The sequence below is a fragment of the Lactuca serriola genome, chromosome 9, assembly GCF_051521515.1.
Source record: "Lactuca serriola cultivar US96UC23 chromosome 9, Lser_US96UC23_V15, whole genome shotgun sequence".
NCBI classification, from domain to species: domain Eukaryota; kingdom Viridiplantae; phylum Streptophyta; class Magnoliopsida; order Asterales; family Asteraceae; genus Lactuca; species Lactuca serriola.
Window position 1 is genome coordinate 3,958,347 of NC_136416.1, and position 72,089 is coordinate 4,030,435.

Consider the following 72,089-nt stretch of genomic DNA (forward strand, 5'->3'; position numbering starts at 1 on the left):
ATATCTCGATCTACTAAGGCATCCACACGATCATAAGGCTTGAGAAGGCATAAAACTATTACTAGAAGAGTTCCAATGGAAATTTGAAGCATAAAAGGGGAGGGAATCCGAAGAATACCTCAATGGATTATGATTTGCCCTTGAATCCTTGCTCTACACTTCTTCCCTTAGCTCCTTTCTTCTTCTTCTTCTTCAAGCCTTCAAAATATCACACAATAACACTTAAATCACTCAAGAACGGATTAGGGTTTTCTCACAGCTCTCTGAGGGTGAAGGAGGCGAGATTGGGGCTATAAGGTGGCTTAAATAGTGAGCAACCCGGGGATTTAGGGTTTCTTCCAGACAGGCAGACTCGCCGAGTCCCGAATATGGACTCGCCGAGTCGCCGACTAACACGTGCTCGAAATCCCGTCCCTACTCGGCGAGTCAGGCTTTGAACTCGCCGAGTCCCTCTTGCAAACTTCAAAATAATTACCATGGAATCATCATACCGGAGACGGGTCGTTACACTTACTATCCTTATTCCTAAAATATAGGAAGCCTCTCCGAGGTCCTTCATAGCGAAGCACTTCCCGAGCCAGGACTTAACCTCCTGCAGAGTCGGGACGTCGTTTCCTATGAGTAGTATGTCATCGACATACAAAACGAGAAAGTTAACTATGCTCCCACTGGCTTTGACATATACACACGATTCATCTTCGCTTCGTACAAATCCAAACTCTTTGACTTTCTCATCGAAGCAAAGATTCCATCTGCGAGATTCTTGCTTAAGTCCATAAATGGACTTCTCAAGCTTACATACTCTATTCGGATGCTTCAGATCCACAAACCCCTCTGGCTGAGCCATGTAAACATCCTCAGCCAACTTCCCATTAAGGAAAGCGGTCTTCACATCCATTTGCCAAATCTCATAATCATGAAATGCGGCAATCGCTAGCATCACTCTAATAGATTTTATCTTCGCAACTGGTGAGAATGTCTCATCATAGTCAACTCCGGGAGTTTGAGTAAAGCCCTTCGCAACCAATCGCGCCTTATTTGTGTGTACGTTTCCATCCACGTCGGTCTTCTTCTTGAAGATCCATTTGCACCCAACGGTCTTACGTCTGGGCACATTATCAACCAAATTCCAAACTTGGTTATCATACATGGATTGGATCTCGCTATCCATTGCCTCTTTCCATTTCGCAAACTCCGGGCCTGCCATGGCTTCCTTATAGCTATTAGGTTCATCAAGGTTTATTAGTGTACCATCACTAATATACGTGTCCCCTTCGGTAGTAATATGAAAACCATAAAACTGGGGTTGAACTCTAACTCTTTCGCTAAGAGGTAAGGATTCGTCAATCGGTTCAACCAGAGTTTCCTCCTTGGGTTGAGTGCCAGCGATAGAGGTTCCTTCATCTATCGATTCTTGAATCTCTTCAAGCTCGATTTGCCTCCCACTGTCTCCTTGGCTTATGAGTTCTCGCTCTCGAAAAAACTCCTCTCCTCGCAACAAAGACAACATTGTCCTTCGGTCTATAGAAGAGATATCCAAAGGATTTCTGTGGGTAGCCGATGAAAATACATCGCTCACTATGAGGTTCAAGCTTGTCGTGAGTATCTCGTCTTATGAAAACCTCACAACCCCAAACCTTGATATGTGCCAACGAGGGAGCTTTCCCTGTTCACATCTCGTGAGGTGTTTTGGCAACCTTCTTAGTAGGGACTCGGTTAAGGATATGGGCGGCAATCTCTAAGGCATACCCCCAAAAGGAGATAGGTAGTGAAGCACGACTCATCATAGAGCGAACCATGTCCAACAAGGTTCGATTACGCCTTTCTGCCACACCATTCAATTGTGGTGTCCTAGGTGGCGTCAATTGTGAAACTATTCCACACTCCTTAAGATAATCGTGGAATTCAAGACTTAGGTACTCTCCTCCTCGATTGGACCGAAGCATCTTGATTTTCCTGCCCAATTGATTCTCCACTTCATTCTTGAACTCTTTGAACTTTTCAAAAGTTTCTGACTTTTGCTTGATTAAGTAGATATACCCATATCTACTATAGTCATCGGTAAAAGTCACATAGAAGCGGTTCCCATCCTTCGTGGTTGATCTAAACGGTCCACATACATCGGTATGTATTAGGTCCAATAGACCCTCACCCCTTTCACACGTACTTGTAAAGGGTGACTTAGTCATCTTTCCAAGTAAACAAGACTCTCATGTGTCATCTTCCCTAAGGTCGAATGACTCCAACACTCCATCCTTTTGTAGTTGGGCTATGCGCTTCTTGTTGACATGTCCAAGACGACAATGCCACAAGGATGCTCTATCCATACCATTGGAAGAATCCATGCATAAAACATCATTTCCTAAGTTATCTACAATCATAACGGTTTCATAAATTCCATTACATGGTATAGCTTCAAAATAAAAGACACCATTTAGATAAGCCAAAATAGAACCATTCTTATTATTAAAAGAAAATCTAAAACCTTGTCTAAACAAACCATGAAATGAAATGATGTTTCTAGCCATTTCTGGCGAATAGCAACAATTGTTCAAATCTAAAGATAAACCATTCCTAAGCACTAAAGAATACACTTCAATCTTGATCACAGGCGACGATCTTCTGTTCCCCATGATTAGATTTATCCTTCCATGCTCCACATCCCTATTTCTTCTTAGTCCCTTCACATTAGAACAAATGTGGTAACCACAACCGGTATCAAGAACCCAAGAAATAGCATGAGATGAATCATTAGATTTAATTGTATAAATACCTGCGAAAGACAGCTTGATCTTTCCTTCCTTGATGGCTTGCAGGTACTCTGGGCAGCTTCTCTTCCAATGTCCTATCTTGTGGTAGTGGTGGCACTTTGCCTCCTTTTGGTTAGGGCAGGGTTTAGCAGGATCAACTTTGGTCCCACTAGAAGAGGCACCATCTCAGGGCTTAACATTGCGATGGTTCTTAGACAAAGCCTTCCTCTTCTTTCCACTTCCTTGTCCAATAGCCAAGACAGGAGCAGCGGGTGGATTGGTAGTTGGTGCAACAGACTTGTCCTTGAAGTTGCTCTCAGCGACCCTCAAGAGACCTTGGAGCTTGCTTAGGGTAACCTCTTCTTTGTTCATGTGGTAGGTCATCCTAAATTGATTGTAATTTGGAGGCAAAGAGTGAAGCACCATGTCGATCGCCAAGTCTTCCCCAAAGTCAACATTCAACTTGCGAAGACGGTCGACATACCTTTGCATCTTTTGCAGGTGCATGGTAAGAGACTCTCCATGACCCATCTTAGCGGAAATCATGTTAGTGAAAATCTCATAACGCTCTTGTCTCGCGTTTTGGTGGTATCTCTCCAACAAGTCTTGGTGCATTTCGTACGGGTACATGTCCTCATAGGACTTTTGGAATTTGGAGTTCATAGTGGCTATCATGATGCAATGTACCTTCGTTGCATCACGCTCGTGAGTTTCAAAAGCGGTCATTTCAGCCGGAGTAGCGATTTCAGGGTTGATTTTCTCGAGCTTCTCATCGAGGACATACTCCTTGTCCTCATAGCGAGCAATAGTGCGAATGTATCTTATCCATTGGCTAAAGTTCGTCCCATCGAAAGTGACCTTTTGACAAAGGCTCATCAATGTGAATGAACTAGCAGCAGCGTTGTTTGCGTTCGACATCTACAAATAGAAAGGACAAAAATAGATTAGAATATGAATCCCTAATTATCACCCAATAAGAAAATTAGGGCTAGGATCCAACAACAATATTTACATATTAGAAAGGGATGTCGTAATCTAACATGCAAACAATTTGAAGGTAAGTGAATGACGATTCACTAATTCTCCACCACAAAACATAACTTTAAGTTCTAAATGTATTGAGAATTCCTAGGTTTAGATGAGATTCATTGAAACTTTTCAACGGCATGTTTAAATCTCGATATGCCCCTCTTGTTTGTGACTGGGATATCGAGGATCACAAAGCGGGTGTGAATTACCATGCAAATTCACATGGTGCCTTCATTGTAACGATCACCTATTCGATGTGCCGGTAAACCACACACGCTCCATCGAACTATGATAAACAATGAATCACCCTTTGCCACCTTTGCTTAGAACCAATTAGTGTGCCGGTAAACCACACACACTCCACTAACTTCTTAGCAAGGGTGCAAAGTGTAATTTCATGGGATTGCATCAATTCACTTTTCCTAAAGTAACTAAGATTGGGAAATTTTGAAAAAACATGTAGTTACTTTGTATTTCATATTATACTTTTAATGAGAGGATAAGGTTGACCTATCCTACCCGTTCGGCTAACGACCCTCCACCGATCAAGCAAGCGGTAGGTGTGAGTGTACACCCATTAAGCGCCATTTTATAGGCAGCAACCTTATACCCACCTTATAGACCGGCTTCGTGAATAAGGCCTACTAACGGTAAGACTAGCATTTTAGTTATACATATATATATATATATATATATATATATATATATATATATATATATATATATATATATATCTTGTAATATTATATTAGTATAGGGTTGGATTTTAAACTTGTAAAATTCTAGGGTTTGAAATTTAAATTGTCTAAATTAAACTTTTAATCACAAAACATAAATTTCAAAACTTGAGGGCAAGTTTAAACATTTAAAACATGGAGGATCAAATAACAAATAATCTTAATTAACAATTAACTCCATAATTATCCATATTTAATTTATTTAATGATTTCTTGCAAAATAATTTACCAATTTAATCAAAATAATTAATTAATTATCACATAAGGAAATTAAATATTTTATTAATTGATAAATATCTTTAATTAGATCAAGATTATAGTCATATATATCAAAAAATCGGATTAGGGTTGATCTAATATGATAAAGGCAAGTTTCCATAAGATAAATATCAAAAAATCCCGATTTTAGCTCTTCCTGACGCTCAGACTCACCGAGTGCCCAACTGGACTTGCCGAGTCAGGCCAACTCGCCGAGTCCACCATGGGACTCGCCGAGTCCATGACTCAGAATCACAAAATTCGAATTTTGCAAGCAAGAAACAAACAATCATGCATCAATTTAATAAAAACCAATCTAGGCTCTGATACCACTGATGGGTTTTGGCCATATGAACATTCCTATGTGCACTTACAAACCCTAATGCTTGGATCTAGGTTTCTCTAATTAAACATGCATTGGATCCAAGACTTCTAACAGCTAATAGAGTATAAGAACAATACAAAATCAGAGTTAGAAGCTTACCTTGAAACACTTGTTTGATCTTCTTGTTCTTGGAGCTTTAGAGTCACAAATGTCACTCCTGTAATGGCTTACAAACACCAACGAGCAAGAGGATGATTTGAGAGAGAGGAGAGGGAATAGAAATCGGCCAGGGTTTCTTTGCTTTAGTAGAGGTGCCGATTTCCCTTGCCCCAAGGGTCTATTTATACTTGTAAGGCTCCTAGGGTTTCACCCTTAAACCCTAATTGGATAACTTTTACTCAAAGCAATCCAAATCCTTTCCAAGATAATCCCTTGGACGATTTGTGGCTTATCCCAAGCCCTAGAAATCGTCCAACCCTATCCATGAAGGATTTACAGCCCAAAGTGTAACTATCAAACAATTGACAGTTTATACCCTCTTATTTAATTAATCTCTTTAAGTCACCAAATTAATTCTAATTAATTTTATGACTTATATTAATCAAATAAAAATATTATTATTCCTTATATTATTCTCATAATATATTAATAATATTTATTCTCTCATAATAAATCATCCTGTCAAGTTGCTATGGTGAAGGCAACCCAAAAGGACCATGCACAATCGGGTCAAATACTTGCCTAATATAGTTGTAGCCTTAGACACTATTCCAACAGAGACAACCTATCTACTTCTTTATGTAGATGATATTATTCTCACCACTTCCTCTCTGGCACTAAAGGCGCATCTTATGTCTTGTCTCTCTTCCGAGTTTGCAATGAAAGACCTCGACCCTCTCAGTTATTTTCTTGGCATCTTTGTCAGCCGAGATCATCACGGCCTGTTTCTCTCACAACAGAAATATGCCTTAGACATTTTAGCGCGTGCAAAACTGACCGACTGTAATCCTGTTCATACTCCTGTTGATACATTTGGTAAGCTCAGTTCGACTATCGGGGAGCTCCTTACCGATGCCACTTTCTACCGGAGGCTTGCCGGGGCACTTCAATACCTAACCTTCACGCGTCCAGATATTTCCTATGTCGTGCAATAGGTGTGCATGCACATGCATGCCCCGCGTACCTCTCACTTCAATGCACTAAAACGGATTCTTCGTTACATTAAGGGTACGTTATCAATGGGTCTTTATATGCGATGCAGCCCACACAATTCTCTTATCTCCTATACTGATGCAGATTGGGCCGGTTGCCCTGACACTAGACGTTCAACATCCGGATACTGTGGATATCTTGGAGATAATCTTATTTCTTGGTCCTCGAAAAGACAATCTACGATATCTCGTTCAAGTGCGGAGGTGGAATACCGCGGGGTTGCATACGTTGTAGCCGAAGTCTGTTGGATTCACAATCTCCTCCTGGAGTTGGGCCGACCTCCCACTCGCACTTCCATTGTTTACTGTGACAATGTGAGTGCCATTTACATGACAGGGAATCCTATTCAACACCAACGCACAAAGCATATCGAGATTGACATCCATTTTGTGCGTGAAAAAGTTCAAAGAGGCCAGATTCGTGTTATACATGTACCTTCTCGATACCAGTTAGCAGATATATTCACTAAGGGCTTGCCAAGATTTCTATTCACTGATTTCCACAACAGTCTAAGCATCCGAGAACCTCCTCCTTAGACTGGGGGGTATATTAGAATAGAAGAGGAATAGTATTATTTAGATTCTATGAGGTGCTAAAGTGTAAATAGACAAACCCTTGTATCTATATATAATTATGTACAATGAGAAGGATCGGCAATTTTGGAGCGTAATCTATTATGCACGCATGTATAACATCAAATTAGAACCGATTCGACTACAAGTCAGGGGTCCGGGGCAGTGCCCCTGTGTTTGAGGTTTCCAAAGGGGCCGCACCCCTTTGGTGGGGTCTAGGGGTAGCGTCCCTAGTGGGGTCCAAGGGGCATAACCCCTGGCTGGACCCCTGCTGATTTGTTTTCAAAGAAACCATTTACGACCAACCCTAAAAAATGAAACCCTACATCTCATTTTCTATATAAACGTCTCTCCTCTTTGAAGGGGATTAACTTTGAGCTCTTGTTTTTCTTCATACGAACTCAGAATTCTCTAGAAATTTGGCTTACAGTTTCTGTGCCTAGATTCGTAAGTGTCCCCTTAGGATTATCTTAAGTTGAATTTTTTGTAACCCAGACATATAATAGAAATATCATTTCGGAGAATGTTTAAACAATCCAAGGAATATCTAGATCTCCAACCCTACCCAATTTCTAACAACTACCACATCACTTTTGCCATAAAATATGCGAGACATGCCATTTGAGGGAGTACGTAACGATAGTTTTTTGTTTTGTTTTGTTTTTTAACTACATTTAAAAAGAACAGACGTGTCATTAAAATAAAATAAAAAGTTACAACATTTGAAATATTATTTAACTACACTTAATACTAAACTGAATTAAACATAAATCATACTAATTTTCCAAATTATATCTCTTCATAATGTTGGATCGCAGCTAGAAGTACGGGATCATCATTGCATGTATACTCTGATACTTATAACAAGACGGAAGTGGATGAATGACATCACAGCCGGATCTACACTCTACTCGATCACTGGATTGTCGTATTGAAATCACTGCCACCACCAAAATACTTTCTGAAAACATCTATCTTTCCTATGGTCGCCCTCTGTTATCTCTCTTTCCCACCATCTCTCTTTTATGTTAGCAGGTCGACGGTAGTGACAATTGTTCGACGGCAGCGTCAGTGGTTTGATTTTAGAGGTTGCGGTGGCGGTCAGGTTTAGTGGATTTAATTTCAGGTAAGTTGGAGGATTTTTATGCATTTGATTTGTCTGGATGGTTGCATTAGGTTTTGATTAGGTTAATTTTTCTGTATTGCAGTAGGTTTAATTAGTCTTGATTTTTTGCGCTCACGGAGGTTATAAAGAAGATTGTGGTGCTCGGGATTTCAGTAAATACATGATGGTGAGCAACTCCAGAGAACATGAAGGGACAAAGTAGAAAGGCGGGGGCGCTCCATCAATTTTTTATGGCGGTGGTCAGCGATAGAAGCCTAGGGAATTATTTGAGGCAAAGGAAGAAGATGAGCGGGTGGTTGTACACAATAATTTTTTTTTATTATTATAAATAAGTATTTACTAGTTATTTAAAATGTGGGAAAAAATATAACAAGGCTAAAATTATCTTCTCATGTCTATCAAAGACTATAACCGAAACAAAAACAAACTAGAAGGATGGTCCAAAAGAAAACGTTAGGTACCAAACTCATAATTTTGACTAAACCACATAAACAATTTCAGTAATTTACTCTTTAAATTATTATATGTTATTTTCATCAAATCTTATTCCGTTTAAAATCATTTGAGACGACTTAAGGTGCATTGGAAATATTGGAAAAATATCAACTTCATTACATTGAGTTTTTGGAAGTTCTTCTTACCTTCTTAAATACGGGTGAATATCAAATGCGATATTACAAGCCCACTTTCTTTCCTGGACTAAGGCCTAAGGCCCAAGTAATTGTCTTCGAATTTTGAAATCCAATATCCTTTATTTCATGACGAGTTGATACAATAAAGACATAATCGACCTTCGTGGTTGGTGAAAATTATCATTTAAAGCCAAAAAGGCTAACATTTATCGCTCATATATTTTCATTTTATTGCGAGTTTAGTCCATTTGTCTTGATTTTTTTATAAAATAATGATTTTACCCTTTGATTTTTCTTTTTTTAAATTTTTTATTATAGAAATAAAAAGAAAAGATTAAAGAAAGCACCCCTCCCCCCTCTCTCTCTCTCTCTCTCTCTCCTCGGAATCTCTCCCCCTCTCTCTCTCGTTCTTTATTTTGATCTCCGACGAAGAAAGGAGGTTGCCGACCACCACCTTTGCGTCCCCTCCTACCTCCCTCTGGGCATGTAAGACCACCAAACACCCATCCCTTCACCCTTCTATATCCGAAAAATCGACCCTAGTTGTCTCCCCCTCGATTTTCAGTCGTGAAACGCTCCCATCATCTTCTTCTAGAACTTGTTCCTCACCTACACCACCACTCTCTACCATTCAAGACCAATAAGTTTTGGAAAATCAAGATTTTGAGATTAAAAAAATCAGAACTGATATTCCTCCTCTAGCACCGACTCAACCTCCAAATCGACCACCATTTGCACCCTTAGTCTTCATCTTGCCATCACAGATCCACCTGCAACTTGAGAACCAGAAGGAGAAAGAGGAAAAAAACTCTAAAAACGATTATCGTTGTAAACCCTTTGTGTATATGTGTGTTCATCCCTCCAAACACACACCACACACATACACACAAAAAATTCCTTTTATCACATCAAGATTCAAGAACAAAAATCGGACACAGAAAAATCGACCAATCGAAGCCATCCTGAAACTCTTAACCTATTCTGTTTTCTGGAGGTCGTGGTAACAAATCAGATCTTAAAACCAAGCCGATGAACAATCCCATCTTCGGGAAACTGTCAAACTCTGGTAGATTTCCATGACCACCACTGCCTTTACCACCAGACTTCTCTTCCTCCATCGGCAACTCAATGGTTACAGAAAAAGAAATAGAGGTTGGTGTCGTGGGTTTTTTACAGAGAAAAGGTTGGTCTGCAAATTTTGTTTCAGATTGAAGAAAGAAATTAGGAACTCTAAATCTAATTGGACATGTTATATTGTTTTCTTATACCGATTGAAGAAAGAAATTAAAAAGGTGTTCTATTAATTGAAGAACCCTAAATCTAATTCTATTTGTCGATTTCTTTTTGGGGATGATGAAGAAGTTGCAGGTGAAGGATTTTGAATAAGAAAATGGGAGTGGGTGGGTTTTGATGAAAAGCAATGGAGAGAGAGAGAGAGAGAGAGAGAGAGAGAGAGAGAGAGAGAGAGAGAGAGAGAGAGAGAGAGAGAGAGAGAGAGAGGTACTTTTTTTTATTTTTTTATTTTTATAATAAAAAAACTGAAAAAAGAAAAAAAATGGTAAAATCATCATTTTATAAAAAATCAAGACAAATAGACCAAACTCGCAACAAAATAAAAACCTATGGACCATAAGTGCTAGTCCAAATCTTTTTGGCAAAAAATAGCAATTTTTACCTAACACATGGAACATTCTTGCAATTTTGTCTACAAAAAATAACAATAAATAATAATGCTTTCTTTGAGAGGTGGTAAGATAGGTTCGCGATCGATTTCAACAAATTTATTAAATATGTTTGAAAAAAAAAGCTCAATCACAAATACAAATAAAATACTTAAATAGCATTGAAAATATATAATTTCTAAATTACATGATTTTTTTTTTTTTACTTTTACCGATTTTGCTTTCATTTTTGACATTACTTTGGTTTCGATTATCGTGGTTATGATGAACGATGAGTGTAATTGAATGACGACAATGTTTAGAAATTAGAATTAGGGTAACATTTTTCTTAAATATGATTAAATAATAATATAATATTTATTACTAAATAATGATACATCAAACCGTGTTCCCATTCGAGGATTCTCAAAGCATGCTAGAACTTGACCAAATATCAACGCATGAATCAATCCGAAAGTGTTTTGTTTGTCGCTAAAGCCGAGTATTGTAGTATGGCTAATGTCGGTGCCGAAAGAAGCCGATTGCACAACTTGCTCGCTGAATTTCACATGCCACATTAATATGCTATCTATGAAAACATTTATGCTATTAATTATATTTTGATAATCTGATCCAACACCAAGACTAGGGATGAAAGTGGGTTCAAACCCGGACCCGATGGACCCGGAACCGGTTAACGGGATTTTATAGAAACGGAAACCGGACCGGTATATAGGAACCGGTTCCGGTTCGGTTCCGGGTATGGTTCCGGGTAAAGTGGGTCTAGAACCGGAAAACCCGGAAACTTCAAAGTAGGTAGGTTGGAACTGGATAAAGTGGGTTTAGACCCGGAAAACCCGAAAAAACCGGAATTTTTTGGTAATTACTTACAACTTAGTAGGTTGAACTTTGAAAATTTTCATATTGATATCCCCACTTTGGGGGACTGTAACTTATTGAATACGAAACCACAATTAACAAAATTAGAGTCTAAAATCATGTACAAACTCTAAAATACACTCTGGAAAAACCTGCATGTCAATCCGAATTTAAACGAATGAGATATACTTGTGTTAATATTTTCACATAATACAAAGTACAAAAACAAATAGCTGAAAAGTTGAAAATTTTCAGTTTTGATATCCCGACTTCGGAGGACTGTAAATCATTGAATGTTAAACCAAAAATGACAAAATTATAGTTTAAACTTATGTACAAACTGTAAACTAGAAGTTGGAAAAAACCACATGTCAATCCGACTTCAAACGAATTAGATATGCATGCTTTAAAACTTTCACCGAATACAAAAAAACTAAAAAACTAAAAACTTTCAGCTTTGGTATCTCAACTTTTGAGGACTGTAAGTCAATAAATATAAAACTAAAAATGAAAAATTTATAGTCTAGAATCATGTACAAACTCTAAACTACATGTTGGAAAAAACCGTATGTCAATTGGAGTTGAAACGAATAAGATATGCATCTTGTAAACGTTTCACAAAAGGTGGTTCTAGCCCTAAAAGTGGTTCCGGTTCCAAAAATCGGTTTCGGATTTTAGACTCGGTTTACCCGGACCCAATGGACCCAAACCCGGATTACCCGGAACCCGGATAAAGCCAATTTTTAAACCCGGAACCGGACCCGGTTCTATATATTCCGGTTCTAACGGGTCCGGTTCCGGTTCGATTCCGGTTCCGGTTCCGGTCTGGTTTTCCGGTTCTAAATCTCATCCCTAACCAAGACACCGAACATGTCAAGTGGATATTCATTTTATCGAAGAAAAATGCATGTATTGTTGAAGTTCATGTTGAACATATCCTTTATGAGTTTCAGTAAGCTGACAAATATATACAAAAAGACTACATGATATTAACATTATTCGAAGACAATTTTTATATATGGTCACCTATGGTTTTTTTTTTATTGCGTAGGAGCGTTGGAGATTGGATAATCATTTGGATTTGTTTATATTCCTTGTATACACCTTTAGTATGTCTATATATATGAAAGCCTAAACGAAAAATCCTAAATGGAACGATTGACAAATAACAAATAAGTATGTTTTATTAGATTTGATTAATATTTTATGTACAATCGACATTTGATCAAATTGTTATAGACTCTCAAACCTATTTCGAGCTTCTAAGTACATGAGTTTCATATGTAATGTGAATTCATGTAAAGTATTATAGGACTAGCGTGACCATGGTATATAAGTGATGATGTCAATATTTAAGGTTCCAATACCACAAGGAGTAAGATTCAGAATATACCTTGCGGGTCTTGGAAACTTGGTTCTATACATGCAATTAGGGATGAGATTTAGAACCGGAAAACCGGAACCCGAACCGGAACCGGAACCGAACCGGAACCGGACCGGAACCGGACCCGTTAGAACCAGAATATATAGAACCGGGTCCGGTTCCGGGTTTAAAAATTGGCTTTATCCGGGTTCCGGGTAATCCGGGTTTGGGTCCATTGGGTCCGGGTAAACCGGGTCTAAAATCCGGAACCGGTTTTTGGAACCGGAACCACTTTTAGGGCCGGAACCACCTTTCGTGAAACATTTACAAGATGCATATCTTATTCGTTTCAACTCCAATTGACATACGGTTTTTTCCAACATGTAGTTTAGAGTTTGTACATGATTCTAGACTATAAATTTTTCATTTTTAGTTTTATATTCATTGACTTACAGTCCTCAAAAGTTGAGATACCAAAGCTGAAAGTTTTTAGTTTTTTAGTTTTTTTGTATTCGGTGAAAGTTTTAAAGCATGCATATCTAATTCGTTTGAAGTCGGATTGACATGTGGTTTTTTCCAACTTCTAGTTTACAGTTTGTATATAAGTTTAAACTATAATTTTGTCATTTTTGGTTTAACACTCAATGATTTACAGTCCTCCGAAGTCGGGATATCAAAACTGAAAATTTTCAACTTTTCAGCTATTTGTTTTTGTACTTTGTATTATGTGAAAATATTAACACAAGTATATCTCATTCGTTTAAATTCGGATTGACATGCAGGTTTTTCCAGAGTGTATTTTAGAGTTTGTACATGATTTTAGACTCTAATTTTGTTAATTGTGGTTTCGTATTCAATAAGTTACAGTCCCCCAAAGTGGGGATATCAATATGAAAATTTTCAAAGTTCAACCTACTAAGTTGTAAGTAATTACCAAAAAATTCCGGTTTTTTCGGGTTTTCCGGGTCTAAACCCACTTTATCCGGTTCCAACCTACCCACTTTGAAGTTTCCGGGTTTTCCGGTTCTAGACCCACTTTACCCGGAACCATACCCGGAACCGAACCGGAACCGGTTCCTATATACCGGTCCGGTTTCCGTTTCTATAAAATCCCGTTAACCGGTTCCGGGTTTTCCGGGTCCGGGTTCATCGGGTCCGGGTTTGGACCCACTTTCATCCCTACATGCAATAATCCATGCTATATTACCATGGACCAATGTGATATTTGCTACAAATGGATTTCACTATATGAACCCTAAGGCATTTACGTAATAGTGTAATAGGATTAATATTAGGCCCATCCAAGAAAACACCATCGGGCCGGGTTTGTTTTAGGAAGTATTGTCAGTCATGTGGTACAGGGTTAAATGCTTGAAGTTGATAATTCATAAACAATTGAAAACAGTCTCTTAATTCGTCTATTCAATACCAATAATGCTATGCTCCGAATCCATGAATATTATCAGAATTCGAGCACAAATCCACTAAAAATCGAACGTATTGAGCTCTGTTTTCAATTCAACCCAAGGTAGTAAGGAACTCCGGTGGCATTCAACCATTCGCCTCCCTGAATAAAATTGCCAACCGTAAATTGGTCGGCCTCCGTCGAATTCGTGATCACTTTATATCCCGGCCAACTCACTCTAGCACTGGTATTAGAACCGGGTCCTCTGTTCATATACTCTCCATAATAAAGTGTAGTCAAAGCAATATCACTTGACCATTCCGACCAACCAGCAGGATCGATTAAATCGCCAATGTAGGATCGCAAGATCACAGTTCTAGAATATTGTCGCCATGGCCGACCGAGGTAGGATTTGAACAGTGTTTGATTCGGAATCAGCTCCGATCCGGCAGCTATTTTGCAATCTAGAATCGAAATACCGGTGTTCTGATTTGGATCGTCTCGACCTTGAGCGGTGAAAATGTTCTTTTGCTTCGGATCTGGTTGACGGGCGTAAAGATTTGATTTTTGGAAGACGACGGCGGCATTACCGAAGATGAAATCGACAGTGCCGTAGATGTTACATTCACGGAAAAATTGGCGGAAGGAGTGGACGTACAAAGTATCTTGGTAAGCGACGAAGCTGCACTGGTAGAAGACGGAGAAGTCTGAATCACACCTCAACGCCACCGCTTGGTGTTTCGCAATTCCGGCATAGTTCTCGAACGTGATACCTTTAGCTATGAAATTGTTGCCTTCAGCAACTGAAAATTATTTAAAACAAACCTAATCAATTAATTTTACAATGAAATTCAAATTCTCATGTAAAACACTTTTATGAGCAATTGAGCATGCAAATCGGGCTTTCAAATGAAACGCCGTATCAATTCATTTCGAAAAAAGTTTAATTTTTTTTTTCAAAGCTAATAATCAATTCATTCATTGGACACTTATCACTAGTAAAAACAATTATTTTTTATTTTATTGGACACTTTTATTTTTCTAATTTACTTATTTTTTTACTGGTATTTTGCCAGTCACACATCGCGGTGGCGTTGTAATTTGAATTTTAACGACTGGGTGCGATTAAGGCTAAAAACTAACATTTTACAAAGTTGAAGGGTGATAAGTGTCGGTGGAAACATCCAACAAATGTCCGATACCATTGATTACCTTCAATTTATATCGTCCAATGAAAACATTTTACATATAACCAAAATAATGCGCAGGAAACGTACATCAAAATAAGAATGAAAACGTAGATAAAATTTACGTCGAAATGTAAAGAAAATCGAATTTATACTGCATGTACATAAAAATAAAAAATTAAGATTATTTTTTTATTTTAATGAACGAAAATTCAAATACTAAAACCCGTATTATATGACCAAACTCATACGTAGGAAATGACAAAGCGTATATACAAATAAGCATGAAAAAAAAATCAAAACTCGAATTTATAGTGGCACATTCATAAAAAAACAAGTAATAAAAGTTCTAAATTACATCAAAATATTTATCACCTTGAATTTATAACGATAAATACATAAAAATAAAGTATAGCTTTTTTTATAAGTTAACAAATAGATATTATTAAGAAAAATTAGATTATATAGTATGAAAGATAAACACGAAAGTACGAAAAACATAAAAAAAGGGGAGGGGAAAGTGATATATTACAAAGTTAAAAGTGAAATTAGGACAAAAATGGAAGAAAAAAAAGACGTAAACTAAAATTCCCAAAGTTTAATTATGACCAAAAAAGGGAGGGATTAAAAATGGGCAACTAAAGTTGCTACAAACAAAACATATTATACATGATTTGACTCATATGTAGGAAACAATAAAACATGCATAAAAATAAGTCCCAAAATATAAAGATAATTAAGTCGAAACGTAGATAAACTCAAATTTATACCGAAAGATATATAAATAAACCAAGTAACGCAAGTTCTAAATTTATATTGAAATAATGACCGCCTTGAATTTATAACGAAATATAAATTAAAATAAACATATAAAAACTTTTTTTTATAAGTTAACGAACGAAATTATTAAGAAAAATCAGATTATGAAGGATAAAAACGAAACCTTATTAAAACTATTAATTATTTTTTGTCAAACTTCATTTTTATTATTATTATGTTTTGCTATTGTTATTGTAATAGAATATTTTTAGGTTACCATAAAACAAAATTTGTAAAACAAAAACCTATAAGTTTAAAAATCTTTTATGTATTTTACCATAAGTATGTTTTTTTTTAATATTATACGTATTAATGTAGAAAAAACATATTTATACACGAAAAAGTCTAACTAAATATCATATAAATACATTTTTAGGAGTACACATATGCATTTTATGTTTTTTAGAAGTATAAAGACGTTTTTAAAAATATTAATATATTTTTTAGAAGTATAAATACGTATTTTTTTCGTAAATAGAGCATATCAATTAAAAGCTTGACATTTTTTTGGAGATATTAATATATTTTTTTGAAGTATATATACATATTTTTACATAGCTAGAAGTTTATCAATCATATGTCTTTATAAGAAAAAAAATATAGTTATAGTTCACAAAAGATACAAATACATATTTTTTTTTCTTTTATATCAATAATAACATAAAAAGTATCTATGTATACTTTTATAGAAGTATAAATACATATTTATATTTCTAGAAAAGATAAGTATACTTCTAAAAAAATATAAAAATATGTATTTATGCTTCTTAGAATGTATATATACTTATTAAAATATAATCATATGTATATATACTTCGAAAAAGATAAATATATGTATTTATACTTCTAAGAGTCATAAATACATAAAAATACATATTCAGACTATGTTTGACCTACTGACAGAAAAACTAGTTGTTGGCTTATAAGTTAACTGATAAAAAATTACATTTGGTAAAAACTAGCTAGAAGATATTTCATAACATAAAAGATCTTTTAAAAAAATATAATTTTATAATTTATTAAGGACGTATTTGATATATATATATATATATATATAAAAAGTAGTCTAAGCAACAATAATTTAAACATAACTATTTTAAATACATATTTTATATTTGTCAGGGCTGTGGCCTCTTTCCCAAAAAAATACATATTTTACGTATTTTTGATATATATATATATATATATATATATATATATATATATATATATATATATATATATATATATATATATATAGAGAGAGAGAGAGAGAGAGAGAGAGAGAGGGGTTCAAATGTTTCTTACATCTATTGTGCAGTAAAATGCATCAATAAGAATTTAGTAAAAATTAGATTATTATTTAATCAAATAAAGATATATATTAAATAATTTCCATAATTATATGTATGTTAAATGATATCCATACTTATAATTCTAATAGAATATACTTTTGTTTTTCATATTCAATACAATTTTATTGTATTTTAAGTAAATGATTCATGAAACAAACACGAACTCATACATAAAAACCTATATGCGAATTCATTTTTGAATTCTGAAAAATGTTATTGCTGACATTAATGACAAATTTAATTAGTTTCAATAAAAGAGAATTATAATTATAGATATCATTTAATATACATATAATTATGGAAATTATTTTATATTTATCTTTAATTAATTACCTAATTAATTATTTTTATTAAATGACTATTGATGTATTGTACTACACAATAAATGTAAGAAACACGTTAATCTATATATATATATATATATATATATATATATATATATATATATATATATATATATATATATATATATATATATATATAGGGCTAGGTTATAATGTGGATGGACAACTATTGTGCAAACATGTAGGCAATGTTATTCTATGTGAATTACTAAGAGAATAGGTTGTTTGCTAATGTGAATACGTTTAACCTTAGACAACTATCGTCATTTTTATGCATTTTCACTAATTCGTATTCATTTTATTATCACACATCGTTTTTCACTTATTTTCATTTTTATAGAATACAACTCAATAAATATTCTGACAGAATGTGAATAATAATAAAAAGTCTATAATAACCTTATAGACGATTTAATTTGTGAAAATGTGTGATAATGACAATAATTATGTAAGATTGAACGTATTTATAATATCAAACAACATATTTTTCTTTGTCATTTTCACAGAATAACACTGTTCACACGTCTGTAGAATAGATGTCAATCCACATTTGAACGTAGCTATATATATATATATATATATATATATATATATATATATATATATATATATATATATATAGATATATATATATATATATATATATATATATATATATATATATATATATATATGGATTTTAGAATTATATAAATATGTATTTATATTCTAAAAAAAATATTTATACAATTTTTAGTTCAACTTTTTTCGCTTATAAATATGTTTTTTGTGTATGAATATGTTGTATAAGATAAAAATTTATTTAGAATAAAAGCATAAAAGTTTTGTAATCTAAGTTTCTTTTAAAAGAAAATTGATTTTATTGTACCTTTTATTGTAAGAACAAAAATAAAATAAAATAAGAAATCGTCATAATCACAGAAAGTCGGTATCAAAACGGACAAAATTTAATAAACTTGCTTTCATATATGGTATCCACCTTTCTCCCCGTCAAATCATTTGTATCCAGATTTTGAAAAAAATATTTATGGGTACCTCATTGTGAAGGTAAATAGATTAAAGTTGTTACTTATAAAAGAAGTTTGATACCTTTTTAACGTGGTTTACCACTCGGGAATAAATAGAGTAATGAAAACGGAAACAAAAACATTATGATGGATGCCAAAAACGTAACTTGAAAGGAAAAGTGGGTAGAGTGCGTGCCAAACTCGTGGGTAGTAGTAAATCAAGCCCCAAAGCTGAGTGGTTGTAAAACAAGTTGTGTCCACAAATAAACCCTAGAATCACTCAAGCTGCTTTGACAGACATTCCGTGACCAAATTTTGTATTTTTTTGTATTGAAGACCTTTAATAAAATAAAGCTGAGTAGTTGGATTGGGCCTGCTAGTTTAACCTATTCATACTCTTATTTATCGTTTGATTCCTAATGCCTTCATTACTATTTTATAGTATTAAACATTATTTATAACCATTTATTTGGTTATGAAAGATTCTATTAGCTCATCCCTAACAAAAAGCAAGACTTTTAGCGCTTTTTTTTTTCTTGATATTCAAAATATTTGTTTTGATGTAATTAACAATGTATGTGTGCTTATTAGGATATAAGTAATAATTAACTTTTTTTTCTTGAAAAACATAAAAGTTTATTGTAAAAAAATGTTGGGTCTCACGATTAACATTTATTGCAGCGTATATAATTATTACATTTATAAAACATACACATGTATCTATTTATAAAAATGAAAAGTTGTATAAAAAACAAGCAATCATCAACCTACTTATAATATATTTTATAGTTATAGATACTTAGTTTAAATTTAAATTTTATAAAAAAATTGTTATTATTTTCGTGACACGCGTCTTCAAATAATCCTTTAAAACTATTGAATATGTTAATATTTCTTACGGTTATTTAATTGTTTATTGTTTTAACAATCGCAAGCATAGCCAAATTAATTATGTCAAGATCAACTACTAGAAAATATATATATGTGGCCCAGATTATATCTAATCCACTACTATTGCTTACCGACGGTAGCAGAACGGAAAGTTGTCCAGCCGTCGGCCACGCTCCGGTTTCCTTTAATCAGCGTATTTCCGATTCCGTCGCCGACCAACATCACCATTGTCTTCCTGTTGTCTATATCCAAGTACTCATAATATGCTCCTGCTTTTATATATATCACGAACCTCGTCGTGCTCCCGTTTGGAGCTGCGTTTAACGCATCTCCGATAGTCGTGAAGTTCCCGCTACCGTCTTTCGCCACTACCAAATCGTAAACTGTCTCGTTCACCGCCGCCTGCAACAATTCCCTATCTTTCTTCTTCACCCACCGCGGGTATCCACCTGACATCTCCCCATACTCCGGGAACGCCTCCACCTTACCTTTCGACGTCCCGTTCATTTTCTTCAGTAAAGCAAGCGAGTTACTGACCTTATGAGAAATGTCACGCAATGATTTATGAAAGTACCTCCGTATCTTATTCCTAGATTTGCTAAACGCAAATCCGTCGAGACAAGTCGCTTGATTCGTCATGGAAGCGCTAAGGAGCGTTTGTAGATCGTTGTGTTTGGTAAAGGGCGTCCGATTCAGAACGGAGATGGCTGACTTGAGCTCCGTGACAGTTTCGACAAACAACGAGTGACAGTCGTCGAGTGCTCGGATTTCAAGAGCGTTGAGGTTACGAAGCTTCCGGCGGATGGCAGTAACATTGAAGTCGGTGGATTGGACATCATTCACTGTTTGATTAATGGTCGCACTGATGATCTCCGGTAGAGATTTTGATCGGAGGTCCGGTAGAATGGTGGTGAGCGTTTCAAGACAGAGGTCATAGTATAACGAACCATCGCAATGTGTATGTACTGTTTGTGTTTGGATGCGTTTGTGAAGGTGTAAGTGTTGAGGTGTATTTTGTGTAAATAACGGAATTGAGTGGTGGTTGTTTGTAGCTTTGAAAATAGAAGAGATGGAAAACGCAAACAAGAAAAGGGCCGAGAGAAGTAAGGGAATGCGTTTGTTGGTTTGCATGGTAAGAAGTAGGAAGTAGGAATTTTTACGTTTTTAGCACACTCAACCACGTTATATATATACGTGCTCTAAACACCAAACGGAGTTGGGTTATGGATTAAAATGTGGTACATATCATCCCTTATAAAATTATTGTCATGTGGTTTTTTAATTTAAGTCTATTTATTTTTTCAATATAGACGTCCATGTGGGTTTATATTTTGGTTTTGGTCCTACCATATTTAATATGACTAAACAATTTTATGATTTTTTAACATTTTTTTATTAAAGTATTATTAACTTAGAATTTAATAAAGTTAGATGGCCACCAGGAACTCCTCGCTGGGCTGAACATGAACTAGAATTGGTACTAATCCGAGAATCACGAGTATCGAAATTGGTGAAAAAAAATACTTAGTACTGAACCGCAACTAACTTTATCAGTATTGGCATGGCCGGTCCATTGGGTTTTAATGCCCCGGGCGAGATAAGAATTTTATGCCCATATGTTTAGACCGCCCCCAATAGATAAAACACATACAAAAAAAAAATTATAATATAAAAATTCAATTAAAGTTAAAGTCAAACAGAACCAATACAATTACAAACCAAAAACTTACAAAATCACTTAAAAGGATGCCTTGTAATTTTTGAATAAAAACCACTATTATTTTACATTAATCAAGACTTTGTTAAAATTGACTTTCAATATTTTGCTTACTAATTCAATCTTTATTGAATCATGATGCTTCCGGATCATATCCATTCTTCTTGTAAACTTTGATATTTGAATAGATGCTCATGGACTTTCATCTTTATATGCTTCATCCAAAAATAATTTCTGCAAAATAATAAATTCATTTGATTTAACTTTATCAACAAATTCATTATTCTCACAATCATTGAAACAATCAACCAAATCATTGGAATTTCCAATCAGATGTGTAGCAATATTATGTATATCATTAAAACTATTAATCAAATCATTAGAACTATTTTCACTGACTTTTTCATTTCTAACAAAAAATCTAATTAAAGAAAGATAGTACCCAAATTTTGTGTTTTTGTTTACACTATCAATATCAATATGTCAACTAACCTGGAAAAGAGGTAATGAAATCAGAAATAAGAACCCTTTATTTTTAAAACTAATGTATAATAGCAACAATAATTAGAAATCAGAAGTTCAATTGATTAGTATCTGGTATACCTCCAACCAAATGAATCACTAAACATAACATAATAATGTAGAAGTTCAATTGATAAATATATTGTATACCTCAGAACGGAATCAGAAAAGTGATAAGAAAAAAGATTTAGGAATTACCGAATAACAAGGCATCGAACTCTGGTCTGCAACTCATTCAAATCAGGAAAACTGAAATGAAGGCTTCAATCTCTAAGTCTCTAAGAGTCCAACTTCGGACTCCAAGTTTTCTAATCATACAACTCTGGAAATGGGAATCATCAAATTAGAATAGTTATAAGAAAAGGAGAATAGGAGAAAAGAATCACCAAATCAGAAAAGGGTATCCCTCAAACGGTAATCAATGAATCACTAAATCGTTATACCTCAAACAAGAATCAATGAACCACCAAATCAGAAAAAGGGAAACAGGAATCCCTAAATCCTTTCAAAAGCCACAAAAGTATTCAGAAGTTGGAGAATATGAAAATAGAAGTAACGAAAACAGAAATCGGATTAAAAACATACATTTAGTTAATTTGAATTTGATTAAGACAGCTTCTCGATCTTCTACAGCTTCCGGATTTCGAAGCGTCGATTGGCAATCAGCCAATCACAGATACAGCTTGCGCCGCTTTTACCAATTCTTTTCCGTCTCCCGCTCAAATTGCACGCCTTGCACCTGAAAAAAGAGTATTAGGTTAATTTTATTGGGCCGAAACATATATATACATATTGCTTATTGGACTAATCTGATGCCCCTCCATTTATGCTGCCCTGGGCCTTTGCCCATCTCGCCCATGTATTTGGGCCGGGCCTGAGTATTGGTACTGGGTATGGTATCGGTTTTTGATATTAGTATCAGTACCGAATCCCAAATTTCATGATTTTATAGTACCACTATCGTCTCCTATTAACATAAACGGTGTCGGTTCAAGTCGGGTCAAATTTTTTGGTAATCTTGTTCAACCCTACTCCTAACCCACTATGCAATTATTTCCTTTATGCTTGTTAGATAAAGAATTGATTGATTTTCAAAAGACAATTACATAAAAATATATAGAGAATACCTAAAGACTAATGGCTAAACCCTAAAAGGTTTAGGCCTAAACCATAATCACTAACATCTCCCGCAGTTTGATCGGGTGGAGACGATTAAACTGGAAAAATAAACAAAAGAAGAAAAAACACAAAAACTAAATGAAGATAGTGGCATCGGCGGTGGTAGAGCTCTAACAATGGTGGCTAACATCGACTGCTCGTCGCAGAAGAAGAGAGAAGAAGCGGCAGCCATATGTGATTCTGTTGTAGAAAAAGAGAAAACGGGAGGCAGTGGTGATGATCATGCAACCAGCGGCAGAGGAATCCGCAGAAAGGTAGCGAGAAAGAAAGAGGGCTCGAGCTGCAGCAGACAGAGCCAATTCCAACGAGATCGATAACTGCAATGTTGATAGAGAAAAAAACGACTACAGATTAGAGGTTGCCCGACGGAGAAGGTGACATCGTAGGGATGCAACAACATCAAAAGGGGCTGAATTGGGAAAGAGATATGAAGAAGTAGCCAGCCGAGGAGGAGGCAAAAGGCTCAAAGGCGGGGGTCATCTGAGGAGGAGGTAGAAGTAGACAAGGCATTGGAAGAAACCAATGAACGAGCTCTAGTTTGGTGTCGGTGACTGTTTTATTATTTAGGGGGAAAAGAGAAGAAAAGGAAAAATATGGATCATAATGAATGCGCCTCCGACGACTATTAGAGAAGGTTTTCGGAGGTGGAAGGCGATGGTTATGGGTTGTGGTCAGCAGCAAGGTTTTAACCTAGAGCTTTGATACCATGTTAGATAAAGGATTGATTGATTCTCAAAAGACAATTACATAAGAATATATAGAGAATACCTAAAGCCTAATGGCTAAACCCTAAAAGGCATGAGCCTAAACCCTAATCACTAACAATATCGCCTAACCATCGCCACCTCTGGCAAATCCCCACACCGCACCTTTTGTCTTCCACCTCTCCGTCCCAGTCAAATATTTCAAAACACCAAAAGTGTATGAATCATCACCCTTTCAAATTAGATCATTTGTAGTACATAACATTTCACACGTTACCCTTCCCCCGTGAACAGTCAAGATAGGGCCTGTAATCGACATGCCTTTAATCAAAACACATAACAATCATGATCAAGATAAACTATTAACTCTATGTACATTTTTAACTAATAATCGAGATCAACAAAATCACAAATTATTTAATGGAAATACTACTACAGTTACATATATTTTAATAAGTTCTTGATCTAAATGATGAAATTATGTTTTCGTGAATGACTTTTCTTGTGGAAATCAAGGGCCTTTATGCGACAGTCGATACCAACTACCATAGTCAAAGAATTATCTTGTGTTCTTTTGACGTAAACCTACAGTGTCCCATCTACAATCACAACCGATTACACTATTGTAATTACTCCAAGTATTGATTTCCCAATAAGGGACCAATTTACAAGGCCATTTTTTTTGAACCAGCGTAAAATATACTAAAACACCACAACCTAAGAAGAAACAAGGCAAGGCAAGCAAACAACAAAATACAAAGTTTCACAAAACATTAAAAGGAGAACACACCCAATCCACCCATTTACACTTATTTTTCTTTCCTGTATGCATCACCTAATTAAAAACTAACGCACTAATATTATCCATCAGTTTAGGAACATTAGTTCTCAGGTTGTTGAACACCATATCATTTCTCGCCTTCCAAGTGCATCAAAGATAACCATAAAGAATATCCAAGAGGATTTTTTGTTTTTTCGGACAATTATCCCAAACCGCAGCATACTCCAAGAGCTCTCTAACCGAATGTAACTGACTAGGTGTGAGGTTACACCAATTCAGAATCCAATTCAAAACCTCACGCACCAAAGGGCAACTAATAAGAAGATGATCAGTTTCATCACTCCCTACATGGTAAAAACGACAATGAGAGCTATGGGCCGAAATACCCCTCCTCGGGAGAGCTCCAAAGGAATGAATTCTATCCATAGAGGCGCGCCACACAAACACATTAACTTTCAAAGGCACCAGATTAAGCCAAATAGTTGGATTATCAACCTGATTTGTCATTTTTAAATCGATTAGAATTCTTAAATCATGCACATAATATGAGCCATCTGTCGAAATCTTTGAAGACCAAGCATGAGGGGCATTAGTAACTAAAAACGAACTAATAAGCTCATCCAATTGACTCAATTCACTGATCTCCCTACTATCGGAATGCGCTTTTTTCCATTTCCAATTGACACCCTCAGAGAAAATACGTTCATTAACAAAGCAATGCTTTTTCTTATCAAGCTCGAAAATGAGAGGGAACCGTGCAACCAAAGATCCGAACCCCGTCCAATCCTCCAATCAAAAATGAACGTAGTTGCTCCAAGCTTGATAAGAAAAAAGCATTGCTTTTTTTAAAACTAATATATAATGCAACTCGATCTCATGATCGCTTGTTGTAGGATCTATGAAGTGTTGTATTGATGCGGGAGCTAATGCATCATTTCAAAATGTATTTCATCTACATATAATTATGTTATAATTTAGACGTGTACTTACTTACTCGATTTCTATTACCGATGCATGCTTGCTTTATTGCTATTTTTGGTGCATTTCTTTTTTGTGCATTTCGTGCATGTTTCTGAATGCCAATCTTGTTTGTCTCAATCATCATAAATTTTAAACCCAAATCTTGTTATATTAATACTAGTTATTTTACCAAGTGTGAAAGTCTGTTGGTGATATGTATTATGACGATGAGCCTTATGTCGTATAATCATTGGACATTGGTGAGTTAAGTCGATGTATAGCCGACCAATTACGAACAATTTTTTTCAAGATTACAACTTGTGAACAAAATTACATATAATATCTTAGTAATTCACATAAAGCTTTTTACTACTTCTATATTTTAATCATTTACAAAATAAATTTTGGTAAGATTCACATACGATTTTCCTACATTCATAAATGAATTTAAAAAAATAAAAAAATATATATATTGATTCTAACTAATTCCACTTGTAATTTTTACGAGTTCAATATTTTAATCATTAGTAAAAAAAAAGCCTTTAGATTTATAAGTGAATATCTCACACTGACTGAATTATTCACGTTAACATTTGAAATTTACTCATATCCATATGTAAATATAGCACATCGTTATGTTTATATTATGAATTTCAACGACTAAATTAAATATAATTAAGAGTCACGGTGTAAATCTCAAAAATCCAAAACATTAGAAAAAAAACATTGTTCAGTTTCAAAAAATAAAAAAAAAATTTGTTTTTGCTATATCAAAAGTCTATTTATAAAGGACCAAAAAATATGAATTTCTATACATCACCATCACGAATATATATATATATATATATATATATATATATATATATATATATATATATATATATATATATATATATATATATATATATATATATACTAATAAAAGAATAGTTCTTTTGCCATGTGTCATCCTATTAGACCTCTTAATTAATGTGTTGCCACTTGTCAATATATTAGTTCTCCATTTTAAACTAGTATGTATATATATATATATATATATATATATATATATATATATATATATATATATATATATATAGAGAGAGAGAGAGAGAGAGAGAGAGAGAGAGGAGGGTTATAAACTAGTATATATATATATATATATATATATATATATATATATATATATATCCTCCTTAATAAATGAAGGTTTTTTTTGCCAAATGTCAATCTTTCATTAGTTTTGACACTTGTCATTTTGTAGTATTTTTGAAATAAATATTATCCACTTGTTAATTTTTGGTTTGTTTCAATTTTAAGAATTAAAATCATATACTTATGTAAGTATATATGTAAAGTATTAAATATCATATATATGATATTAAATTACAATAAATACGTTTATTTCTTTCTTTATTTTAAAGTTTTACATTAAAAAATATTTTTTGTTTACAGTTTAATGTTTAATATTTTTTTAAATCAACCCGTGTAATACACTGGGCTCACACCTAGTACTCTAATAAATAAAGGTTTTTTGCCATATGTCCTCTTCTCCTTTATTTGGACACATGACATTTTCTAGAATTTTTAAATTTTCTATTTTCCACTTGTCATTTTATTGTATTTTTAATTTATTAAATTAAAATTTTACATTTAATATGTAAGGTAATATATATGTAAGGTATTTATTAGAAAGAGTTTATATATGTAATGTATTCAATACATTAAAGCCACATTAATTTTAATAATTCAAATTTTTTTTTCATTTTTTTTATAAATTCAAACTTTTCAAATTGTTAAAATTTAATATATATATATATATATATATATATATATATATATATATATATATATTTAATTAAACCCATGTCATATATGGGTTTTACACCTAGTATATATATATATATATATATATATATATATATATATATATATATATATATATATATAGAGAGAGAGAGAGAGAGAGAGAGGAAGGTTCAATTAGAGAATGAAAAATATCAATTATATATATTTTTATTGCAAATAATTATTGAAGTTTAGAAAGAAAATAAAAACCAATATTTTTTAACGAATATAACTCAATCGTTTTGTCTTTCAATTGAAAAACTATATCCAATGATTTTGTGAAAAGCTTGATTGAGTTATGACATGTTCTTTTTTTATTTTTTATTTTATTAATTTTCATTTAGAAATTAATAGGGTTGATTAAATGATTACAACTTTTAATGCTTTAAGTTCTTAGACACAATGAAGAAAAAAAACAAAAATTTGATCGAATTAGTAAGTTAAATGGTTAAGGAAGAATAGTAAAAGAGATATCATGATTAGTTTGGAATACCATTGAATTAAGTTACATTAGAGAATATCATTGAATTAAGTTCTTAGAATACCATTGAATTAAGTTTCATCAGAGAATGAAAAATGGATAACAGATAAACATGTTTTTCTAACCAAACATGTTTCCTTAAACTATGTTAATCATTACCTTAATATACACAAAACATATATTTTTTAGGAATCCATTTTTATCAAGAAATTATTTTAAATATATCAAAATTTATAATTTTTATTCTTACAAATAGACATCCATATTGATATAGTTTTAAGATAAAATAAAATTTTTATTTGTTTTAGAGTTTCAGCTCTCGTTATTCATAAGTGAATAAAAAGTTTTGGATTAGCACCACAGGTCCAAAGTTTTCATTTTCTTGCGAGTTTGGTCCAATTTACTTTAAAATTTTTTATAATAACGATTTTACCCTTCTTTTTTTTTTTCATTTTATTTATTTATTTAAATATTTTTATAATTAAAAGAAAATTAAAAAGAAAATAATTCTCTCTCTCTCTCTCTCTCTCTCTCTCTCTCTCTCATCTGAAATTTTCCTGAAAATTGGTTACCACCATCGTTCATGAACTCAAGAACATGTCATAAACTCAAGAACATCGTCTCCACCGCCATCGTTGAACCACCATCTATCACCACTACCGTCTTCCACCACCACAGTCCGCTGCCACCACCATCTACTACCTCTATCTCCGACTAATTTTTTTCTACTTTATCTCCACCTAAAAATCATCTCAGAAACAAAAACCATACACAAAATATGGGTTTGTTCATGAGTTCACCCTCTCAATCTATAGATCGGAAAACCTTTCTCGGACTTGTTCATCTCTGCCACACACCCATAAATCATCACAGGAATGGATGATTCCATTTCTGCTGTTAATGGTGAAAAATGTCTAGGGTTTGTCATGCTCGCAAAAGGTTTTGGGTTTAAACCACTAGTAACTCATTTTGATTCTCATAAAAAGCATAAGATCGACAAAATCAATGATTTAAAGCTTGGATCTTCACCTGATTCATCGTTTCTAACCTTATAGACATGCGAATCAAGCAAAAATGGCAGATCTCCGAGTTTAAACGTCAAATCGGTTAGTTTTCTCAGCTCATCCAAATCTTACACTAGGCATCTTCTGGATCGGTGTTGATGAACTCTAAAAAAAGTTGCAAAAATGTGAATTCATCTACACATGATTGGAATCGAGAAATCGAGACTAGTGATCCGCACAATGTGAAGCAAAATTCGCTTTTGTGGGTTCGTAAGTCTCAACCGTCGTTCGTAAATCTAACCTTGAACCAGACGACATGCTCAATTTCTCCACCATTTGAACGTCTGGTTTCTCCACCTTAAACCAGATCTTGTTTGCAGATCTGACTGGCGAGTAGGGATGAGATTTAGAACTGGAACCGTTAGAACCGGAATATATAGAACCGATTTCGGTTCCGGGTTCAAAAATTGGCTTTATCTGGGTTCCGGGTAATCCGGGTTTGGGTCCATCGGGTCCAGATAAACCGCGTCTAAAAACCGGAACTGGTTTTTGGAACCAAAACCACTTTTAGGGCCGGAACCGGTTTTTTGTGAAACGTTTAAAAGAGGCATATCTCATTCGTTTTAAATCAAATTGACATATGGTTTTTTCCAACATGTATTTTAGAGTTTGTACATGATTTTAAACTATAAATTTGTCATTTTTAGTTTTATATTCATTGACTTACAGTCCCCCAAAGTCGATATATCAAAGATGAAAGTTTTTAATTTTTTAGTTTTTTTGTATTTGGTGAAAGTTTAAAACATGCATATCTAATTCGTTTAAAGTCGGATTGACATGTGGTTTTTTCCAACTTGTAGTTTACAGCTTGTACATAATTTTATACTATAATTTTTGTCATATTTGGTTTAACATTCAATAATTTACAGTCCTCCGAAGTCGGGATATCAAAACTGAAAATTTTCAACTTTTCAGCTATTTGTTTTTGTACTTTGTATTATGTGAAAATGTTAACACATGCATATCACATTCGTTTAAAGTCGGATTGACATGAGGTTTTTTCCAGAATATATTTTAGAGTTTGTACATGATTTTTGACTATATTTTTGTTAATTTTGGTTTCATATTCAATGAGTTACAATCCCCCAAAGTCGGGATATCAATATGAATTTTTCAAAGTTTTAGCCGAGTAAGTAGTAAGTAATTACCAAAAAATTCCGTTTTTTTAGGGTTTTCTGGTTCTAAACCCACTTTATCCGGTTCCAACCTACCCACTTTGATGTTTTCGGGTTTTCCGGTTCTAGGCCCACTTTACCCGGAACCGGTTCCTATATACCGATCCGGTTTCCGGTTCTACAAAATCTCGTTAACCGGTTCCGGGTTTTGCGGGTCCGGGTCCATCCGGTTCGGGTTTGGATACACTTTCATCCCTACCGGTGAGTAAGAATCTGCAGATCGGTGGTGATAACGGTTGATAATGGTCTTGTTAGGAGCTAATGGTAAAGATGATTATGATGATGATGGGGAAATTGAGTTTTTAGGTTCCATAAATCATTGTTTCAGTCAGTAATATACTTATGGTGATTTCATTTCCTTCTAAGATTATTATGGAAAAAATCGAAAATTTGGGTTGTAAAACTTACAGATGCCAAACAGGTTATATGCTTGAGATAATGGTTCGTAAGGATCGGGCTAGATTATTAAGTTCAAGATCTAAGCTAATATTCCTTATTACAAATTGTCAGTTCAAATTAGTGTTTGGGACTGTATGAGGTTTGAAGAATATCATCTGAGTTTCCAAGAAACAAGACAGGGGAAAGTGAATGTTGGAAGTCTGGAACCCTTGATCGATATATATATATATATATATATATATATATATATATATATATATATATTCTTTGCGTAAAAATATTTAAATAAATAAAAAAAACAAAAAAAACAAGGGTCAAATCGTCATTACAAAGAATTTTATAGTAAATTGGACCAAACTCGCAACAAAATGAAAACTTTGGACCTATGGTGCTAGTTCAAATTTTTTTTGCTTATAGTGGCAATTTTCAGCAAACCACAAGTAACATTTGTGCAGTTTTGTCATATATATATATATATATATATATATATATATATATATATATATATATATATATATATATATATATATATTGTTGTAAATAATTGGTGGATGACATAATAATTGGTGCATAGTAAATTTGTCAACATTTCTAACTAGTTACAATTATATGTTAGTAAAATTTTTAGTATAAATATCCCTCCATTGTAAAGAATGAGATACACCAACAAGTTCTAAGAGATATAACTTTTATATTCTCTCTAAATATTCTTTTTTCTCAATTAAAGTTCTTATCAAAGTTTACTAGTTTGGTTTGGTTTAAAGTTACATTAATCACGCTTAATTCATAACACGTTATCAGCACGAAAGCTCCAATCAAGGTTATTAAACAAGTGGAAATCACATCTATCTTAATCAAGGTATGTATTACTTAGTAAAAACACTATTAATTATAAAAACCTCCATCATATTAAAATAATAATGATACTAATGAATTAATAAAACTTATACATTATGGACTACTAACAATTTTTATTTCTTATACTAACATTTCTTTATGTATTCTAATTTTTATGCATGTTAACATTTACATTCAACTAACTTTTATTTATTCATACTAACATTTATATTAGGCAACTAACTTTTATTTATGCATAATAACATTTAAAATATATTTGCTTATACATGTCAATGTTTATTTATGTTTTAGATACTCTTCATAAATTTATTTAAGCATTTACTAATATTTATTAATGTTATACAAAGTAAAGTTATGTATTAGTTATAATTCTTATTAAATGATTTATAAAATACATATACATATATACACAATGGAAATATATATGTAACAGTTATAAACAACAAAAACAACGGCTATATTTTTTTTACCATAAATAAACATCTTTACCCTGCCTATTTTACCTACAACAAATATTTTTCTCTTCTATCAAACAAATCAGTTTCAAGAAATCAAGCTTCAAGATGATTCATCATTTTGTGATAATCATGACTATAATAGTCATGCTACTTTTCATCCCAATCCTTAACATCGAAGATAATATGGAGTTTCATCTACTTTTAGGCTTGTATGCAATGTTAGCTTTACCGCTTCTTTTTTGTGTAATATTTATTGAAATAAATGGATTTTAATTTTACTTTTTATTTTGTTTAAAATTTATAGTTACATTATGTCCAACATTGCAAAGCTCGAGTTTGCAGCACTTGAAGTTAGTGGGAAAAACTATGTGTCATGGATGATAGATGTAAAAATGCATATTGAGTCCATGAGAATCTCAAATGCTATATATGAATTTAATAATTGTTTGGCACAAGACAAAGCAAAATCACAAGTTTTCCTTCGTAAACATATTGATGAAATGTTGAGATTTGAATATCTTGATGTTACTGATCCATGTATTCTCTTGAATCTTTTGAAAGAAAGATTTGATCATCAAAAGGAAGTTATACTTCCAAATGCTAGAGATGAATGGAGAACATTGAGGTTTCAATACTTCAAGAAAGTAAATGAATACAATTCAGCTTTGTTCAGAATATGTTCACAACTCAAGTATTGTGGACAAGAAGTTACTGATGAAGATGTGTTGGAGAAAACTTACTCCACATTTAATGCAACAAACATTACCTTGATGCAACAATATCAGATGCGAAAGTTCACAAGATATTCTGAACGGAATGCATGTCTGCTCGTTGCAGAGCAAAACAATGAAATCTTGATGAAAAACCATGAATCTCGTCCAACGAGATCAATAGCACTTCCTGAAGCAAATGCTACAAATATTGATGGTCATCGAAACAATACACGTGGACGAGGGCGTGGTCGTGGTCGAGGACGAGGCCGCGGCTATTTTAATCGAAACCAAAGCCATAATCAGAACCATAATTATGGTCGTAGACAAGGTAATAATTGTGGTCATGGCTAGAAAAGGAATAATTACCAATATTCACAAAGAAACAATGTCCACACACAAGATAAAGTGGCAAGGCATGACACTGGGACATCACAAAAATCCGATGGTTCATGTTATAGATGTGGTAGCACAGGCCATTGGTTAAGGACCTGTCGCACACTTGCACATCTTTTTCAACTTTATCAAGAGTCCATTCAAGAAAAAGGAAAATAAACCTCATTGATAATGTTGAATTCACTCTGCTAAATGTTGTTGATTTCTGCAATGACATGGAAGACATAAACTAAAAAAAAAAAATTCTATTATTGTTCTAGTAAAACTGTTTTTCTTTCGTTTGTTTTTCATCTAATGTCTTTCCTACAATAAATGAACTTTATTTTTAATAATAATTATGATTATGTTTATTCACTTATTATTCCTTTCATATGTGAAGTTTAATATGAGTCCAACTGGAGCATAACACCAAGAAAAGATTGGAGATCTTTGTATAGCAGATAGTGGTAGTACACATACTATTCTGAAATCAAAGAAATATTTTTCAAAATTAGTACCAACAAAAACAGTCATACATACAATATCAGGTCCTGCGGACTTGATAGAGGGAACCGGGAAAAACCATTTTATATTACCAAATGGTACAAGCTTTTGTATAGAAAATGCCTTATTTTCTCCAAAGTCTAATAGAAACTTATTAATTTTCAATGACATATATTTTAAAGGATATGACACAAAAACCGTGACCATTGAAAATAAGAAATATATGTATATTATAGACAGAAACCATGTGCTTGAAAAACTTCCAACACTTGATTTTGGTATGCATTATACATATATACATATGATTAAATCAAATATGGTAACCGAAGCAAAACATTGTGATCCTGGGACATTCGGTTTATGGCATGATAGGTTGGGCCACCCAGGATTAACAATGATGCGAAGGATAATTGAGAATACACATGGGCATCCATTGAAGGACCAAAAGCTCCCTCAATCCAATAGCATAAAACCATGTACATCTTGTTCCCTTGGAAAGTTAATTATAAAACACTCTCCAATGAAAGTTGAAAGGGAATCACCTAGATTTCTAGAAAGAATTCAAGGTGATATATGTGGATCGATTCACCCTCCATCTGGACCATTTAGATACTTTATGGTCTTAATAGATGTATCCAGCAAATGGTCTCATGTTTGCCTATTATCAACTCGTAATATGGAATTTGCAAAGTTTCTTGCCCAAATTATTAAATTAAGGGCACATTTCCCTAATTATACTATCTAGTGTTCTAAAAGGCGCACCATGGCGCGCGCCAAGGCGCGCCATGGCGTGAGGCGTGGCTCCGCCGTTACGAAAAGCCTCATAACGTTGCTGTTAGGCGTGGCGCGTGGCAAGGCGTGATATGGCGCGCCATGGCGTGTTATGGCGCGTGTTTTTTCGTTTGAGACATGTTTTTTTTGCTCTTTGTTATGTCTTTTCTAATCGGAGATACAGGTATTGTGGTTTTCGTTAAATTTTTGTTACTAGTTATTGATCTAACACTTATAAAAAGTAGTTATATTTAATATAAATTTATATTTATGTGGTAATATAATTTTAAATTAATACAAAATCGCCGCCTTATATCACGCCTTGAAAAACGCCATGGCTCGCCATGGCTCGTTAAGCTTGAGGCTTGACCATGCCGCCACGTCACGCCTCATGCCATTTAGAACCTTGATACTATCAAAAGAGTGAGACTTGATAATGCTGGTGAAATTACTTCACAAGCATTTAATGACTATTATATGTCTGTAGGAATTGTTGTTGAGCATCCAGTTGCTCATGTACATACACAAAATCGTTTAGCTGAATCACTGATTAAACGTCTCCAGCTAATAGCTAGACCATTGATAATGAGGACTAAACTTCCTGTTTCTGTTTGGGGCCATGCAATCTTACATGCTAGATCATTGATACGCATGAGACCAAGTTCATATCATGTATATTCTCCACTACAACTTGCTTTCAGTCAAGAGCCAAATATATCCCATTTTAGAATTTTTGGGTGTGCAATATATGTCCCTATTGCACCACCTCAATGGACAAAAATGGGTCCTCAAAGAAGGTTAGGAATATATGTTGGTTATGAGTCAATCTCTATTATAAGATATCTTGAACCATTAACAGGTGATGTTTTCACAACATGCCTATAAAATTTCCAATTTGATGAGGCAAATTTCCCATCATTAGGTGGAGAAAAGAAGATTTTGGAAAAGGATGTGTCATGTCATGAGCCTTCTTTATTATATCTTGACCCTTACTGTAACGTCCCAAAATTCAAGACTAAAAATTTCTTTTAATAAAACATTACTTTAAAGCAAAGTCATCATTCCAAAACATAATCAGAGTATTAATTTCCAAAACACATGTTCGTTATCAGAGTAAACATTCCCAGTGTCACAACTGGAAATTTTGTGTCATGTAATCTAAACATTCAAGTTAATGTGAATCAAAAACTTCAATCAAATACATTATACAAGTACTACAAGTAGTCATCAAACAATTGGAAAACCCTAGAAGTTCTTGTTAAGTCTATTTTGGACTAGAACTTCCTTATTGGATCCAAGTGGACCAATAAGCTTCCAATTGGACTATCATGGGCTTAGAACCCTAATTGGGCTCTAATTGGACCCACATTTATTTATTTCAACATTTTGGGCCATGTTGGGCCTAGAATGAAATGAATTAAAAGCCTTGATACATGAATAACCTAAACTAGTCCAATAAAAATATAAAAATCACACTACATTCTTTTAAGCATAAAACACACTCTAACTAACTCTAATTTTGGGCTTAAGGGAAAAAGCCCAAATTTTTCTTTTCCCTTTCAAAAATCTCGGCCCAAGGCCCAAATCCAAGAAGATAAGGGAGAGTTGACCTTGGGTTGCCACCTCACTTTTATATGTTGGATTTCCATGCATATAGCTCATGTTTCCAAGCAAGCATCATATCAAGATCACTTCTTTCTTCTCTCCTCTCTCACTCTCGGCCAAACACAACACACACACACTCACAAAAATCTATTCTACTCTCTCTAAATCTTGAAGAACATCTCCTTCCCCCTTCTTCAAAATTTCGTGAATCAAGGGCTCACAAGGAAAATCCATCACCAAAAATCATCATCTAAGGTAAGTTGATGACTAATCCATGATCTAGCTACTTCATTTTATTAAAATCTCTTCTAAATTCATTCACTCTTGTGATCTTGCATCCTAGAGGTCGAAATCTTCATCAAAGGGTGCTAAGACCAAAAATCACTTCAATTTTCTTCCATTTTCCTTGCAAAACCGAGCCCCCACACCCAAGGTGAGCTTCATACCCCCCTATTTTCTGTTTTTATGAGTTTTGTGGGGGGGGGGGGGGAATACAAGTGAAAGTGTAGATCTATATGTGTTTATATGCCTTGTATGATTTCCATGCTTATATGTATGCTTTTATGTGTTTTAATGTTGGATCTAGCCATAAAACTCCTCAAAACCGAGATATAACTTATGTTATATGATTTTAGCATGAAATGTATTTCTACATACAAAGTGTTTCAAGAAAGATAGCTAAATGGTTTAGTAACAATTTTCTTTAAGCTAAAAACATAAATTTTGGGCCAAAAATGTGAAAAATACAAAAATTAAGGGCCCAAATTGACATTTCACAGATTCTGATGGATGAAGTGTGCCAAAACAGTTTCCATAAAACTATTTCTGGAATTATACTCAATTAGAGGATTAAAAACATAAATTTCAAGCTTAATGGGCTAAAAATGAAAATTTCGGCCCAATGAGGCCCATTATGCGAATTTTTCTGTTTTGGAGGGCCAAAACTGTGATTTTCTGTAAAACAGTGGACCATAAGTGATCCAAGTCCTTTTCAAAGGTTTAAAATGATTTTTACATTTAAAAAGGACCAAAGTTGCAAAAATTTTACAATTTGGGCCAAAATTGTCAAAATTGCGAAAAGAAGGGTATTAACCGAGAAAACTGAAATTTCAGGGACTTAAGCTGTTTTCTATGAAAAATATGCTGGAAAATGTTTATTTCAATAATTTTTGGTGTTAAAATGTCAAGAAAATTGATTTAAGGACCAAACCGGAAAATATTTTAAATAAAGGGTTGAAAAAGTAAATTTTACAAACAAGGAGGGGCTGAAAACAGAAAATTTTCATGACTAATTCAATACATACAATTTGACCAAGTAATGGTACTACAACTATCGACAAAATACAATACACTACAACACCAAAAGTCGTTGTTAAACGAATTGGTTCGGTCTCGAACCAATAAAAATCCGAAACCACTAACACAACGATACTATGATACTACAATACTATGATTCATACAAATAACGGTTCGGAATTCATTATACATGTGCACAGACGTCTACGCACTATCTTTGGGCCCCACAAGTGTAAAATCTTGTTCGTTGAGCCTAGCTAGCCCGACGACCTGATCTTAAGGCCCAAGGACTTCATCTTACGAAGTGTTGGGTTTTACCAATCCGACACGACGTAACCGGACTTTCAATGGCTGTAGACTACTGGTCCCCAAGGGTCCTTTAGTGTCGCTAGTAGAGTCTGCCTTTTTGCGAGGCGGGTCTGGGACCCCTCGTACCTTTTTATCCCCAACCGGCTAATGGAGTCGTCGAGGCCTTCGTGTCCTCCTTCTCTTCGGATGTGGGACTACAGGACGGTTGGATAACGTGATTAGTACGGACGACGCCTTCGGGATCGTTAGTATTGCTATAGACTAGTCGTTTGTGTAACGCGTGTTTGTAGCGGATAATCATGCTAAAAAATAATCCAATGTCGTCTGGAATGATAACTTCATGCGTTGCAATGGTTTCAAGTAATTTCATGGAATTCAAAGAATTAGGAAAACATCGGGTTTTCCTAGGGTTTTCAATACATACAATTTCAGAATACATACGATTTCAACAAATAATATTTTACAAGTATAGAAAACAAACAAGCATACTTATGGATCTTCACACCTTTTTGACTATACTATTTTCAGAAAATATCGGATTTTCTGGCAGTTTTCAAAAGACACGAAACGTTCCTTTTTTAAATACAACTTATGAACTCACCAACATTTCATATGTTGACGTTTTTCAAAATACTTGTATTCTCAGGGAACCAGTGAATCAAAGGAAATCGTATTTCAGTGATGGCTTGCAGTTTATTTATGTACGAATCGAACAATTTATTGTGGAATGTAATGTTTAAACAATGTATTTCATGTAAACTCTACTGGTTGTACAATACTAATGCATGGTGACGAATGTTGTTATGTTTCATATATACTCAATGTTATGGTATTCAATTGAGTCACGACAGCCCCCGGACGTTTCCGCCGTCTGGTTCGGGGGTGTGACAGGTTGGTATCAGAGCTTTGTTTATAGTGAACTAGCATGTCGAGCCATACATTGATATGCAACTATAAACCAAAAAGAGGGACTAACATAACTCTGAACAAAACAAGTAAATAAAACACACTTGCTTGCATTAGGGATAAGAACCTAACGCCGAATCAAACACAATAACACTGGTATCTCGGTTAATTCGGGACTGTTCTTAGTGATACCAAGGAGTGAATGTAGCCTGATCAACTACATTCTCTCCAAAGTAAAACTAATACATGTCTTGATGAGATCGGGATAGCTAGGTAACCTAAAACTATACCCTTTATCATCAACAAGAGAACGTTTGCTTGGTCTGTACAATAGTCATAGAACCTAGGAATAATGTTAGCATATTCACGTACTCGCGCAGACAGCATGGCTGGTTTTCATCACCCTGGAGACCCCTACTTCCCTAATCAGGGAAACAACGGGTGGCTAGAGGAGGAGGAGGAGGAGCCTGAGGAGGAGCAGCAGGGTATCAAGTTTCATCAGGCCTTAGTAGCTCACGGGATGCTTGTGGATGAGCCAGGAGAGAATCCAGGTGAAGCACACGATGTCGGACCCGACGAATACGTAGACACTGACTACGAATTTGGAGAGCTCGACGATGACGACGAAGACGGCCAGGTCGGGGACCAGGACCCCGTCCCGCCATGCGAAGACGAGGCACGACTAGATCACCCTGCTCCACCAGCGAACCCCCCAAGAGAGAACCGTTCCCTCGAAGCTGAGATCGCCGCACTGCGACAACAGCTGTATGCTATGGAGGCTCGGGCAGTGCAAGCAGAGCATGAGAGGGATGAGGTTATAGGAGACATGGCAGAGATGGCGCAGCTACTGGCACAACATTTCGGCATATGACCTCGGCACCACCTCCTGACGCAGCTCATCGCGGTTAGGGATAGACTTATCATAGTAGGTCATTAGGAACTATGTTATGTACTCCGGCTCTATGTTTAAGTGACTACACTACTCATGGAGCCGTTATGCTGTCGGATTAGTGTCACATATGTATGCTCCTACGAGCAAATTTTCTTGTATTACATGCGGATAATATTAATGAACTTTTGTGTGTTTTGCTATGATATTATCAGTTGTTATGTGTTGAGACGTTATGATTGTATGCTCGATGGTAGTAATGCTTAGGTTCGTATCATACACCTAGTTAGTAGGGTCGCAACCTCACAGAAACCACGAACACTCAACATCTTTCCATTCCATGACAGAAAGATGCCTCGCCCAGCTACTCGCGGAAATCCCGAACCAACCCCGCCCGAAGTTGACTCCACTGCTTTCCAGGCAGCCGTGTCTGCTGCGGTCACAGCAGCTATGGCACAACTTCACCGAGGGAACAACGGAGGAGGTAACGGGCAAGGATCCGGAAGTTCGAACAACGGGACGAACCAAGGACTCACTAAAACGTGCACCTACAAGGATTTTGCGAACGCTAAACCCCGAACTTTCAACGGCACTGGAGGAGTGATCGCTCTAAAGCGATGGATCGAGAAGGTAGAGTCGGTATTCGAGATATGCGAGTGCCCCGAGCAGATGAAGGTGAAGTTCGCGGCCTGCACTTTTGTGGACCAAGCACTTACTTGGTGGAATGGACACGTAGAAGCTATGACGCTCCCTGTCGCCAACTCTATTCCATGGGCAGAAATGAAAGAGATGTTAAAGGCTGAGTACTGCCCCTGAGGCGAAATACAGAAAATGGAACAGGAACTATGGAATCTTACGGTGCAGAATGGGAACATCGATGCTTACATATCGAGATTCAGCGAGCTATCTCTGTTGTGCCCGGGTATGATCACATCAGAGGGAAAGAAGATCGAACGATTCATCTGGGGACTGACATCCCCCATTCAAGGGAATGTGATAGCTGCGAACCCTGAAACTTTTGACAGTGCGAAGAGATTGGCAAAGAGGCTATATGATCATAACCACAAAAAGGGCGAGAAACCGGTAGAGACTGAGAAGAAGAAGGAGAGTGATGGTAAGAAAGGATGGAACAACAAGAGAAAGGGGCGTCAGGGCTCCGAGACCTCTAAAAAGCAGCAAACAGTGGCAGTTAACGCTATCACTGCGCCGGTTCCAGCCACACCACATGCTCCAGCCTCAGCTGCTTCAAATGCTTCAAGACCCTATTCCGGTAGTCTTCCCAAATGCAACAAGTGCGGTTTCCATCACCAAGGAGAATGTAGGGAGTTCCATTGCACCAGTTGCAACCGAAGGGGACACACTGCAAGGTTCTGCAGGACTTAACCTTCTTAGAACCAGAGTCAGGGAAACAACCAGAGCAACAACAACCCCCGCAATAACAATAACACCAATGCCGGTAGCAACAATACACGGCTTAGCCACACCTGTTTCGGGTGCGGAAGGACGGGACACTTCCGTCGGGATTGCCCTAACAACAACAACTCAGGAAACAGAGGAGCAGGAAGAATGCTGACTATGGGTCAGAGTGATGCAGTTCAGGACCCCGCAGTTGTGACCGGTACGTTTCTCCTAAACCACACTTATGCATGCATCTTATTTGATACCGGAGCGGAGCGAAGTTTCGTAAGCGAAAAGTTTAAACATTTATTAAAACAACGACCCCAGAAGCTAAATGAAACCTATACGGTGGAAATGGCCAATGGGGAAAACCGAATCCACTAGGGAAATCTACATCGGATGTACCCTAACCCTCAACCAACACGCCTTACGAATAGATCTGATGCCAATATCAATTAGGAGTTTCGATGTGATTATCGGCATGGATTGGTTAAGCCCCCACCATGCTGAGATTATGTGCCATGAGAAGGCCATTCGCCTTCGTCTCCCAAATCACGAAACCCTAGTAATTTACGGAGACAAACCCAGTACGAATCTCCGCCTCATCTCGTGCATCAAAGCACAAAAACACCTGCGAAAGAACAATTTGGCGTTCCTGGCTCACATAGTGGACAGGACCAAAGAAGAAACTAACATCCAAGACATTCCGGTAGCGTGTGAATTCCCGGACGTGTTTCCTGAAGATCTTCCGGGAGTACCCCCAGAGAGACAGGTTGAATTCCGAATCGACCTCGTTCCAGGAGCGACTCCCCTCGCTAAATCACCATATCGGTTGGCTCCTGCCGAAATGCAGGAACTGTCCAGCCAACTCAGTGAGCTTCTGGACAAGGGATTTATCCGACCTAGCTACTCGCCGTGGGGAGCCCCAGTGCTCTTTGTCAAAAAGAAGGACGAATCTTTCAGAATGTGCATCGATTACAGAGAGTTGAATAAACTCACTGTTAAAAACCGCTACCCACTTCCCCAAATCGATGATCTATTCGACCAGCTCCAAGGAGCTAGTTATTTCTCCAAAATAGATCTACGGTCCGGATACCACCAACTCAAGGTCCGAGAAGAGGATATTCCCAAAACTGCTTTCCGAACCCGCTATGGACATTATGAATTCGTCGTAATGCCCTTCGGTCTAACAAATGCACCTGCCGCATTTATGGACCTAATGAATCGAATCTGTCGACCGTTCCTTGACAACTTCGTCATTGTGTTTATCGATGACATTCTCGTTTATTCACGAAGCAAGGAGGAGCACGGCCAGCATCTACGACAAATTCTAGACACTCTGCGATCGGAAAAGCTTTACGCCAAACTCTCCAAGTGTGAGTTCTGGCTTCGGAGTGTGAATTTCCTAGGCCACGTGGTTAGCCAAGACGGAATTCATGTGGACCCCTCTAAGGTCAAAGCTGTGGAAGGATGGGCAACTCCGACTACGCCCACAGAAATTCGTCAGTTCTTAGGCCTAGCAGGCTACTATAGGAGATTCATCCAAAACTTCTCTAAGATCGCCAAGCCGCTTACCTTGCTTACGCAAAAGAGCGTGCCATTCAAGTGGACAGACCGACAAGAGATTGTGTTTCGAACCTTGAAGCAAGCTCTTTGTAGCGCTCCTGTGCTATCTCTACCCGAAGGAACGGAAGATTTTGTAGTCTACTGTGACGCGTCGAATCAGGGCCTAGGCTGCGTTCTCATGCAACGTGGAAGAGTGATAGCATATGCGTCCCGCCAACAAAAGACGCATGAGGTAAATTATACGGCCCATGACCTAGAACTGGGAGCTGTGGTTTTTGCTCTAAAAATTTGGAGGCACTACTTGTACGGTACAAAGTGCACCATCTTCACAGACCACAAGAGCCTCCAGCACATCTTGAATCAAAAGGAGCTGAACATGAGACAGCGACGATGGGTGGAATTACTAAATGACTATGAACGCGAAGATCAAATGAAGCAGAAGTACCCTCACCTATTCTAGCATTCTCAAATCTAGCTTTCAAACAGAATTTCGGGACGAAATTCCCTCTAACGGGGGGATGATGTCACAACTGGAAATTTTGTGTCATGTAATCTAAACATTCAAGTTAATGTGAATCAAAAACTTCAATCAAATACATTATACAAGTACTACAAGTAGTCATCAAACAATTGGAAAACCCTAGAAGTTCTTGTTAAGTCTATTTTGGACTAGAACTTCCTTATTGGATCCAAGTGGACCAATAAGCTTCCAATTGGACTATCATGGGCTTAGAACCCTAATTGGGCTCTAATTGGACCCACATTTATTTATTTCAACATTTTGGGCCATGTTGGGCCTAGAATGAAATGAATTAAAAGCCTTGATACATGAATAACCTAAACTAGTCCAATAAAAATATAAAAATCACACTACATTCTTTTAAGCATAAAACACACTCTAACTAACTCTAATTTTGGGCTTAAGGGAAAAAGCCCAAAATTTTCTTTTCCCTTTCAAAAATCTCGGCCCAAGGCCCAAATCCAAGAAGATAAGGGAGAGTTGACCTTGGGTTGCCACCTCACTTTTATATGTTGGATTTCCATGCACATAGCTCATGTTTCCAAGCAAGCATCATATCAAGATCACTTCTTTCTTCTCTCCTCTCTCACTCTCGGCCAAACACAACACACACACACTCACAAAAATCTATTCTACTCTCTCTAAATCTTGAAGAACATCTCCTTCCCCCTTCTTCAAAATTTCGTGAATCAAGGGCTCACAAGGAAAATCCATCACCAAAAATCATCATCTAAGGTAAGTTGATGACTAATCCATGATCTAGCTACTTCATTTTATTAAAATCTCTTCTAAATTCATTCACTCTTGTGATCTTGCATCCTAGAGGTCGAAATCTTCATCAAAGGGTGCTAAGACCAAAAATCACTTCAATTTTCTTCCATTTTCCTTGCAAAACCGAGCCCCCACACCCAAGGTGAGCTTCATACCCCCCCTATTTTCTGTTTTTATGAGTTTTGTGGGGGGGGGGGGGGGGGAATACAAGTGAAAGTGTAGATCTATATGTGTTTATATGCCTTGTATGATTTCCATGCTTATATGTATGCTTTTATGTGTTTTAATGTTGGATCTAGCCATAAAACTCCTCAAAACCGAGATATAACTTATGTTATATGATTTTAGCATGAAATGTATTTCTACATACAAAGTGTTTCAAGAAAGATAGCTAAATGGTTTAGTAACAATTTTCTTTAAGCTAAAAACATAAATTTTGGGCCAAAAATGTGAAAAATACAAAAATTAAGGGCCCAAATTGACATTTCACAGATTCTGATGGATGAAGTGTGCCAAAACAGTTTCCATAAAACTATTTCTGGAATTATACTCAATTAGAGGATTAAAAACATAAATTTCAAGCTTAATGGGCTAAAAATGAAAATTTCGGCCCAATGAGGCCCATTATGCGAATTTTTCTGTTTTGGAGGGCCAAAACTGTGATTTTCTGTAAAACAGTGGACCATAAGTGATCCAAGTCCTTTTCAAAGGTTTAAAATGATTTTTACATTTAAAAAGGACCAAAGTTGCAAAAATTTTACAATTTGGGCCAAAATTGTCAAAATTGCGAAAAGAAGGGTATTAACCGAGAAAACTGAAATTTCAGGGACTTAAGCTGTTTTCTATGAAAAATATGCTGGAAAATGTTTATTTCAATAATTTTTGGTGTTAAAATGTCAAGAAAATTGATTTAAGGACCAAACCGGAAAATATTTTAAATAAAGGGTTGAAAAAGTAAATTTTACAAACAAGGAGGGGCTGAAAACAGAAAATTTTCATGACTAATTCAATACATACAATTTGACCAAGTAATGGTACTACAACTATCGACAAAATACAATACACTACAACACCAAAAGTCGTTGTTAAACGAATTGGTTCGGTCTCGAACCAATAAAAATCCGAAACCACTAACACAACGATACTATGATACTACAATACTATGATTCATACAAATAACGGTTCGGAATTCATTATACATGTGCACAGACGTCTACGCACTATCTTTGGGCCCCACAAGTGTAAAATCTTGTTCGTTGAGCCTAGCTAGCCCGACGACCTGATCTTAAGGCCCAAGGACTTCATCTTACGAAGTGTTGGGTTTTACCAATCCGACACGACGTAACCGGACTTTCAATGGCTGTAGACTACTGGTCCCCAAGGGTCCTTTAGTGTCGCTAGTAGAGTCTGCCTTTTTGCGAGGCGGGTCTGGGACCCCTCGTACCTTTTTATCCCCAACCGGCTAATGGAGTCGTCGAGGCCTTCGTGTCCTCCTTCTCTTCGGATGTGGGACTACAGGACGGTTGGATAACGTGATTAGTACGGACGACGCCTTCGGGATCGTTAGTATTGCTATAGACTAGTCGTTTGTGTAACGCGTGTTTGTAGCGGATAATCATGCTAAAAAATAATCCAATGTCGTCTGGAATGATAACTTCATGCGTTGCAATGGTTTCAAGTAATTTCATGGAATTCAAAGAATTAGGAAAACATCGGGTTTTCCTAGGGTTTTCAATACATACAATTTCAGAATACATACGATTTCAACAAATAATATTTTACAAGTATAGAAAACAAACAAGCATACTTATGGATCTTCACACCTTTTTGACTATACTATTTTCAGAAAATATCGGATTTTCTGGCAGTTTTCAAAAGACACGAAACGTTCCTTTTTTAAATACAACTTATGAACTCACCAACATTTCATATGTTGACGTTTTTCAAAATACTTGTATTCTCAGGGAACCAGTGAATCAAAGGAAATCGTATTTCAGTGATGGCTTGCAGTTTATTTATGTACGAATCGAACAATTTATTGTGGAATGTAATGTTTAAACAATGTATTTCATGTAAACTCTACTGGTTGTACAATACTAATGCATGGTGACGAATGTTGTTATGTTTCATATATACTCAATGTTATGGTATTCAATTGAGTCACGACAGCCCCCGGACGTTTCCGCCGTCTGGTTCGGGGGTGTGACACCCAGGCTGTCTAATCTATGGTGTGTGTCATGTGATCACCCCGAGCTCTTCCCTCCGCTACCGGAAGCACCTGAAACCAAAACTGAAAACCGTAAGCACGAAGCTTAGTGAGTTCCCCACCCTACCACATACCATGCATAACCACATACTGCACATACTGGGCCACGCCCGCTATCCTGGGCCTCGCCCCGTACCTCGGACCTCGCCCGCTACCTCGGGCCTCGCCCGCTACAATGGCCCCGCTGCTCCAGGCCCCGCCTGGCTTCGAGCCCCGCTCGGATACAAATCTGTTTCACTTAGGCCTCGCCTGCCACAAGGCCTCGCCCGCTAACATATAATAGCACATAAACATGTCACATCACATAAGCTAAACACATACTAATGAATCTTGTCCTAAGGCCTCGCCTGGCACTGGGCCTCGCCCTTGTCCTGCTAATGATGAGTCATGGACCCCGTCCATGCTCCTACTGATTGTGAGATACGGGCCCAACCCACACTCACTCTCTTCCTAACTCGGGCCTCGCCCCTGATCTGCTGCTAATGAGATGTGGAACACCATCCACACTCTGCTATTGGTGAGTTACGGGACCTCGCCCACACTCACCTCCCTACCAGGCACATACAAGTATCACACAGACAACAAGTATAAACTATTACATAAACCATTCCTTGGGCACCCGCCCGCTATCATTGGACCTCGTCCTGAATATCATACTAACATACTGTGCCTAGGGCTAACCTCCGGGTCTTCTACTCATAACTACATGGGCCGACATTGTGGCTGTAGACCCATTCACACAAAGGGAAACTCATCTGCACTGGCTGAACTTGCTGATGAACCCACTAGCTGCTGCCCGACAACTCTCTGAACTCCTGCTCCACTCGCTCCCCAAGCTACTAATATCAATGCAACACTGAGTCTAACTGACCCCCGAAAGACAACCAAGTCAACTCTGGTCAAATTTAACCTTCCAGGTCAACCCTACTCGCCGAGTCACCCTATTGATTCGCCGAGTTCATATGTTTAGAGTCCTTCCATTCGCGACTCGACTCGCCGAGTCAGTCCATGACTCGCCGAGTCTACTGATTTCCGAGTCCTGACTTGTCCAACTCACCGAGTCTCCATTCGACTCACTGATTCGAGTCTCAAATCGAAGGGTTTGGTGGTTTCGCGACCTGACTCGCCGAGTCCAAGACAATCTTCAACAGACTCGCCGAGTTGTTCTTCCAACTCGCCGAGTTCCTGCCAACTTCATCTGACTCGACGAGCTGTTCATCCCACTCGTCGAGTTCCTCCAAATCTTCATACTACTCGCCGAGTCCATTCAGATCTCCATACATGCAGAGGACTTTTGAGTCATGCATGGACTCCAAACTGTAGATCTACCCTTCCCAAGCGTATTCCTCACGTAAAGTTGCAAACTGTACGTGTAGAGAAGGAGATCTAGGCAAAATACACCATAAACTAGGGTTTAAGGCAAAGAGGCTCCATAATCAACTCAAGGGCAGATACTTTATGCTTCTCAAGACCATAATATGCTTAGATCCGAAGTAGCAACCTCAGATCTGGCTTCTAACTCAAAAGGGGTAGCTAATCATGGCTAAAAAGCCCCCAAAACTCACAACCAAAATAGATCTAAAGGAGGGAAATGACTTAATACCTTTAATAACTCAGAAATTTTCCCCAATCTTCAGATCCAAGGCCAATCCTTGAAGCTTCAATGATTCCCCCTTCTTCTTCTTCCTTCAAATCACTCAAAAATGGCCTGGAAGCTTGAATGGGCAACAATGGGGCTTAGGGTTCGATGTTCTGGGTGAAAGAGGCAGTAAAGGAACCCTAGGGGAGAGAATGAGACGTTTAAATAGGCTCCAAGTCCCGAATTTAGGGTTTTCCTTGTACAGACCAGACTCGTCGAGTCTCCTTGGCCGACTCGCCGAGTCGGTCACTTACTCCTCGACCCGGATCCCGCTCGGACTCGCCGAGTCTCCCCTTAAAATTAAGGTTTTCTTTCCTTTCTTGGCCTTCCAAACTTTGGGTGTTACACTTGCACAAAGCAATGTGACATGGAAGTTCAAAAGATAATGCATTTCCAAGAAATGGAAAATCAATTACCTGATACATTTACTAACACAAAAAGGGTGACTAAATCATATATACCAGCTGTCAATGTTCCAGCTCAAATTGACATTCCACATGGACAATCTGATGATAAATTCACCCAAGAGTCTAAAACACACCTAAAGCGTGGAAGGCCATTTGGTTCTAAGGATAAGAACCCACGAAAAAGAAGAGGAGCATAAAATGCACTAGATCATGAGGAAAGTGTTCCTAGAGAAACACGAATTATTCAAATTCCCCTAGGAAAGGAGGATGATGCACAAAATTATGGTCAGACAAATAGAATATGTGACCAAAATGAAACTGACAATATAGGTGCAATATTTTCTTATTCAGTTGCATGTGATATTATGAATGATGATCCCGAACCACAATCTGTCATTGAATGTCAAAGAAGAAATGATTGGGATAAATGGAAGGAAGCTATGCAAGTTGAATTAAATTCTCTTAACAAGAGAAAGGTTTTGGGAACATTATCCTCACACCTGAAGTTGTGAAACCATTAGGATATAGATAGATCTTTGGACGAAAATGTAACGACAAGAAATTTCAAACCAAATTTTTTATTTTTAATAAGGCTAATATCATAAAAACCCCTAAATTTGTAGGAAATTGTTAGTTTTACCCAAAGTGGATTTTTATGTTCACTTATGCCTCAAATTTTGATAGATTTTGTCATTTAAACCCTTTTATCCGGTTTGGGGGTTATCAGCTGGTCACCAGGCCCACTGAAATGCTTGTTAGGCAGTAAATGCAAACATGGCGCTGATGAGGAAAGCCACGTCACCAGTGTTCCTTTACTTAAAAAAAGCTTGAACTACAAAGCTACAGAGAGAAGAATACGGGGACTCGAACACGAGACCTCTCATAGAAGAGTCTGGCGCTTCAACCACCAGGCTACAAGAAAGTTTATGCTTCTCATTCCCATTAGTTATATATAATCTTCGGATAACGCATAGAATTATTATTATTATTATTATTATTATTATTATTGTTGTTGTTTTTATTATTATTAACATTATTTATTATTATTCTATCAATTTAGAATGTATTAGATATTTAAAAAACATATTTTTTTGATTTAAAAAATGTATTTATATTTTAAACTGTAAATATTTATAATGTTATAGTGATGATTCTTAATGTATAAATAAGGTTGTAAACATATACAAACGTGTATGCATAAAGTTTTATGTGGGTGTTTTTCAAAATACACAAAACACATAATCACATAATGTCATGCACATATATACATAGATTTGTCATGGACTCACATAATACAACTTTTTTTAAAAATATTTTTTTAAATGTATAAATACCATTTTTATATGTATAAAAACAATTATATAAACGTATAAGAACGTCTTTATAAATGTTGAAAGACATCTTTATATATTTAAAACGTATAAAATATACACATTTGAAAGCGTATGTATATATTTAAAAACGAATTTTATACATTAAAATATGGACAAAAGTAAGAAAACACCAAAAACCTTATTTTATGAGTTTTGGCAATAAATCAACTAAGAATAAAAAAAATTGTTTTGTATGCATTTAGGTCATACCACTAGGGGTAACAATAAACAAAAGTTTTTTTTTGTTACACAACCTAATCGCATATACAAATCATGGTTTCTTGTTTATAATAATAATAATAATAATAATAATAAGGTTCCAGCATTTCATATATAATATATATAAATATGCAGAAATGATAACACGACTTCAAATCCGTTTTGATGGTAAGTCGTCGGCCCTAAGAAACGTAGGTCGGGTGTTCGAATCTTCCAAGTCTTCATTTTTCATCCAAGATGAAAAAATACGCTGACATGTGCATGTCAGCCTAAATTTCCTATTCAACACTGTTACACTGATTTGGCGAGCCATGTGTGTGCGGGTAACCGGTTGGCAACCGGCTAACCCCCTAAAAGGGCTAAAATGCAAAATTTTAAGCAAGTATGCGGCTTTACTATACCTAAAATACGTAAAATCGAATATTTCCTAAAAATTTAGGGACTTTTATGGCATTATCCCTTTTTAATATTTATAAAACATATGTCTCATCGTTAAATCTCCAAAAACCAATTAACAAGTTTTCAAAACAATTGTTCAATTCCAGGATCCACAAATACAACTAAAACCAATTAACAAGTTTTCAAAACAATTGTTCAATTCCAGGATCCACAAATACAACTAAAACCAATTAACAAGTTTTCAAAACAATTGTTCAATTCCAGGATCCACAAATACAGCTCAAAATCAAAAGTGTGTGTACAATCACACCAGTGTCTTCCCGCGATCCTCTGAGGTACCTGAAACACATAACACATAACACGGTAAGCACGAATGCTTAGTGAGTTCCCCAAAATACCACATACAACAATTTGCCACTCGAGGCTATACTCAGTACGACCCTGTGATCAATGTGTCCCAACGGGACCCTCCAGTCCCGTAGCTCGTTGGACCCTCTGGTCCGGTCTAGCTCGTTGGACCCTCCGGTCCGGTCTGGTTGAGGACCCTCTGGCCTCGGAAATCGTTGGATCCCCCGGTCCGGTCAAAATAGCACATATCATACATAATCACAAAACACATAATCTCAAGCAAACACACATGACCTTCCGGTCCAAATATAGATACCACCCTAGGTAATGTATAGTGAGAAGACTCACCTCGGGTAAACTCAGACGATCTCGAACTCGAAACACTAATCTAGCTTCCACCTAAACACATACATAATTCACTTCTAATTATAAACAGCTCTCAAAGGCTATACTAGTCCCTTCCTAATATCACTCAGAAGGGTAAAAGACCATTCTACCCCTCCAATGGTCAAAAGGTCCACTTGTTGACGAAACCCTAAAAGTCAACAAAAGTCAACCCTAAGGAGTTCGCGGCGCGTACAAGCTATGTACGCTGGGCGTACTCGGATGCTATACAGAATCGGGGAAACTCGACCCCTACGCTGCGCGTACTGGGATTACGCCCCAGTTTCGCCAACTTTGTGATTTTGCTCTCAATTGGTTAAGATACGAGCTCAAATTCCAGATCTGATCACTCTCAGGCATCTCAATCCATAAAGTTTGTGACTTTAAACCTTTGCATGGCTGTAAAGGTCACCAACACCCAAATCATACCACTTCCTTCCTTAAGAAACTCACAACTCATGCATGATTCACTATTAACGTCCAAGATTGGATTTTTATGGATCTAAAACACAATATACACTGAAAAAGGGCAAATCAAGGTCCATGGGGCTCCTTTACTCATAAAGTCTCCACCTTTGGGACAAAAACCCTAAAAATGGCCCATAATGCACAAATCCCAAAAGGTTAAGAAAGCTTTGAGCTTTTTACCTCCAAGTGATGCTCCAACCTCTGAAAAGCTCAGATCCAAAGCTTGCACTCCAACTCTAGCTTATTTAGTGACACCTTCTTCTCTTTAAAGGCACACAAGAACACTATCAAGCTCAAACATACACACACACACACACAAGCTCTATAACGAGGGTTTGGCACTCTTAGGGTTTCACTCTTTGGAAATGGTGGCTAAAAGTGAGGCCATTATGTTCCCTTTATAGGTCTCACCCCCATAATTAAGGTTTTAATATGAACCTAGTATGTGCAGCGTACACTATGGTACGCCTAGCGTACTGGGTAGCCTCCGCGTCAAGAACACGCTCATGAGTACGCACAACGTACTCTCCAGTACGCCCAGCGTACTCAATTGCCATAAAATTATTTCAAGGACTAAATTTGACAACTTAGGGGAAAAGAAGGGCCAAGGAGATATACCTGATTTCGGGATGTTACAATTCTCCCCCACTATAGTCAGACTTCGGCCTCGAAGTCTTGCTCCGCAAATAACTCGGGGTACTGCTCCCGCATCTCCAATTCCGGTTCCCAAGTCAAATGGGATCCCCTCTGATGTTGCCACTGGACCTGAACAAGGGGCACATCCTTGTTCCTCAGAGCCTTCACCTTCCGATCTAGGATTAAGATCGGCCTCTCGATGTAATTCAGGATCGCATCCACCTGAATGTCTTCTAATGGAACTATTGTCATCTCATCAGCCACACACTTCCGTAACCGGGACACGTGGAAGGTGATATGGATCTGGCTCAACTCCTCAGGTAGCTCTAGCTGATATGCTACCTTGCCTACCCTGGTAATCACCCTGAAGGGTCCAATATATCGAGGCCCCAACTTGCCCCGCTTCCTAAACTGAATTACTCCTTTCCACGGAGAAACATTCAGAAGCACAAAATCTCCAACCTGGAACTCAAGCTCGGATCGCCGTCTGTCTACGTAACTCTTCTGACTAGGGATAAGCAAAAGGACCGAACCGGTCGAAACCGGCTCGAACCGGACCCGACCCAGGAACCGGCTTCGGCCAAAATCAAGAACTGAACCAGCCCGACGGTTCTACCGGTTCCTACCAGTTCTTGTCGTGTCTTCAAATGTTGGAACCGGTCTTTGAAAAATAGCATCATATGGTTCCGGTTTTTGCCGGTTCTATCGGTTCCGGTTATATCGGTTCCCGTTCCTACCGGTTCCTGGTTCCAAAAATCCACAAAAATAACGTCCCGGTCCCGGCCCGACCGGTTCCATCGGGTTCTGGTTCCGGAGGCATACCGGTTGCGATACCGGTTCCAGCCGGTTCCCCAATCCATATGTTCATCCCTACTTCTGACGGCTCTGGGCCGTTTGCAACCTCTGACGGACCTACTGAATCTGCTCGGTCATCTTTAATACTATCTTAGTGCCACCCATAACTCTTTGCCCCACCTCTCCCCAGCAAATGGGAGTACGACACCTCCTCCCATAAAGAAGCTCAAAGGGAGGCATACCGATGCGTGAGTGATGGCTGTTGTTATAGGGAAACTCAGCCAAAGGTAGGTATGAGTCCTAACTCCCACCGAAATCCATAATGCATGCCTGAAGCATATCCTCGAGCGTCTAAAACATCCGCTCACTCTGTCCGTTTGTATGTGAGTGGTAGGCAGTACTAAAATGCAATCGCGTTCCCAACTCCTCATGGAACTTCTTCCAGAATCTGGAAGTAAAATGCACATCCCGATCCGAAACTATGGACGTTGGCACTCCGTGTCGAGCTACCACCTCTCGCACATATATCTGTGTCTGCCTCTCAGCAGAAGAGCTCTCACTAATTGCAAGGAAGTGAGCACTCGTCGTCAACTGATCCACGATGACCTAGATCGCATCAACTCCACGCGTCGTCCTCGGCAATTTGGTGATAAAGTCCATCGAGATCTGCTCCCACTTCCACTAGGGAATCACCAAAGGCTGCAATGGACCATGAGGACGTTGGTGCTCAACCTTGACCCGACGGCAGGTCAGCCACCTCTCTAATACCCATGCTACATCCCTCTTCATACAGGGCCACCAATAGTCTCTCTTCAGATCCAAATACATCTTAGTGGCCCCCTGGATGGATTGAAAATCTCGATCTATGTGCCTCCTCCATCAAAATGCTATGAACTCCGCCCGTATAACCGTATAAGGCACCCAAACCCGACCTCGAAAGGTCATAAGTCCCCGGCTATCCGCCACAAACTCGGATACCTGCCCAATCACCCGCTCCTTCTTACAGTTCTCTGGTCTCACGGCCTCCGCCTGGGCTTCTCGAATGGTATCTAACACCAGAGTCATCACAGTCACCCTCATGAATAAATCTTGAATCGGGGCACTCTCCGCCTTGCGGCTCAAGGCATCGGCTACCACATTAGCCTTGCCCGGGTGGTACAGAATCTCACAATCGTAATCTTTTACCACGTCCAACCATCTCCTCTGGCGCATATTCAGGTTAGGCTGGTCCATCTGATACTTTAAGCTCTTGTGGTCCGTGTAAATGGTACATCAAACCCCGTATAAGTAATGACGCTAGATCTTGAGGGCGAACACCACTGGCTCCAACTCCAAATCGTAGGTGGGATACCTCGTCTCATGAGGCTTCAACTGCCTCGACGTATATGGTATCACGTGCCCCCTCTGCATAAGCACCGCACCTAACCCTGATATAGATGCATCATAGTAAACCACAAAATCCTCCATTCCCTCAGAAATAGCTAACACTGGAGCTTCACACAACCTCTGGCGAAGAGTCTCAAACGAGGTCTGCTGGTCTGGACCCCAAACAAAAACAATGCCCTTCTGGGTCAACTTGGTGAGAGGAACAATAATCTTGGAGAAATCTCTGATAAATCTCCGTTAGTAGCCGACTAAACCTAGAAAACTCCTGATCTCGGTGGGGGATCTCGGCACCTCCCAACTCATAACCGCCTCAATTTTGGCCGGGTCGACCAAAATCCCATTCTGATTTACGAGGTGTCCCAAGAACTGGACCACTCGTAACCAGAAATCACACTTGGAGAATTTGGCATAAAACTTCGCCGATCTCAATACTCCGAGAACCTCTCTCAATTGCTCCTCATGCTGCTCTCTAGACCTCGAATATACCAAAATAGCGTCAATGAACACGATCACCGAACGATCCAACATAGGTCTGCATACCCGGTTCATGAGATCCATGAATGCTGCTGGTGCATTGGTGAGCCCGAAGGGCATCACCATGAACTTGTAATGCCCATAATGAGTTCTAAATGTTGTCTTAGGAATATCTTCCTCACGAAATCTCATATGATGATAACCAGACCTCAAATCGATCTTGGAGAACCAAGATGCACCGTGCAATTGATCGAACAGATCGTCGATCCTCAGTAATGGATAACGGTTCTTGACCATTAATTTGTTCAACTCTTGGTAATCAATGCACATCTGGTGTAAACCATCCTTTTTCTTAACAAAAAGGATCGGCGCTCCCCACGACGAGCTACTCGGCCGGATAAATCCATTTCCCAACAGCTCCTGAAGCTGCGAGAATAACTCCTGCATCTCTAGCGGCGCAAGGCGATAGGGGGCCTTGGCGATAGGTGTCGCCCCAGGAAGCAAATCAATACGAAACTCCACCTGCCTCTTGGGAGGCACACCCGGTAACTCCTCGGGGAAAATGTCCGGAAACTCGCTAACTACCGGAACCTCAATGATAGAACTCGGTCTCTCCATAATATCTCGCGTATCCGACACATACGCCAGAAAGCCCATGCAACCTTATTGCAAGCTCTACCTCGCTCTGGCAGCCGAACGAAATGCTGACCTAGATCGGGTACCCTCGCCGAACACTGAAAGTACTCCCCCATTAGGGTTTCGGATGGTCACCAGCTATCGCTCATAGTCAATCATGGCTCCGAATTGGCTCAACCAGTCTATGCCCACAATGACACAGACATCCCCCATCGCGATAGGTAGCAAATCTATCCGAAACTTGACTCCAAAAATCTCAAGCACACATCCCCGGATCACATCAGTTGCAAAAACAGCATGCTCATCAGCTATGGAGACTCTCAAAGGTCGACTAAATGCCTCACGTCGGCCACTGATATAACCACTAAATGCAAGCGATACAAAAGATCGACTCTCACCCAAGTCAAACAACACCAAAGAAAGTACATAATTCACAAGAAAAGTACCTAAACATATCACATATAAGCACCATATAAAAAAAAGAATAAGTAAACGATCACATACCAGCCACAACATCGAGTGCTGCGCGAACCTCCTCCGCGGTCAACTGGAAGGCTCTGCCGCGAGCCTTCGGCGCCTCGGCCTTCATGGGCCGACTCTCTGTAGCTCGAGTGGTAGCAGGCGCAGATCCCTATGCTGATCCCTGAATCAACTGCGGGCACTCGGCCTTCCTATGGCCAGTCTGGTTGCAATGGAAGCAAACCGAAAATCCCTTGGGGCAATCCCTCGCGATATGCCCCTCCTTCCCGCACTTGTAACACACACCTGACCTGCACATCCCATCATGAATCTTGTCTCACTTCCCACAAGTGCGGCCCTTCTGACCTCCCGATCTCGAATAAGCGGGCTTTGCCCGCTTGGCAGCCGACTGAGACTGTGTCGGCCGCCTATCCCTCCTATGAGACTCCGCCTCCTACCTGACCTGAGTCTCTAGCTTAATCTCCCTCTTCCAAGCATTTTCCTGGAGCTCGGCAAATGTCCGGTATGACGAGTTCGCCACGAACTCACGAATGTCTCTCCTCAGTATGCTCAGATATCGGCTCATACGCGCTTGTTCAGTAGACACGTGCTCAGGGAAAAATAACGCCCTCTCATGAAACATCTGTGTAATCACAGTCACAGAATCAGTCCCCTGCTTGAGGGACAAGAACTCCTAGGCCAATTGCTCCCTCAACACGGGGGGAACATACTCATCTCGAAACATGGCGGTGAACCTCTCCCAAGTCACCGCGATCAGCTCTGCAGTAAAAAAATCAGTTGTCACAAATTTCCACCAGTCCTTCGCTCCCAAGCGAAGCTGGTTCAGCGCGAACCGTACCCTCAAATGTTCCGGGCATGAACAAGTGTAGAAACACCCCTCAATGTCAGAGATCTATCTCATAGTAGCAATCGGGTCCTGCGTCCCGTCAAACTCTGGTGGCTTAGTGTTGCTGAACTCTCGGTACAATAACGAGTCACCCCCTGCGGCCTAGCAGCAGCGACAGCTGCGGTGGCTGCAGCAGCAGCAACCTCGATCAAAGCAACATATCGCTCGCCGAATGTCTCAATCAACGTGGTCTTGATAGACCCAAACATCTCCGATATCTTAGCTCGAATGGCTGCCTCCACCTCCTCGTGAATCATCCTACGAATCTCTTCATCACTAGTACCACTGGTACCACTGCCTCCTGGGTTGTGGCGCGTTCCCACCATGATGCCTCTGAAATACGACATCAAATAATTAGAGACTTGACCGAGATTACTCACACTCGATCAACCGTTCCTACTTGTTCCTTAGCACCCTAAGGATTCTTACTTGGGATGCTTACCGATCCGGTGCTTTCAGTAGTACGGGCCCAATACTACCTTCCACACTGTATCTGTGTTCACACTAAGTCCTCCTCCTAGGATCCCAATTCGCAAGTACTCTATACCCTTTGAAGCTACTCTATGCTACCTACATGCACTCAAAGCAACTCACAGTAGCATAAACTCCTAGGCTAAGGCATCACATATCAGGCCACCCTAGTCCTAAGATATGATTTACCTAGCCTACTCTAGCATTCATAACACATCTCATAGCAACATAACGTAAGGGTATTTTGGGAAATCACCATTTGGGCGCTGGCTGATCCTACACACTGCTCTTTTCCGCTCTTTCTGGAAATCCTTTTCTCTTTTTATAAAAATTGTTTCTTTTAGAAAACTTTTCTCAAATTCTCGGTTTGAGTCTAGATATGCCCGAAGGTGTAATTGAATCCCTCAAACCAAGGCTCTGATACCAACTTGTAACGACATGAAATTTCAAACCAAAATTTTCATTTTTAATATTCAACAAACATATGTCTCATCGTTAAATCTCCAAAAACCAATTAAAAAGTTTTCAAAACAGTTGTTCAATTCCAGGATCCACAAATACAGCTCCAAATCAAAAGTGTGTGTACAATCACGCCGGTGCCTTCCCACGATCCTCAGAGGTACCTAAAACACATAACACATAACAGGGTAAGCACGAATGCTTAGTGAGTTCCCCAAAATACCACATACAACAATTTGCCATTCGAGGCTATACTCAGTACGACCCTCTGGTGAATGTGTCTTAGGGGGACCCTCCAGTCTAGCTCGTTGGGCCCTCCGGTCCGGTCTGGTTGAGGACCCTCTGGCCTCGGAAATCGTTGGACCCCCCGGTCCGGTCAAAATAACACATAGCATACATAATCACAAAAACACATAATCTCAAGCAAACACGCATGACCTTCCGGTCCAAATATAGATACCACCCTAGGTAATGTATAGTGAGAAAACTCACCTCAGGTAAACTCAAACGATCTCGAACTCGAAACACTAATCTAGCTTCCGCCTAAACACATACATAATTCACTTCTAATTATAAACGACTCTCAAAGGCTAGATTAGTCCCTTCCTAATATCACTCAGAAGGGTAAAAGAACATTCTACCCCTCCAATGGTTAAAATGTCCACTTGTTGACTAAACCCTAAAAGTCAACGAAAGTCAACCCTAAGGAGTACGCGGCGCGTACAAGCTCTGTATGCTGGGCGTACTCGGATGTTATACAAAATCGGGGACACTCGACCCCTACGCTGCGCGTATTGGGATTACGCCCCAGTTTCGCCAACTTTGTGATTTTGCTCTTAATCAGTTAAGACACGAGCTCAAATTCCAGATTTGATCACTCTAAGGCATCTCAATCCATAATGTCGGTGACTTTAAGCCTTTGCATGGTTGTAAAGGTCACCAACACCCAAATCATACCACTTCCTTCCTTAAGAAACTCACAACTCATGCATGATTCACTATTAACGTCCAAGATTGGATTTTTATGGATCTAAAACACAATATACACTGAAAAAGGGCAAATCTAGGTCCATGGGGCTCCTTTACTCATAAATTCTCCACCTTTGGGTCAAAAAACCCTAAAAATGGCCCATAATGCACAAATCCAAAAAGGTTAAGAAAGCTTTGAGCTTTTTACCTCCAAGTGATGCTCCAACCTCTGAAAATCTCATATCCAAATCCTGCACTCCAACTCTAGCTTCTTCAGTGACACCTTCTTCTCTTTAAAGGCACACAAGAACACTATCAAGCTCAAACACACACACACACACAAGCACTAGAACGAGGGTTTGGCACTCTTAGGGTTTCACTCTTTGGAAATGGTGGCTAAAAGTGAGGCCATTATGTTCCTTTTATAGGGCTCACCCCCATAATTAAGTTTTTAATATGAACCTAGTATGCACAACGTACACTATGGTACGCCCAGTGTACTGGGTAGCCTCCGCATCAAGAACACGCTCATGAGTATGCATAGCGTACTCTCCAGTACGCCCAGCGTACTCAATTGCCATAAAATTATTTCAAGGACTAAATTTGACAACTTAGGGAAAAAGAAGGGCCAAGGAGATATACCTGATTTTGGGATTTTACAGAAAAAGAAATGAGAGACAAAATTGTAAGATACAAGGCCAGACTTATTGCTCAATGTTTCTCTTAAAGACCTGGAATTGATTATGAAGAGACTTATTCACCGGTAATGGATGCAACCAATTTCAGATATTTAATCAGCTTGGCAGTATCTAAAAATTTAGAGATGCGTCTTATGGATGTTGTTACAGCTTACTTGTATGGATCACTTGATAGCGATATCTATTTGAAAATCCTTGAAGGATTTAAAATGCCTGAAGCGTTAAGTGCAAAACCCAAAGAAATGTATTCTATAAAATTACAAAAATCTTTGTATGGTTTAAAGCAATCTGGGTGCATGTGGTACAATCGTTCAAGCGATTATTTGACAAGTAAAGGTTATAAAAATGACACTATTTGTCCATGTGTATTTATTAAGAAAACAACATCTGGATATGTGATCATAGCAGTCTATGTTGATGATCTGAACATCATTGGAACGAATAAAGAAATCCTTGAAGTGACTGAACTTTTAAAGAAAGAATTTGAAATGAATGATCTTGGAAAAACCAAATATTGTCTTGGTTTACAAATTGAGCATATGCCTAACGGAATACTTGTGCATCAATCAAATTACACAGAAAGAGTCTTGAAACGTTTCAATATGGACAATGCAAATCCTTTAAGCACTCCAATGGTTGTTAGATCACTAAATATTGACAGGGATCCATTTTGTCCATGCGAAAAAAATGAAGAAGCCCTTGGTTCAGAAGTACCATATCTAAATGCAATTGTAGCTCTTATGTATCTTACCAATTGTACTAGACCTGACATTTCTTTCGCTATAAACTTGTTAGCAAGATTTAGTTCAGCCCCAACAAAAAGACATTGGAATGGAATCAAACATATTTTTTGATACCTTCTAGGAACTAGGGATTTGGGGATATTTTACCCTAACAATTCAAAACAAGGCTTGATTGGTTATGCAGATGCATGTTATTTGTCTGATCCTCATAAAGCTAGATCTCAAACTGGATACGTATTCATGAATGGAGGTACTGCAATTTCCTGGCGTTCTTAAAAGCAAACACTTGTTGCCACATCCTCAAATCATGCTGAAGTAATTGCACTAAATGAAGCTAGTAGAGAATATACATGGTTAAGATCGATGACAAAACTAGTTTTAACTTCATGTGGACTTGAAAAGGATATATGTCAAACTTTAATTTATGAAGATAAGTCAGCATGTGTCACTCAAATGAAAGAGGGATATATCAAGAGCGACAGGACAAAACATATACCTTCAAAAAATTTTGAGTACACTCAAGAGCTTATAAAAGAACCATCAAGTTGAAATCAAATATGTTCAATCCAATAACAATGCAACATACCTTTTTACGAAGGCACTTCCTGCTGCATCTTTAGGAAACATGTCCATGGCATCAAAATGCGACATGTGCATAGAATATAATGTGACGGTTGTCTAAATAAGGGAGAGTCAACTATACACTACACTCTTTTTCCCTTCGCTAAAGTTTTTTCCCACTGGGTTTTCTTTAGCAAGGTTTTTAATGAGGCAGTACATCAAAGTTGAACGATAAAATGATGTCATCTAAGGGGAAGTGTTGTAAATAATTGGTGGTGTTGTAAATAATTGATGGATGACATATTAATTGGTGCATAGTAAATTTGTCAATATTTCTAACTAGTTACAATTATATATAAGTAAAATTTATATAATAAATACTCGTCCATTGTAAAGAATGAGATACACCAAAAAGTTATAAGAAATCATTTTATCAAAGTTTACTAGTTCTCACTAAATATTTTTTCTTCTCAATTAAAGTTTTTATCAAAGTTTATTAGTTTGGTTTGGTTTAAAATTACATTAATTACGTTTAATTCATTATATATATATATATATATATATATATATATATATATATATATATATATATATATATATATATATATATATATATATATATATATATATATATATATATATATATATATATATATATATATATATAATCCCGTGAGAATATTAGTGATCCGTGAGGATCTGGATCTGTTACCACTTTGCACTTGTCTCATTCCTCACCCCACTGGCCCACTTGGCACTTGATTCTATTTCTATTAAAGAACCTCTCGACGGAAACTCTAGCAGGACCAAGAAGGCCCGCATATTGGACTGAGCTGCTCAGGCTTGCCCGAAGAAAAAGTTCTTCAAGCTCAAGTTGTATGATTGTATCGTGTACTTTGACTTGCACAAAGTAAAAGAAAGTCTTATAATGACATACAAAGTAAAAGAAACTACGAATCTGATTCTAGGTAATGCAGCACATTCTAATTTATGATTTGAAGTTCGAAACAAATAAATGAGGGTTCAGAGTGAAAATTTATTTAATATTATGTATTTTTGGTGTAGTTAAGTCGTGAAAATTTGGTTTGATACTTTGTAAGTATGTTTAGGCCGGTGTTTTGAAAAAGAATATGTTAGTAAGAACTCGAGTGGTCCATTTGTGAAGCTAAAGGTAACAACAAAATTAGGCGTGCCAAGTTATTTCCAAATCCGAATATGAGTAATCAGAAAGGAACATATTTGCCACTATTTTAAGATTTTGGTCCAACCAAATAACCAAATAAAACACTTCACCTATCATTTTCCTAAATATATATATATATATATATATATATATATATATATATATATATATATATATATATATATATATATATATATATATATTTTAAATATAATATCTAATTTAATCTACATTGTCAAAGCTAAAATATGAACACTTATATCTTTGTCTTTTCTTTTCATTTCTTAATTCTTATGATGACCATTTGTAGTAAAAAGAGGTTCTAAATTGAGTAAAAGAAACATAAAAAACGGTAAAAATGTATATAAAGAAAATAATTACCAAAAGAAGCATTGGGACGAAATGGATTGATATAAAAGAAGTAACCGTTGCATGGATTAGCAAGAAGGTGGAAGTGATCTTGTTTTTTTCCTCCAAATGTGTCTGAAAGTTGATATGATTCGCTTTAGATGTGTTAGTTGGTAAGAAAAGTTGTTAAATTATTAGTTTGCCTATAGTAAAATGATTTTTGAACAAAAATAAACTATGACCCAGCATAATGACGATATGACTCAAACATGGAAAAACAATGACACATGTATCATGTATGATAAAATATTTCAAAGGAATTAAATTGTTACATGTTCTGTTGCGGGTGGGGTGGTTGGTTTCTGTGAGTCAACATCGTTGTTTATGTGAGACTTAGAGGCGACTCACATAAATAGTTCAAATGAGTTGTGTGGTCATTCTAACATGTTTAAAAAGAATACCATCTTCCTAATAAAATTGTAAATCCTAAATACAACATATCATAAAAGTCTCATGAAACAAGTTGATAAGATCCTTAGATATATATTTTTAGATTTTTAAGGTTAATGATTTTTTTGCCTTTTTTATTTGATTACTCTTCTACATATTTGCATAGAACATTGTATTTAAGTAGTACAGATTATATTTTTTTGTTAATAATTAGCCATTTTGTTGAACATTTCATAGGATGCACTGCAAAATGCTCCATGCAAAATGGCTTTTTTGGTCATTTCAGGTTATTTTGCATGCAATTTAAGGACATTTCAGAGTGTGCATGCGATGTGAAAAACTATGAAATATTTTTGAAACTCTGAGGATTGTTTTTTTTAATTATTTTGATTGGTCATTCGTCAATGTTTTAAAACTTATTTTTGTAGCATAATAAAAATGAGTTCAAATGAGAGATGAACGAAAAAATAGCCAAAAAGATGTCTTTACTCTTTTAGGGTGACTATCAGAAGCACATCAAGTAATATTTAGTATTACACGCTTCGAACATTAGCTCTTTAGGACCGCCAATGACTCATTACTGATACATGCATTCTTGCTACATGAGACCCAACCGGATCCATATCTGATCATGTAGTTAACTAACTTTTGGTAGTTAATGATGTTGGAATGTATATATTACTAGTAATATCTTAGACGCACATTGGTAGTTAGGCGAGCTACATCTTGATAGTTGGAGTATCACCAAATACGATAGTTCAACATATATTATTTTCGTTTATTAGAACCATATTTCATCACTTTTGAATACAATATCGCCCAATTGTTAGATAGTTTGGATTATTTGAAGGAGGTAGACATCCAACGCAAGCCTTTGCGCATCTAGTAGATTGAAGTTGTTGGGGTGCCTCCGTGTCTCAACAAGGTGGGATACTAAAAGATTATGGTTTATTTATATTTATGCTTTTAGAATAGTTAAATTCTTGCCTAGAAGGTGGAAACTTTAGTTGGACTACATTTCTCCAAGCATCAAGAGTCTTATTCTTCAACAAGGAGCTCTAAAAACTCACACAAGGCTCACCAACACACATACACACAAGGCTATAGTTCTGCTTCAGAGGGAATGACGGCTAAAAATAGAGCAAACAATAGACATCATATTCCTTAAATAGGCTTCAAGGCTCGAGACCTAGGGTTTGGGGCTATGATGGCTTCTCCTCGCGACTAATACATGGTCGTGTTGCTACTTATCGATGTGGCATGCGCCGTGACATTTAGAAGCTGGCCAACCTTTTAATAAATCAATATGAAATCAACTTATTCTTGGAATGTAGGTGTTACAGAAACCTAGGGATAGGATTTACCCCCTCCCCACATGCACACACCCTATAAAAAGTGTCAAACTAATTCTTATATAATTACAAGAATTTATATTTCAATCTATCTGGTTGGGTAATCTACAAATCCTCCACCCGAACACCCTTTATATATTTTTATATACATTTTTTGTTCAACATACAATGATTAAACTTCAAGTTTTCATCACCTTTAACAACCTACTTAACTTTTACTATATGATCCACGTCACTAATTTCAATCTTTTTCATATCTTGTAGACACCCAAGAAGTTTTTGTCTCTTAAATAATAAATATTAAGAATTAAGACCATCAAAAATCAGTTTATCATATTTTGAGAGTCTAAATTTAATAGCAGTCACACCCCCGGCCGGCGGCGGAAACGTCGGGATGTGCGACGTTGTCATGGATCATAGTTATTAAATATACATTTAAAAGTACAAAAATATAACATAAATAGTGAATGTATTATTACTAAAATGAGATTACAATTATATTCAGAGTTACAGTAATCTGATGCCTTAAATAGTAGGCTACTTAGTAAAATTGCATCACTGGTCTATAAGTGATTGCCACTTGGCTTCCGGGAGTGCAAGCTTCCATATCTTGTTTCCCTAGGAATACATATGATTTTAAAAACATCAACATGATGTTGGCGCGTTCACAGGTTTGTAGTGATTGTATCGAAATTACTTTTATGTCAAAAATATATTTACTGAATATGTACTTTTATACCAAAAGTATGTTTATGGATATGCACTTTTATACCAAAAGGATGTTTACTAAAAGTGTACTCTTAAACCCAAAGTAGGTTTAGTGAGAGTGTACTTTATTACCAAAATTATGTTTACAAAAAGTGTACTTTTATACCATAAGTATGTTTACGAAAAGTGTACTTTTATACCAAACGTATGATTACCGAGAATGTACTTTTATACCAAAAGTATGTTTACTGAATATGTATTTTATACCAAATGTATGTTCACTGAGAGTGTACTTTTATACACAAAGTATGTTTATGGAAATGATACTTTTATACCAAAAGTATGTTTATTGAGAGTGTACTTTTATACCAAAAGTATCTTTCCTAAGCATGTAGTTTTATACCAAAAGTATGTTTTACGACATATAAGCCTATTTCAACTTATATGTTTTACGACATATAAGCCTACTTCAACTTATATACCTGTTGTGTCCTTTTTACCCCAAAAGTATGTTTAATGCATATAATCTTGTTTCAACTTATATACTTGTTGTGTACTTGTTATATATAAGTCTGTTTCACTTATATATTTGTTTGCTTAAGGTGTTGTATATGAAGGTTACAATGAGTTCCCATAATCGAGTTGTTGATGAGTTTAATTTCCCCTTGTGACGCTCCCTTGGGCTTCGTAGGGTTTATAACAGTTATCACCCGTTGTGACTCTTCTGTTAAGAATGTAGCTAACAACCACAGGTGGGGGTATCAACCCGTATAGATCTATACATAACTCTCCCGCATTTTAAGATTAACAATTATAGGAAGAGGTCTTGGCTAAGTATTAAAATTAGACGATGAATATGTTGACCTTGAATATGTATCATTTAACCAATGTGTGCATAATCCTAATAGTTGTATCCTTAACTTATAGTTTTAAGTTATTAGACCAATGTTGCGTTGTATAATTATATTAGCATTTAATTATCTTTGCAAAAATTAAAAGAGCAGAGTAACGACATAATATAATAATAATCCATTTTAAACGTGCAGAATAACGACATAGTATAAAAATAATCCATTTTAAACGGGCAGAGTAACAACATAGTATAACATAATCCATTTTAAACGGGCATAGTAACGACAAAGCATAAATGTTTCATATTTGTATGGACGGAGTAACGATTGAGTATAAATAGTTTATATTTGTATGGGTAGAGTAACAACAACGTATAAATTAACTTATGTAAAAATGATACATTAACATTTATAATATAACAATAGCATTTGATATAAAATAAATAGTTAATTAAGCATGTATCCCCCCCCCCCCCCCCCCCCCGAAAAAACATTAGAAGTATGAAAAAATTGGTCGTGAAACTCACCGCCGTAGCATGTTTTAACGAATATTGATTCTTGTCGAGAAGCGGCCAGAGGCTCGAGATTAATCGGACTCGAGGGGAATAAAAGGAAATAAAAATAAAATAAAATGAATATAAAATGAAAATAAAAAAGGAAATGAATACTACGACTTTCCTTATACTTCATTAGCTAATTCCCCTCATTAGCTAATTACCCTCAGCCCCTTAATTTCACAGGTATTTTTAAAATCTTTGAAAATTCATAATTTTCACATATAAGCTATGTTTTCAAAGTTATTTATATCGTTGTATTTGTATCGATGAGTACTACAATTTTTCTTTAGATTTAATTAGTTGAAGGGAAAGTCTGTTGCAAAGAATGCAAGATCTGGAAGCGCAACGGAAACACCTCAGGTGACAAATTGTTGTCAAGAAACACAATATGGAAGGTACTTCAAAAGAGCACGAGAATAAAGACAAGGATTTGGAGGAGTTTGAAGACTTCAAATGATATAAGGCTATGTAGAGGAGATGTGAAGAAAAGGAGAGAAAGAAGGGATAAGGAGTGGGAGTACGTTTCCATACATATGGATCAGTCAACTGATACCTGCGATAGGTGAAGTAAAGGAAGGAGTGAAGTTAAAAAAAGAAAGGATGAACCATGAAAGAGAGCTTCCCAGAAACATTGATACACCGAACAACATCACGCAATGGCTGGAGGATGGAACTTTAGGTCACCGTTCATCGATGAAATAAATAACACTTCGATTCCGGCGGGATTAAAGGGTCATAAGGTACAACCTTACAATGGCTCTGGGGACCCGGATGACCATGTTGCAAACTTTCAGTGGGTGATCAAGATGATCCCCATGGATCCTAAGCTATGGAGCCTATACTTCGCAAGTACACTCAATGGGTCAACACGATATTGGTTGGCAAGTCTCCCATGCATAAGCATCCGGAGTTTTGAAGAACTTTGCACACATTTTTGCAACAATTTCATACAACAACAAAGGTTTCAACAACAGGACCACACAATATTCGCGTGTAGACAAATGGAAAGGGAGTCTAATAAGGCTTACATCAGAAGGTTCAACAAGATCAACCGGAAGATGCCAACTAGGGACGACCTAGTGATCATTCTGGCATTCACATATTGACTAATAGAAGGAGAGTTGTTTAGGAAGTTAGTGGGGAGAGAATAGGAGAACGCAAAGGAAATGATAAGGAAGGTAAACAGATTCCTAAGACAAGAAGATGAAAGTGCCAAAAAAATGATGTACGGAGAAAGGAGGTTCACGCCCAAACGACCGTAAAGAAATGTACATCCCTATCCCAATGAACCAATATGGGAAATATAGAGGGACCAGGAGAGGAGACCAAGACCGAGGAAGGCACATGAAATACTCCCCGTATAAGGAATTGACGTATGACGTGCAATCTTCCAAAGATCATAAGCGAGATACAGTGACAAGGAGGACGAAGAAATATCCTCGATACTCAAGTCAATATTTTGATTTCCATAAGAAAATGGACACTCTATGGCGGATTGCGAGAGTCTTAAAAAAGAGAAGGAAAAAGGAAGCATCGGATGACATCAGGAAGAGCAGGCGGAAAAGAAGGAGAACGCAGTATACAACGCGGAGGTACTAATGATATGTTTCAATGACAAAATGATACTAGTATAGAAAAGAAAGTGGATAAACTTGGAGTTATCCCACAATAGTCAGGTCATGATGGGGCATGAAGGCACCGAACCACTTATAATCAAAGCCTCAGTGGCGAAAACCCTCGTTCATAGGGTATATGTTGACAATGGAAGTTCAGTACATATCATATATGAACATTTCCTGGATCAGGTGCCCTTGGATGTAAAAGGTTTCATGAAGCCAGCCACCTCATCGATAGTTGGATTCGTCGAGCAATTAGTATGGCCGGAGGCAAATATCCCTCCCATTTTCACTGGCTGACTATGAAAGCAGCCTGACCAAAACCATCTTGGCAAATTTCATTATAATAAAGGCTCCCTATCCTTAAAACATGCTCCTTGGAAGAAGTAGGTTTTGTCAGTTACAAGCAATACCCTCGATAATACACGACTTACTTAAGTTCCCATTAGATCACAACATGATCACTCTAAGAAGCATTCCTCTACGCCCATCGGATCAGAGTCATGCTATAAAATAGAGGCATGGACATAAGAGTCCGACGACCGAAGGCAGATCCTCGACAGAAAAGGAAATAATGACCATAAATCCCAACTACGAATACAAGAAGGTGAGGATAGGTTTGGCCTTACATCAAGATTTGAAGGAAGGGATAAAAAAGCTCTTACAGACGTATGCAAATGTTTTTGCCTCGAAGCTGGAGAATATGACACACATGCCAAGGGAGATAATCAAGAATAGGTTGAAAATCAACTCCAAGTTCATCCCTATGAAGTAGAAAACCGATTAATGGCGCATGTACAAAATGAGATTAGCAACAAGGAAGTAACAATTTGGTTCATGCAGGGGTGGTGCGGGAAACTCAGTTCGTACAATGGATCGCTAACCCGGTCTTATTAAGGAAAGGGGATGGAAAGATGAGAATGTGTGTAGACTTCACCAACCTAAACAAGGCATGTCTGAAGGATAATTACCCGTTACCATAGATGGAACAGAAGGTGGAATCGCTTGGAGGATATCGATGGAAATCATTCTTAGATGCCTATAAAGGGTACCATTAGATACAATTATTGAAAGAAGATGAGGACAAGGCAACATTTCATATGGAGAAGGGGACCTTCAGCTATACAAAGATGTCGTTTGGATTAAGGAATACAGGGGCAACATATCAAAGAATGGTCAATAAGGTTTTTGAAAAATAGAATAGGACGAAATGTAGAAGTGTATGTGGACGACATGTTCATTAAAAGCAAGGGAGACGAAGGATTTTTATGGATGTCCATAAAAATAGAATGGGTCATGCATGTCCATAAATTTGGATTTTTATGGACCATTAGGGTCCTAATAAGCATACTTGGAAGTATGAACAAGGGGATTAACAGATTAAGGACTCAACCCATTTAGTTGTCCAAGTACAGTGACCGCGACTTGGCAAGATGGTTGCAACGATGTGGTAAAAGAAGGTTTCACGACTGTTTTATTTGGACTCTGAAACGACGTGGTGGCATGCCTGTCATGACGTGGTAGTAGATTTTCATCGCAACTTAGTTGGATAGCCATGATGTGGAAATGGGTTGGCCACAGCGTGGATACCATTGACCGTTGACTTTGTTACCTAGTTGAATTTTTGTCAAACTGTTAATTTTAGAGTGTAGAGTGAGGTTGACCTTGGGTGTTTTGTTAGGTGGGTTGTAACAACAGTTTAACGACTATAAGTGTGAGGTAGACTACAAGTGTGAGGTGAGTTTTATCACTCTACTTTGTAGGATGCTAGATTATCTATGTGACTCATGCATGCATGTTGGGCGAGGCCCATTATGTAGGCGGGTATCAGTATGAGGGTGGGGTCCATTATGAGGGTGGGGCCTGTTAGTTGTGTGGGCAAGCGCCGATGCTATGTATGGTATGTGGTACTTTGGAACTCACTAAGCTTTGTGCTTACAATTTTATGTTTAAATATTTCTGGTACTTCCCGTTCCAAAGGGAAGGGCCCAACCTGATTGCACTGCATCCCCTAGAGTTTATTTTCACATTATCTGTTATTATATTTTTGGTTTACTTTGATGTTTGAGAAATACATTATACTTTTGTTGGATTTTGAACAAATGATTATATGGTTTTGGTGGTTTAAAAATAATTTTTTTTACTAGTCTTTTGGGACGTTACATAACAGTTGTTGTATTCCCTTTTTAGAATCGGGCATGTCATGGCCCAACACCTTTGCAATGGCTAAATAATGATCCACATCGTCAAGTAAAGACTTATCGTTCTTTACTAGGGGTGAGTATTCGTAGGGTTGGGTCGGTTTTGACCTACAACTAAACCCAATCCGACAAGGTTCGGTTTCAAAAAATTAATCCCAAACCTAAACCGAAACAAACGGGTTTGGTTTCTTGGTTTTCAATGGGTTGGTTTTAGGTTTAAATTGAAACCCAACTACAACCTTACTTTGTGAGAAGAGAAGAAATGGTATTCCTTATATAAGAGAAGAATTTGGTTCATGTTTATATAGTAGCAATGTGGGACAGAGCTTAAACCTTCAAAATAAAAATCAACAATATAATATTGGATAAGATTTGAACTTGACCTGCGACACACGAATTAACGTTCAATCAAAACGCTAAATCATTGAACCAAGCATTTCTATATGCTCTTAACTCATTGAAATCATATATATATATATATATATATATATATATATATATATATATATATATATATATATATATATATATTTTTGATATAGAAGATAATAACTGAACTTTCTAACAAATAAAAGGAAAGAAATGTGGCATAGGACCTCCAAAATAGTAACCAAGCGCCTTAACCACCAAAACAAGATTATACTTTTGCTTATACCTCATGAAACAGGTATAAATACATACATAATTCAGAGAATACATATTTTTTTGTTTTAGGTTAAGTTCGGTTTTTATATTTTCTAAAACCAAAACCGAAACCAAAATTTTGGTTTTTAAAAACTCAAACCCAAACGGCTGGTTTCGTTTTTCGGTTTCAATTTTGTTGGTTTTTCGGTTTCCGGGTTCAGTTTTTCTCACCCTTATTCTTTACTAATAGAGTGAAGCTTAAAACTGATTATTATCCCTCTTTATGAAGATAGAAATTTGTGACAATGAAGTTCACCCACCCCTCGATTTTGATCCTTGTATATAATCATCCTTCTTGCCATACCTTTTCAGTGTGCCCATTAACTTGAGCCAAATTTTATTGTTGTTGCCTTAGTTTTTTCCCACAAATTCCTCGTGACTCTTGTGACCTTCCTTGTCTTCTTCATGTAATGATGTTGTTTTTTATTTTTGTAACACCTTGTTTTCACTTACAATATAAACGAGTAATTAAGCAATTTAGAGTAATTGATACATTGCTCTTTAGACATTCTTAATGAGAGATATAGTAGTCATGATGACAATTATGTGGGTATAAAAACAAACAAATCTGAATTTGTGTGAGGAAGTTATGATTTTTCTAAGTTTTGTTACGACATAACATAACAATATGTGTCACGGAGAACGAAATAGAGATCGGTCACATGTTAGAAAAACTATCTAAATGAAAGTTGATGTCTAGAAAATACGAATCCACCAATATAGAGAACGTCGATAATGGAGTTCGTATGAAGAAGTCATGAAGCAAACTTGGCGCCTAAGCTTGATATACAACGTCTTTCGCAGTGTAATCAGTACAAATTCATAAATTTAAGATATAATGAGAATTAGATGATAGAGCCTAAAAAAATTTGTATTTCTTGTCGATAAAAATTTAGGGATATAAAGAACATAAAAAATGAAGCTCATATGTGAAATATAAAAAAGCAAACTTGGTGCGTAAGTTTGATGCAACGTCTTCTGGAGTACATGTTTATAAATTTAAGTTATAATAATAAATAGCTTACGAAGTCTAAATGAAAGTTGTATTACTTGTCGATACAAAGTCAAGATATAAAGAACATCAAAAACAGAGTTCTTACACGAATGATACTTGGTGGCTAAGTGTCAGGCTTGGGGTGCCTAGTAAAGAGCGCGACGTTCCCTTGCCTCCGACAACCTATAAATAAGTGATTGATCTCATTCTTCTCCATCACTACTTTCTCTCAAAGATCTCTCTAGAATTTGTAGTAATTTCGAGTCTCAAGGTGCTCACAACAAGGCACTTCAACCCAATAGAAAGAAGTGTTCGGTATCGAAGTTCTATCCTCGACTTTCCGACTTTACACTAGAAAGCCCGTAGGTTGAGTTATACTTGCTATGCTTTATTTATAACTTATATTTTTATTCATAGTCGTTTTTATGAACCAAAATTTATAATTTATTAGTAATACCAGTCGTTTTACTGATCGATCCATTTACAGGAGTAATGGCTAGGCTTGATCTAGTAAGGTGTTTAAATAGGATTTTTCCAAACAGTAGTTCTTTTTACCAAAAAAAATCCTACCTCCAGAGTGATCTTACACGATAATTTCTAATTTGATAGAATTCGATGTTCTTTAAGACTTATAAAGAATCTAGCTTTTATTGCAAGATTTCGATAAGATATTAGTAAGTTATAATTTTATAGGTCAATACTTGTTAGGCACGTTACTCGCCAACAAAATCATCCATATAATCGATTAATTATCTAAGTGAGTTTTCTCACTATATTATATACCATAATATGTATCCTTTGTATGTTCGGATGTATTTTTTATGTAGTATGCTATTATGCAAATAAACTAGTTTAGTTAGTAGTTTGTTGTGTTAGACTATTTATGATTATCTACTTATATGCTATACTAGTTGAAACATACATGTCAGTTGAAATAGTCATGTTTGGTTGAAACATACCCTTGCGGTCGAAATAGCTATGTCGGTTGAAATGGACATATTAGGTTGAAACATACCCTTTCGGCAGAAATAGGCATGCTGGTTGAATAGACATGTTGGGTTGAAACATACCCTTTCAGCTGAAATAGGCCTATCGGTTAAAATAGATCTATTGGGTTGAAACATACACATTGTGTATCCATAGTGTATGTATTGTGGTATATGGTATTTTAG

At 36.9% G+C, this 72,089-nt stretch overlaps 1 protein-coding gene and 1 long non-coding RNA gene across 3 annotated transcripts; both read right to left on the reverse strand.

The window, feature by feature from the left end:
* Window positions 1-13,807: 13,807 nt before the first annotated feature.
* Window positions 13,808-20,727, reverse strand: LOC145072321 (pectinesterase-like). Its single transcript, XM_079018732.1, has 2 exons — window positions 19,663-20,727; window positions 13,808-14,752 (listed from the first exon to the last, which is right to left on the reverse strand). The coding sequence occupies exons 1-2, from the start codon at window positions 20,660-20,662 to the stop codon at window positions 14,058-14,060; spliced, it is 1,695 nt and encodes a 564-aa protein (XP_078874858.1). The 5' UTR covers window positions 20,663-20,727; the 3' UTR covers window positions 13,808-14,057.
* Window positions 20,728-21,239: 512 nt separating this feature from the next.
* On the reverse strand, window positions 21,240-22,499 carry LOC145072324 (uncharacterized). Of its 2 annotated transcripts, none has more exons than XR_013690978.1 (3): window positions 22,356-22,499; window positions 21,969-22,092; window positions 21,240-21,482 (listed from the first exon to the last, which is right to left on the reverse strand). It is a non-coding gene; the product is annotated as an uncharacterized LOC145072324 (long non-coding RNA). The 2 variants fall into 2 exon arrangements; XR_013690979.1 differs by lacking the exon at window positions 22,356-22,499 and adding an exon at window positions 22,214-22,296.
* Window positions 22,500-72,089: the final 49,590 nt, after the last annotated feature.

Excerpts from the sequence above, each read along its gene's own strand:
- LOC145072321 (XM_079018732.1), bottom strand. The coding sequence starts at position 20,662 with ATGCAAACCAACAAACGCATTCCCTTACTTCTCTCGGCCCTTTTCTTG. Across the intron at positions 14,753-19,662 it reads TTTCCGTTCTGCTACCGTCG|TTGCTGAAGGCAACAATTTC; the intron begins GTAAGCAATAGT and ends AATAATTTTCAG.